Source organism: Ornithodoros turicata, chromosome 1 (assembly GCF_037126465.1).
Source record: "Ornithodoros turicata isolate Travis chromosome 1, ASM3712646v1, whole genome shotgun sequence".
In the NCBI taxonomy this organism is placed as follows: Eukaryota; Metazoa; Arthropoda; class Arachnida; order Ixodida; family Argasidae; genus Ornithodoros; species Ornithodoros turicata.
Window position 1 is genome coordinate 189,452,030 of NC_088201.1, and position 71,830 is coordinate 189,523,859.

Sequence of the window (71,830 nt, forward strand, 5' to 3'; positions counted from 1 at the left end):
ACCCAGCACGCAGGCGAGGAAGGGCGAAGTGCCGTTTTCAAATTCCGGCAACCAATCCGGACACGCTTGTGGCGTCCGAACAATAGAGAGGCACGGATTGCTCCGTGCGCAGTAACACGGATTTTAATACAGATTTTGCGAGAGCTGTGGGGGGCTGGCTTGGAGCTGCCCGCCTGGCCGACTACCCAGACTGCCCGCGAAAAGTGAGCTGCCAGATATTTCGAAACTTTGCCAACCAATTCGGGAGCGCGCAACCTCCTTCGGCCAATAGGCATCCGTCATGATGCCTGACGATGTAATACCACGTGATTATGACGTGCTTTATTTTTCTACTGCCGCGAATGCGGGGAGCTATGGAGGCCTGCTCGCGCCTCACTCAAATGACTCGCGCCCACTCAGCGCGAAGGAAACTGACGCCAGTTCTTCGAGACCAATGAGCATCCAAATATTTATACATATAATGCGCATCAAATCAAGTAACTTCCGAGCGCGCTCGCCGGTGGCAAAGTATTTTGGAGGCGGTGCGTTTCGCTTTAGAGCCGGCGGCTGGTCCCACGTCGTTGGATCTAGTGCTGGTATGTTTTCCAGGTAGAGGATCAGTGCTAGCGATTTTGAGCGCCCTCAGCCGCTGTCGGACGATGCCACTGTGTCCAAGCTGTCGTTAGCACTTAAAACAGCTGTTTCCCAGTTAGGGGGTGGCCGAGGCTCGGCCGTTGCAGCAGATGTGGGTTCCGCCAAGCTGGTCGAACTCGTAATTAAAATACTTTAAGAGCCCTGAGAAGGGCTATTAAAAGAAAAGAACGCACGAGCAGAAGCGGAAGTCGCGCCTCGGTGGAGCCTCTAACGAGGTCACCGACCTTGAGAGGACCGGCAGACGACGCGGTCACGTGGTGCGTCTGGAGACCCAGGAGGAGGCTACCAGAGGGACGGCTGGCCTTGAGAAGCACGAAGCAGAGGATCGTCCGTTCACTTCGAAAGACGAGACGAGAATGGAGGACAGTGTTGCCAACATTTTTTCGGCGCTCCCTCCAAGTCAACCCCAAAACCCTCTAGAATCTGGACAAAAACCTCCGTTTCTAAAAATATCGTGTATTTCCAGTGAAACAATTAGATATTGATGATATACTGACATATTCACTTGCAAGGAACATATCACAGGTTTTGTATACGCAGGCATGTCCTTTACCGAGCATCGCCCCGACTCGAGTTGAGGTGAGAGTAGTGAGAAAATAAAACTAAAGAGTGGAGATCGAGTCTAGAAGTCTGGTAGAATGCACTGCTTTGCAATGCTATGCTTTGGGATACCTCTTCAAGCCAGTCCTTGAATTCATCAAGTTTAAGTCACGCGTACTCCTTCGAGAACTTCTGTCGGTATACGGTGACTTCTTCTCTGGATTGGAAGGCTTCCCCATTATTGTGAGGAGGGATATTGTGCCCCAGAAGCAAACAGACTCGCGAAAAATCCAAAGAGCTTCACAGAGTATGCAAAACCCAACACACGTCCGCCGTCACGGAGAGGAGCGGACGCTTGGCCGGAGCAGACGCCAGCACACGAAGCACGAAGAAACCCCGAGTAAGCCGCATAAGGTGTGCAACACGCTACTTTCTAAAACATCAGGCGTTCTAAAACTTCTGCAGTTTGTCATCTGACATTCGTTGATCCTGTTTCGGGGTCGTATTAGCAAAATTTTTATGGGTACATGACGAAAGTTGAAATTCCTCTGAAATCCCTCCGAAGTGCAACCGAAACCTCCAGATTTCCCTCCTCCCTCCAAATTAAAATTCTTCCCGCTAGGCTCCGGCACAAATCCTCCAGATTTGGAGGGAAATCCTCCAACATGGCAACACTGATGGAGGAGCAGTGTTGCCACACGTAAAAAAAAAAATCTGTAGATCCGAGCCCGAAAAATCTGTAGATCGAGCTAAAAATCTGTAGCCACTCAAAACTCCGTTTTTTTTTAACGTTTCGCCTTCAAATCTGGAATGTCTGCCTGCGTGTCTAAATTAATGGAATAGCGAGGGCTTATTTTCGTTCCACAGCTGAAGACCACAGCCGTAACTTGTCGCGGCGCATTGGAACTTTCGGTTTCGGTTTACGGTGTCGCGTACTTGAGTCCGATTCATGACAAAAAAAGTGACACCGCACGTAGATTTTAATGCTTTGACATGTGGATTCACATCAGCTGTGGCGCTCTAATGCAGTTGGTTAGGAATCCACGAACATTTCTGTCGCTCGTTCCACCATTACAGTGGTGAGCGAGGATTGCAATGGAACACAAAAATTTATTGCCACAAACATAATTAAAGCGTATACATACGTGACGCGAATTATAACAATGTGGTTACACTGCAAAGCCAGACAAGTCAACTGTGTGAGGCAAACTGGAAACGCGCACAGAAACGCGCAACACTCAAGAAAACTGATTTGTGGTTGAGGCTCGCCAATGGTTCAGTCGCTGTTGACGTCCTTTTCCTCAGGCGAGTCCCGCCAGTTTCGTGATCGACGGATCAAGTCCTTTTCAACGGCGAAGGCGAAGCAGCTTGACCCTGCAAGCATACGTTTTGTGTGTAGGAGGCCAGTTATGGTGGTCGTTGAGAGCCTGTTTCTTTGTTTAGTTTTCATCAAATTAACTGCGGAAAATATTCTTTCCGCTGCGGCGCTCGAATGGGGTAGGCACAGCATCGCAGCCACAAACGTTTGCAGCGTCGGAAATGCTGGTGAGCCGTCACCACGGGTAGTTTCGAACACTTTGCTCCAGAATTTCACTAGAGGCAAGTCTCACTGTATGTGCTTCAAGCTGGTGTTCCGGAGGCTTCGCCATTCGTTGTCCAGAGACTGTGCGTTCAGCTCATTTACTAGGCGCGGAAATGCTACAGCTAAAGGCATTACTGAAGGTGCCTGAGCCTCTCTCACTTTCTCTGGTGTGAGGATGGCCACATTGTTTAAAACAGTATTCTTGAACGGCATCCGCATCATGATCTGTCCCACACTCTCAACCAGAAACTCAATGCACCGCATCTTGAAAAACTTCACATGCTCAGGTGAAAGTTTCTGACGTTGGTTAGATAAAGTCGCCGTGACATTTGCGCCAAGGTAGATGTCATCACTCGGCAAGTAATGTGTTGGGTCCTTGTAGCGTACTTGGTCTATTGGAGTGCTCATAACATAGGCATGTTGCAGATAACAGTTCATGATTGTCCTCACACCAGTGACTACAGCCTCGCGGAATTTTGGCAGCTGGGGCTCCTCAGACTGCATCAACTTGTTTAAGTTGTTAAATATAGGAAGGATGAAGTCAAGAAACTCTAGGAAGAGTCTGTTGACTGGGTCCGTCAGCCTCTCGAATATGGCTCCAGGCGCCGGAAGACGTTCTGTGGATGCCGCGGCTGAGAAATACGCTGTCAATGCGTCATATTGCTCAAGCACTCTAGCCACTGCTGCGTGCAGTGACAGCCATCGCGTTTGCGAAGGATGTAAGAGCTTGTGCGGCTTGAGCTCTAGTAAACGTTGAAATTTTTCAAACATTTCGGCCCGCTTTGGGCTGACTGCGATGTAGTTATAGATGTCTCTTACGAGATCCTCTACAACGCGCGGTAACTTACCGCAAGCGTAAGATGCCCAGAGATGAAATGAATGGCACGCCCATTGCATAACAAAGAGGTCGGGGACGTCTCTCTTGAGCAGTGTCATTACCGAGTTGTTTTTGCCCATCATTACGCTTGCGCCATCGTCAGCAAATCCGACCATATTTTGCTCGTAAGGCACTTGAGCATTGTCGAACGCACCAACAAGTGCATTGTAGATTCCCGCAGCCGATGAGTCCTCAATCCTTACGAGCGCGAAAAATGAGTCTTTCATTTCGCCTTTGTTACAAACGCGTGTGACAATGCAGAGGTGCTTGTGCATGGATACGTCTGTAGATTCATCGATTATCACCGAAAATTTTTCGCTGCGGAGGGATTCACACAGGCTTTGGAAACTTTACTTTCCCGTAACGTTTGTTACAATGCCTGTCGCTTTAGTTCTTCCGCAAGCCAGGTTCTTTGCAATCTCAGAGTCCTTGCATATCTTCTGTATCAACTCTGGCAGATGGTCAGAAACGGTGAACGGAAGATTATGCTCAGCTATAAAAGCGGCTATCCTGATCTCCCCTTCTCTTGTCGACTGTTCAGTGGACGTGCTTCGGCTTAGCGCCGCAACGTCCAGAAGCGTCGGTTGTCCAACTAATTTTTTACAAGTTTCTTTGTGTTTTGCTGTTGCCATGTGGCGTTGCAGGTTGACGCGCCCAGAGGTTATGGACAAGTCCATGCTACATGCCTTGCACAACGGGAAAGTGGGGCCCTTCTTGCTTGAAGCTAGCCAGCTGCGTTGCTCTTCTTCTTTTTCCCAAGCACGATTATATTTCTGATCGTACCTTTTCTTTTTAGCTGACGATGACGGGCCCGCCGCGTCGAAGCCCTCGTCGGTGTCTTTAGACATTTTAGGTTAATGTAGAAGCAACACGATATACTGGAAAGCGAGCGTACAAACTGTTTACGTGCTGGCGTTCCTCGATGTTCGATGTTTCATCAGCGTCTGTTGAACGCGTCTCCCGAAAATACTCACGCAGAGCAAAAGAGGAAGGGTGCGCGTAGTTTCGGTTTTAGGTTTGAATGTTTTGTATGCTACCATTTCTCTGTTCGTTTATTTTTTGTGTATTCCATTCTAATGGATGAGGCTCGCACAGCGGCAGATGTGCTCTGAAAGAAGAAAATTTGGATTTCTAAATTGGAACCTGCATGGCTTGAGTGGTAAGGAGGTTTTACAGTGCGGATATTGCTGCCCGCTCCTCTAGTGCGGAAGGAATGATGCTGTGAAAGTAGAATATCTGGAGCTGGTTATCTGGTAGTGCGCCACTGTATATGCATTGTACCACACCGTACAAAATGCAGACGACGTGAAATTACAATGGAGAAGAGCGCAGGTCCGAAACATGCGCCTCAACCTCTCACTTTTCATTTTTACAATTGCCACAGGTTATGACAATGTTTCCTTCAAGATAAAGTAACGAGCATGTCTACTGCAGTCCCTGTTCATATCAGATGGTGGAAAGCGTTCCGCCGTCTCATTCCCAAGTGGTCGCTGTTCGGGCTAACCGAGGGTTAACTGATGATGGTCCCAAGACAGCCGTTAAAGCACTCATTCCCGCGTTCTGCTGACGTTTTTCATCCTTGTCGCTTTGTGCACCGATGCAAAACACTGGGTCGGGCGACTCATTCGTTGGAGCGAAAAATCATGAGAATTTCGGAAATCTCTGTAGATCTGTAGGTCTTTCAAAAAGTAGGTAGATCTCATGATAAATCTGTAGGTGTGGCAACACTGTGGAGGAGGAGGAGTGTCGTTTCGTTTGGAGAAAACAGGTGAGGTCTGCCTGCCAGTTGGCGGCAAGTTCCACCTGTTTGAAAAGGGGAGGGTAAGGAGGGGAGTAAAGGAAAAACTGTTAAATTAAAGGGGGAGAGAGAAGGGAGGCGAACACAAAACGGGCCCAGTCAGGACCAGAAAGGTGGGAATGGGAAGGAGATTAAAAGAGAGGAGAGGATGATGCGATGTAAGGTAGGCGGGTGTGCGCCTACAAAGCTATCAGCTCCTGTTGGTGGTGTTCAGTCCTAGGCGGCTGTTGAGATGGGTAAGCTTCAGGAATGCGAGGAGCTCATGTTGTATAATCTTGCGGGTGCGAAGGTCGCTCGTTGGATAGATGAAGTTGACGGGCGAGCGGTCGTTCACGCCGGCATCTTACAGCTTTCCTTGAAGCTGGGGTCGAGCGGAAGCTGTCGTGAGGCAACGGTCGAGCAGATGGAAAACTGTTTCCGGAACTTCGCACATGGGGCAGTAAGGGTCCGGTGCGGTGCCAATGCGAAATTCATGAACTCGAGTACGGGCGCAAGAGGAGCGTAAACGAAGCAGGAGAGATGCCTCCGTTCTGGAGAACCCAGAGGTGACACATGGAGGAGGTGCTGTGCCCTTGGCTGTCGGGGCGTCAGGATGGAAACTCCAGATGTGCCGCTTGATGCTCTTGCCTAGGCAGTTGGGTGTGGGTGGAGCTTTGAAAACAGGCTGAAGTTTGGTGGCCTCTTTGGATAACTTGTCGGCTTCCTCATTTCCTGCAATTCCCTTGTGGGAAGGTATCCACTGCATGGAGACAGTACATCCGTTGGAGGTGAGTTGGTTGATTTTGCAACGGACTCTGGATCCCATAGCGCAGTTGTCGTAGTTGTTTGCGATTGCGGGAGAGGGCAGCCCGTGAGTCGCAGAGAATGACTGCCTTTTGGATGTCGGTTTGCTGAGGGGCTTCAAGGGCCTTAATGATGGCGAGTAACTCTGTGTCAGTTGACGACACGGGCCCTGCAATGGGGAGTGCATTGGCGATGCGGTGGGCGGGGATGTGATAGGCGATGACACTGGTCCCCGTTTCAGGGTTGATGGAGGCGTCAGTGTAGACTTCAGTGTAGCCAGGATGAGATTCTTCTAAGCAGTCGGCTGCTAAGGATTGAGCTTGAAGGTCTGGGACGACGAGTTCCTTGGAAGGCGAGTGTAGATGTTGACATCGTTGACAAGCCATGGCGCGAGGAGCTTGGTGGTTGTGGCGAAGCCTGATGTAATGTTGTGGAATGTGAAGAGGGTGCAATGAAACCGACATTGCTGCCGATCTTGTATGCGTTGCACAAGGGCTCTTCCTGTAGAGGTCCTGTGAAGTCTGCCAAATTGGTTGAGCAGATGCTGGGTGACTTCTAGTCGCAGGGGAAGTGCACATGCTTCAGCGTAGAGGGCCTTAGCCCGTGAGCAGCCGTGGAGTCCTAGGGCATGGCGAAGTCCTTTACGGTTGAAGATTTCAAGGCCTTCGTAGACAGTCTTGCTGGGCTTAGAGTAAGGGAGGCCGTATAGAATCTTTGCTTTGGTGGTGGCATTGTGAATTGTGATGACTGTGCGTTGAGGGCAGCTGGAGGAAAGGGAGCTGAGACGACGCACTAGGTTGGAAGTGGCGAGGCACTTGGATTTCAGCTCTTTGATGTATGGAACCCTAGAAGAGAGGTTGCCAAGAGTGATGCCTAGGAAGGTATGCTTTCTAACTCTGTGGAGGTGATCCTTCCAGGGTTACTGGTGTACATGAGGGCCAGTTTCTGCCAGGGCCAAATGCCATTAGCTTTGATTTCTCGGCGGAAAGGCTGAGACCCTTGTCGTGAATGTAGCGGGAAACTGCATCGATTCCGTCCTGAATGGAGTGTCGGAGCTTGGTACAGTTTTTCCCGCTCGCCCAAATGCAGATGTCATCTGCGTAGATGGCGCACTCGATGAGAGGTGATACTACAGGAAGGGCAGAGGGGAGGCCAGCCATAACAATGTTGAAAATGAGCGGGCTAAGAACACTGTCCTGCGGGAGCCCAAGGATCTGTCTTCTAGGGGAGCTTAGGGTAGATCCCAGCGTCACTCTGATTGCGCGGTCACAGAGGAAATTGAATATGAATTTGGCAGCCTTTCCGTCGATGCTAAAGTCTGCTAGAGAGCGCATCACAGTGTCAATGGGCACACGGTCAAAGGCTGACTTGATGTCAAAGAAGACAGCTGCGGTTTCTGTTTTGACATTGTTGCCTCTTCAACGCTGGAAGTGAAATCGAGGATGGAGTCCTGGCTGCTGAGTAGCCGGCGAAAACCTGTCATGCAGTGAGGAAGCAGCTCATTGGCTTCTATGAAGCACGAGATACGCCGGTGTAGCATACGTTCGACAAGTTTTGAAATGCAGGAAGTGAGGGATATTGGCCTGTATGAAGACAGCGCGGATGTAGGTTTCCCCCTCTTGGGGATAGGCACGATGGTTGACTCCTTCCAGGATGGGTCAGGGTTGCCGGCATTCCGTTGGACGTTGATGTATAGAAGGAGGCGTGGCAAGACAGAATATGGTAGGTTTCGTAGGGTTTGGTTGGTTATGCCATCAGGACCAGGGGCTGACTTGGGTTTAAGATGATTGATGGTGTAGCGAAGCTCTGAAAGCGTGAAAGGGGGATCAAGAGCCCCTTGTGTGCACGGAGGAGGTGATGAGGGTGGTACATATCTTCCTGCGTTGAAACTGTTGGCGAAGTCTTCAGCGAGGTCTTCAAGGGAGGCACTTTTTGCAAGTGCGAGGCAGTGGAATGGGAGGAAGGGCTTCGAGATGCCTAGGAGTGCCTTTGCAACGTCCCAGACCTTTTTCCCTGATGTGTGAGCATTAAGGGAGGAGGCGAAGTTTTTCCACTGTGAGCGCTGTAAGACCTTCGCATGGCGGCGCAGGGCAGCGGAGATTTTCCTGTAGGCAGTTAGTAGCTGATTGTTATGGTGTTTGCGGGGACCTCTTTGTGCCCTTCGACGAGCTGCGCCGAGCTGAAGAAATTTAAGGCCCGGTATGTGTCCGATAGGTGAGGCTGTCACTACGAGGCTTGCAGAAGCGAGGGCTGATCTTATGTCATTGGGGAGGTTCCCAAAAGAGGGGGCTGTCTCCAGGAGAGCGCGTTGTCCCACTTTACAATGGAATACTGCGGACCCACGCTGCGGAACCTGCCGTGTCCAGGAGAGTGTTGCACACTTAATCACCCGGTGCGGAGATACTGCTTCTCAGAGAGATCTTCTTTTTCAGAACCTGTCCAGCGCCGGCATCACCGACCACACCCTAGTTAACTTGGTCTACCCCATGGGCCCACGACACCATTACCGACGAATCCAGAGGGAGCTGCTGCAGTTCCTCAGCTCTCCCGGCCTGGACACCCGCCTGTAGCTGCCTCCCTCCGGACCTCCACAGACGAGAATGACCAAGCAATTCTTGCGAGCATTTTGCGGCGCCGGCATTCCGGACTTCTGCAGACGCGCGATCACGTGGCGGAGAAAGCGCACCAATGGCGCGCCGCTCACGGCGCGACTAAGCCCGGCGAATCGCGTCTGTCGTTAACCTCTCTAGCGTCAACATCGTGGTGGAGGCCGCTGCTGGATAAGATAAAGACCGCCGTTGATAATTCCGGCGGCTGTTCGCGCTAAGCGACAGCCGCCACCCAAGCAGCACAATGTACTGAAAGTCGAGTGCAATAGGGGTGGACGGTATGTGTGTTATCAATGCACGAGTCTGTTCAAGGCCTTCCACCTACCCGTCCACCCCTATTGCACTCCACTTTCAGTACATTGTGCTGCTTGGGCAGTGTCCTTATCGCCTGTCTGCCTCGTGGTTTTCCCTGTACTTTCGCCGTTTTTGTGTTCACCAATTCTATGGGAAAACACCCTTGTGTGTGTTGTGCCTTTGGATTAACTTCAATTACCAAGTAACCGCACTTCACTTCGGGAGGGTAAGTGCCCGTGCCACGTTTCCTTTGTTCGAGCAGTAACCCTAGTTGTTCTTAGGCTAATAAAATAGTGAATAAAGCTGTGCGACCTAAAGTGTTCACTGTATCGCTGCCTAGAGGTACGACCTTTGACGACCTTGCAGAAGCCTTGGTCGAAAAATACCTAAGACTGATTTTGAGCGTGTAGCACACTATGGATTTGGGCGATATGAAATAAAGACAACGACTGAAAAAATAGCGAAAGAACTAGCGCAGAACCCAGTTATCAAGATTAAAGAACAGGAGTATCGTTTGTGGTACTTGGGAAGTAACAAAACAAGAGTGTCGGTCTTCTTCTATCCAGTTGATGAAGAGATAAGCTGTCTCTATGACACCTTGCAGCAGTTTGGTAAAATTGAAAACATTGCAGAATCTAAATGTAAGAAGTGGAACGCTTGGGGTAGTGGAGTCTGGCAGGTAAATATGGAAATCAGGAAAACCATCCCCAACTGTCTAAAAGTTAATGGACGTAATCGCTCCTGGATTGTACAGTGTGAGTACCAGGGCGTAACCCGAGTGTGCAGGAAATGCGAGCGCGAAGGTCACTTAAATTCGTCTTGTACTACTCCCAAGTGTGACAGGTGTGGCGGATTTGGCCACCAAGAATGCAATGACCCGTGTCCAAGGTGCATGGGATATCACCAAGTCTCCGAGTGTAGAACAAAAACGTTTGCGGCCGCGCTTGGTTACTCGCGTGGGCTGGTACCAGCGTTAGATGTAATTCCGGACGTATCAAATATACACGTTGCTGAAAACCAGGCTCTGATCGATAACACCGCGATACTCGCAAGTGAAGACCCTAGTGGCTTAGTCGCCCTATTACCTGATATGAGGTCTTTCGAGTGAAAGGACGCTCCTCTGCTTCTTGCTTCTGAAGGCCAGCCATCCCTCTGGTAGCCTTCTCCCGGGTCTCCAGACGCACCACGTGACCGCGCCGTCTGCAGCGCTCCTCAAGGTCGGTAGCGTTGTATAGAGGCTCCGCCGACAGCCAGTGGGTTACCTGACGTCGTCCAAGAGCGGCTGAAGGCGCTCAAAATTGCAGCTACTTCGATGCAAACAGCATCTAGCACAGATCCTCGACCTGGAAAACATATCAGCACTAGATCCAATGACATGGGACTCACTGCCGCGGAACTTCAACGCCGCGACAACGACTCCGACTCATTCACCAGCGACGAAGCATTGTCGGACGGTGGAAACGGTACGGTGGCTTCCTCACTGCCCACCGTGGAAAGCGCCGTCGCTGCAGCCAGCGGCTATCCAGGTCCTTCAGCTCTGAAACAGTGAGGAGCAACCCAGGATACCTGACGTCAACGTCTACCCGCACCCTCCTATTTTGCCCTTCGGAGAAGGTGAACATTGGCCAATATCCAACTGCGTAAGCTGGAAATGCATCTGGAATCTGAAGCCCCAAACGAAACCTCTGAGGTTCGTGTTAACTGCACGAAGAACATTGTCGCCGTTAACGCAATGACCATCGGCGGAGTGAACAAACTGCTCGGAATTTCCCGCTTATGCAACACCATCGTCAGGGCTTTTCTTCCCCTCCCGACCGAGGCATCCTCTGTAGTCATCAGGGTAAAGGATACCTCCCTCAGCGATGAGGAACTAACAGAAATCATCCGTTCAACGGTGCCCGTGTCAAGTGTACGCAGACTTGGCAGCACTACAGACTACAGCACTCTAGATCTATGTCTCCATTCACAAGACATGCAACTATCCTGGCGCGCCGAACCAGACACTTGGGGCAGCGACCACTAGTAGTATTGATTAATACGGCTTAATAACGGTGCCCGCAAAAGAACCATGCGGCATGAGAACCGTGCGCTATAACGACATCCTTTTTCTAATCCAAGATGGCCGATTCTAAGCCAACACAATCCATTTGTAATCCAACACGAGCCAAATCCAAAGCCATCTGATTGGCCGCCATTAGCCCCGCCCACTTCACGTTGATTGGCCACCGCGCCCAACTGATCTTTGAATGGCTGACCGTAGATCCGCTCCTTTATGCTAATTAGTTGGCTTGGCTCCGCCCAGTTCACACTGAGCGGCCCGTGCTAAGCCTTGACTGATCATTGCTTGGTTCACTGTAGCTCCGCCCCCTTATGCTAATTACTCGGCTCTTCCCCCACTTCACACGCTGATTGGTGCATGCGTATCGCTGAGCACAGCTCCACCCCTTTATGCTAATTAACCGGCTCCGCTGATTGGTCCATTCTAAGCCTACTGATCACTCTCCCAGCCACCTCTGATTGGCCGCCGCCGCCGCCGCCCGTCGCTGAAACAAACCGCCGGACGCCCCGCTGCGGCCCTATCTCGGATGTTCAAACTTACCCGTGCTGATTGGTCCATTCTAAGCCTACTGATCACCCTTCCAATGTAAGCCTGCCGATTGGCCCGTTCTAAGCCCACTGACACTGGACTTTACTGGTTCCGCCCACTTCACGCTGATTGGTCCATTCCAAGCCTACCGATGGCTGGCCCCCTGATTGTTCCACGCTAAGCCTACTGAACGGTGATTGGCTTACCTGTCGCTCCTAAGCAGCTTCATATAAGACACACGACAATCGTTGATTTCAACCTTTATTTGGTACAACAGGCAGCTGTGGGTTGGTTCAGCTGCATCAGAGAGATCATTGGTCTATGTGAACATCTCTCACGCTCACTCAGCTCCCTCGGTAGATTCCAACTGTTATTGGTTCACCTGACTGCGCGCGTGGCCGCTCACCCAGCTCCTTATTGGTTCTAGTTGGTCACAGCTCCCTCATAGGCTCCAACTCCGATGGGTCCATCTAACAGCAAGTGGTCACTGCTATTGATCCATTGAACTGCAAGCCACTCATTGGTCACTCACACTCATCTCTAGACGAGATAAATTTAACTGTGGAACTTTTACCATAAGATAACTTTAGCGGGGGCTGGTAGGCTCCAACGGCTATTGGCCCGCGCTAACCGCATGCCTCCACCCATTGGTTCACAACGCGCATGCTGTGACGGGGCCGAAGAAGGTTCCCTACACATTTAATAGAAATTATGCTATTGGTCCAGCTGCGTCATAGGGCACGGCTGTGGCCGGCCCTGATGCTACTTACTTCGTGGCGCAACTCTTTAATGGCTCCACCCACTTCGCATTGATTGGTCCATTTTAAGCCTACTGACTTTTAAGCCAGTTCACGCTAAGCCTACTGATCACTCAACCAGCGCTCTGATTGGCCGCTACCAATTGGCCCTCGTTCTAAGTCCACTGACACCAGATGGCGCAACTCTTCACCAGCTCTGCCTACTTCATGCTGATTGGTCCATTCTAAGCCTACTGACTTCTAAGCCGAACCACGCTAAGCCTACTGATTGTCCCTTCACACCAAAGCCTACCGATGTCTGGCCCTGATTGGTCCACGTTAAGCCTACTGAACAGTGATTGGCTAGCCTGTCGCTCCTAAACCACAATGCAGCAGCTTCAGACAAGACACACACACGACTATTGTTGATTTCAACCTTTATTTGGTACAACAGGCAGCTGTGGGTTGGTTCAGCTGCATCAGAGAGACCCCGGTCATCTCTTGCGCTCATTGGTCACTCAGCTCCCTCGATAGACACCATATGGCTCATCTAACTGCAAGTGCTCATTGGCCCATCTGACTACAAGCCTCTCATTGGTCACTTATGTCTAGGGCTCCCTAACGGGCTCCAACTGCTATCAGCCCATCCGCGGCTGCTCACCGGTTCAAAATGAAACTTTTTCACATGCTCTGCCCTACACAGACAAGAGATGGCGCCGCTTGTCTTTGCAAAGATGGACAGCTGCCATGCAACTCTTCACCAGCTCTGCCTACTTCATGCTGATTGGTCCATGCTAAGCCTACTGACTTCTAAGCCGAACCACGCTAAGCCTACTGATTGTCCCTTCACACCAAAGCCTACCGGTGTCTGGCCCTGATTGGTCCACGTTAAGCCTACTGAACAGCGATTGGCTAGCCTGTCGCTCCTAAACCACAATGCAGCAGCTTCAGACAAGACACACGACAATTGTTGATTTCAACCTTTATTTGGTACAACAGCCTGTGGGTAGGTTCAGCTGCATCAGAGAGATCCCGGTCATATCTTGCGCTCATTGGTCACTCAGCTCCCTCGATAGACACCATATGGTTCATCTAACTGCAAGTGCTCATTTGCCCATCTGACTACAAGCCTCTCATTGGTCACTTATGTTTAGGGCTCCCTAACAGGCTCCAACTGCCCATGCCTCCATCCGCGGCTGCTCACTGGTTCACAATGAAACTTTTTCACATGCTCTGCCCTACACAGACAAGAGATGGCGCCGCTTGTCTTTGCAAAGATGGACAGCTGCCATTGCATTGGTGACTCATTTCTATCCAACTGGTTCTAGAGAGCCAGCGTGCTGAACAGCTTACATGCCGCCGCCTGTTCACATAGCCACAGTTGGAAATGGGGAAAATTTTTTTTTCAGGGTACACATCTCAAAACACACTCTACACGAGTAAAGTTGGCTTCCCCCGGTTGCACGCGGGCGTTAAGTCAAGCCCACCCCATGAGAACACGCTTAGGATCGTTTAGGATGTGTGTGCTTTGCAGCTCAACCTAACATTGTTTCAATCAAGCAGAATGGCAAATGATGCAATGGAGAGCGTTCATTCTTGAGAACGAATTTTGTGACAGAACATAAACAAAACAAAACATTTCAATGTGCGAAAAAACTCATCGTGATGCTAATCAGGGAAGCCAGCACGCGTTCGAAATAAGCAAGAAGAAGCACATGATCGAGAAAACAACGATAGTTGATGCTGTGCAGAGAAGCTGGTTTGAGGGAAAAACAGCTTGTATGATCAATAAACCCTTGGGCCTGCTTTTATTTTAGACAGCGCGCATTCAACACGCGATATTAAATAGATCGAGCAGAATGACAATAGCATAGTGGCGCTATGTGGTGAAGCTCAAGACGCACTGACACTCCAACGCTTATTAAACAATGACGCGCGTACTGAAGCTAAAAAAGAAAAAGGCAGACTCAACCCAAGCTGAGTATGAAGAAACACAATTGCTCCCCTCAGAATACTCTGTTCAAACATAGCCAGTGTACACGACACAGCTCGCAGTGCTGGAAGCACTCTTAGAAATATAAGGATGGTCGCACTATGAACGAGTTCATCTCGGAAAAAATGCGCGCTCACCTTCGCAGACGGCATGCAGCAATATCTGAAACGCGCGGGCAGCTCACGCGACTTTAGCCAGCCCGTGCAGTTTTAGACTTCAACATAAGAAATTAACTAAATCAAGCACAGTGATGCTATGTCGTGACTGACGCTCCAACGCATATTAAACAATGCTATGCAGTGAAGCTTCGCACGTACTCAATGTTATAAACGGACACTCAACCCAAAACTGAGTATGAAGGAACACAATTTCAGATTGCTCTCTCCCACAGAACATCCCGTGCACCTCCGCGTTCCTTCTCTATACTGGAAGCAGCAATATTAAGATCGTCGCACTATGAACAAGTTCATCTCATAAAAAAAGAAAGGGCTTACCTCATCACACCGGTATTACGCACGTAGACTCTTGCCGCATGGCGCGGTACAGCAGGGTAGGGAAACACGGCCGCGTGGACAGCTCACACGATTTCAGCCTGCCCGCGCACACCTCACAACATGCGCCGACACACCCAACATGTCGACCACTTACCGTGCCAGCCGCACGGAAAACTTGATAGCCGAAACACAGGCGCGTAACACACCCCTCTGGTTGAGACCATCTCTTTTATATCAGTGCTCGCTCGTTTCCGCAAGGTTGCAAGCCCGGGAAATTGGGTCACCTTGAAGATGAGCCATCTGTTTTATATCAAAACGCACTTCATGGCCAAACTCTGCAGCGGACCCTAGCGGAAAAAAATGTTGCGTCAAGGTGATGTAACGAGAAACTGGGTCACCTCGTAAATCATGTTTTCCGAGGCCGCACGTATTAAAACCAGTGATCACACCACGCTATGCGAAGGAAAAAAAATATCCCTATGAGCCCACCTGCTCATTGACGAAACAAGCTTTCTTCAACCGAGAACAAAGGGTTCGCTTATGCAGTTTCCAAGAAGTTCCAAATGTCCTTCGCAGCTAACGGGCGCGCATCACGGGCGAGATTGTGTAAACAAAATCGCACCACCCTCCAAGGGCGCATTTGAGTTCCGTCCATCGGTCGACTCTGGGTTAAGCGCACAACGAGGAAGATGAGGAAAGTTTTCAGTTTATTCGGCAGTATTTCCTGTTTTTAGGAGGGAAAATTCTGTGTTGTGTGATGGAGACGCTATATAGATAGATGATAAGGAGAAGGATTATATAGCACGTACTCATCGACTAAGCGAGTATAGTTTGTGGAGAGCGCCACGCCATTTTAAAGTCATTTTATATCATGTCCCAAACGTTCTGCGCGATCAAACGGAAAGAAGAAAACCGTTTCACGCATCACGGTGCGTGCGCGTGCTCAAACAAGTTCTGGCTATTAGTAAAAGGTTTCCAGCGCATCAGGCAACAACGTAAACTGTTCTGCGCGATCAAACAAGTCCCGCTCCCACGCGAGTACCATATTGTTGCGGAGCCGAAGACGATGACGGCTGTGCAAACGGGCACGTGACCCGAGACAGGCAACTGGGGGCACGGGACCACGAACAGTGCAGCTGTGGAACTAGGACTGCAAGGACTATATTGTACTCAGACCTATTGTAACCTGTAACATTTGGTGTCAGAAGTAGGATCCTTCGGGACACCCCAAGTATGCCCCCTCGCCGACGAAAGCAATCACCACCACCGGCGCCCCTTGACCAGCGATCTGAAGTTACGGGGCTCGTCACGCAGGAGCAGCTGCAGACTCTCCTTCGTGAGAACATGCGCGGAATGATGGAGCAAATGCGAGCCGAATTTGCTTCGATGATGTGTCCACCACAGGACCGGCCACAAGAGCGGCCACACGGGGATGGTGATACGCGGGCCCCTACGTCGATGGAGCATGGGGCGGAGAGCACGGACGCCATAAGACCGGTCAGCGTGCCACGTGGAACTGCCGGCGCCTCTACCGGTGGGACCGCAAAGCCAGACAAGTTTAACGGGGAAACGCCCTGGAGCGACTATCTAGCTCAGTTCGAAGTCGTGGCGGACGCTAATGGCTGGACTAGCGAGCAGCGGGCGAGCCACCTCGTCTCTTCCTTACGAGGCACCGCGCTCTCTGTCCTTCAAGCGCTGTCTGCATCCGAGCGCCGTAGCTACTCACACTTGATCGCAACCCTCGAGCATCGTTTCGGGGACCGTCATCAGCGGGGCCTCTACCACGCCCAACTCAGGAGCCGCGTCCAGCTGCCAAAGGAATCTCTGAGCGAGTTGGCGTACGATATTGAGCGGAAAGTGCGAATAGTGTTTGCTGACTGCGCCCAAGATGTCGTCGACACCGTCGCCGTGGGATACTTCGTCGACGCTATAGCCGACGCCGACGTTCAGCAGGGCGTTCGACTGGCGGGCTCGACCGGGCTGCGGGCTGCACTAACCCGTGCGCTGGAAGTGGACGCGGCCAAGAAGGCAGCCAGAACGACCCAGGCCTTAGCTCGAAGTGTGCTGGACGAAGTGGAAGACCACGGTGCTACCTCACCGACACCGTGGTACGACATACGGGCTGCGCAGCCACCCACGTGCTGGAACTGCGGAGGCCGAGGCCACCTGCGACGCGTCTGTCCCACTCCACCAATGCGTGACTCAGGACGCACTGGCTTTAGGCGCGGCCGCGGGCGGCGTGGTGGCACCGGGGGGTCGGGAAACTAAGATCAGCTGGGCGTACCGGGCGTCGCCCAGCTCTCAAGATTATTCAGAAAGCGCCCTCGACTGCTGGTTTCTATGTGGATGGACAAGTGAATGGACAGTACTGTAGGATGTTAGTTGACACTGGTGCGACGATAAGCCTCATCAGCTCGTCTTTCCTGGCTAGTCTCCCGAAAGGAGACCAGGTTACGCTGCTCTCGTCACCTCAGGAAAATCTACGCACGGTTGCTGGGGACACCGTACCAGTGGAAGGGGTCGCCACGGTTTGCTTGTCCATTGCGGGACATGAATTTCGGCGTGCCATTCTAGTAGCCAACATCAGGGATCATTGTATATTGGGCTACGATTTTATGAAGGAGTACAACTGCGTGCTGAACCTCCGAGATGGTACCCTCCTCCTCGGTGACCGGCAACTGGTCCTCCGCTCGTGTAGGGACCCTGACGCGGACCCCTCCTACGTCGTGTGTCGCCGCACCGTCACGGTGCCGCCCTACGCGCAACTACTTATACCGGGACGGATGTCGTCAGGGCAAGCCCCGAACGTCTGTGTCGTCGAGCCTTGTGCGGAAGGTCCCCCGAGCGCTGGGCTCATGGTCGCCCGCGGTCTCGTCCATCATGGTGAAGGAGCAGTACCAGTTCGCGTTCTTAACGCAACTCCCTCACCAATTGTGCTTCAGCGTGGACAACGCCTGGGGCAGTGTTCCCAAGTTGTAGAGATACAGTTCACAGAAGAGAGGGCCGGGGATCATGCGCCTCCTCCTGCTGCCATGGAGCACAATACAAGTTTACTGCACTACATTGATGAGCTCATCGAGGGTTCCCAACCGCCGCTGACGCAGGACCAGGCGGAGAAGGCACGTGCACTCTTCCAGGAATTCCGCGACGTCTTCTCGTTCTCAGCGGCAGATCTCGGCAGAACAACGGCAGCCCTGCACCACATAGACACCGGGACAGCTTCCCCTATAAAGCAGGCTCCCAGACGACTTCCGCTGGCAAGTTTCAAGGAGGTCGACAAACTCATCAGCGACATGAGGGATCAAGATGTCATCGAGCCATCGTCCAGCCCGTGGGCCTCCCCTATAGTGCTCGTTAAAAAGAAGGACGGTTCCACACGGTTTTGCGTGGACTACAGACGCTTGAACAACGTTACCAAGAAGGACTCGTACCCTCTGCCGCGCATCGACGACGCCCTGCATGCGCTTGCTGGAGCCGCATGGTTTTCTACATTGGACCTGCGCAGCGGTTACTGGCAGGTGGAGGTCGCTCCCGAGGACAAGGAACAGACTGCGTTCACCACCGGCCGTGGGCTTTGGCAGTTTAAAGTGATGCCATTCGGCTTATGTAATGCGCCTGCTACCTTCTAGCGACTTATGGAAACTGTCTTGGCCGGCCTTCCTCCCGAGGTATGCCTGGTTTACATCGATGACATCATTGTGCATAGCAGGACATTCGACCAACACATCGATCGCCTGCGCCGGGTGTTTCAGAGACTACGTACGGCGAGCCTCAAACTCAACCCGAAAAAGTGCAACTTTCTAAAACCCTCCGTCGTATACCTCGGACACTTCGTGTCAGCAGCTGGTGTACAAGCAGACTCTGCCAAAGTTCACTGCATCCAGTCCTGGCCTGCTCCAGGGGACAAACCCAGCCTCAGAACATTCATCGGATTCTGTTCGTATTACCGTCGCTTTGTCCCACGTTTCGCAGAGATTGCAGACCCCCTCTACCAACTGTTGGACAAGGGACAGAATTTCAAATGGACACCACCGTGCGAACAGGCGTTCCTCCAGCTGAAGTCCTGCCTGTCGTCGCCGCCTGCCCTTGCATTTCCCCTTCCAAATACTCCGTTTGTCCTCGACACTGATGCAAGCCTGACCGGCATAGGGGCTGTCCTATCGCAAGTGCAAGACGGTGAAGAGAGGATAATTGCATGCTTTAGCAGGGCGCTCCGTAAGCCTGAGAGAAACTATTGCGTTACACGGCGGGAGCTGCTAGCAGTCGTCAAGGCGGAACAGCATTTCCACCATTACCTATACGGGCGTCACTTCACTCTCAGGACAGATCATGCGGCGTTACAGTGGCTTCTCTCCCTTCGCAATCCGGAGGGACAGGTGGCGCGCTGGCTGCAGACACTGCAAGAGTACGACTTCACTGCGAAACACCGTCGAGGTCGGGATCACACGAATGCCGACGCCATGTCAAGGTTGCCCTGTGTCGACGGGAAAGATGGGGAATGCACTCAGCACGCACCTGCTGAGCGAGCGGCCTGCGCAGTGGGAGTCGACTCCGAAGCCAACCGCGAGACCATGAGGGCGGCGCAGGAAGCCGACGAAAACATCGGCCCTGTCATCGCTTGCAAGCGCAATGGAGCGCGGCCACCGTGGGAGGAAGTGTCCCGTCAGTCTGAGCAGCTAAAGAGCTACTGGTCGCTGTGGGAATCGCTCGAACTGCACGGCGGCCTCCTTTTCCGCAGGTGGGAGTCCGCAGATGGGCGAACTGCCGAGCGTCAACTCATAGTGCCAGCAGCCCTTAGAAAGGAAGTTTTGAAGATGATTCACAGCAGCGCTGCGGGGGGCCACTTCGGCGTGAACAAGACACTGGCAAAAGTCCGAGCGCGGTACTACTGGGTGGAGTACAAGCGGGACGTCGAAGAGTGGTGCCGGTTCTGCGACCTGTGTGCTTCGCGAAAGGGGCCACGCACACGTACAAGGGGTATGCTCCAGGAGTGCGCCGTTGGAGTACCGTTCGAAAGAGTGGCCCTTGACATCCTAGGACCACTGCCTGTGACGACGCGCGGGAACAAGTACATCCTGTTCATCATGGATTACTTCACGAAGTGGCCCGAGGCATATTGTCTTCCGAATCAAGAAGCTGTCATGGTGGCGGAAACGCTAGTGAATGAGTGGGTTTCACGCTTCGGAGCCCCGCTGCAGCTGCATTCAGACCAAGGCAGGAACTTCGAGTCGCAGGTGTTTCAAGGCATGTGTCGTTGCCTTGGCATAACGAAGACTCGCACGACACCGCTCCATCCCCAGTCGGACGGCATGGTCGAGCGGTTCAATCGCACGATACTTCAACACCTGAGCCTGTTTGTGGCCGATAATCACAGGAACTGGGACGACCTCATACCCCTCTTCCTCCTGTCCTACCGAACAGCAGTCCACGAGGCTACCCAGGAGACACCAGCGATGCTGCTCACCGGTCGAGAGTTACGTCTTCCGAGTGACCTCGTGTTTGGTCCGACGCCTGACTCAGAGGCTGCCTCCAGCACCGGCACCTATCTTCGTACGCTACGCGCACGATTGGACATCGTCCACAAGTTCGCTAGGGATCGCATGCAGCAGGCGTTTACACGCATGAAGACCCGGTATGACCTTCGTGCGAACGGTGGTGGGTTCTCGGAGGGACAGCTAGTCTGGCTGTACAACCCGGTGCGTAGACGCGGACTTTCGCCGAAGTTTCAGCGGCCGTGGCAAGGACCGTTCACTGTTATGAAGCGGCTGAATGACGTCGTGTACCGTCTCAGACGTCCGGGGCGATCCAGACCTGTAGTAGTTCACATCGACCGTCTGGCGCCGTACCGAGGCCCTGCCAACAACCAACACCCTCGGGATGTCGCTCCGCATCCTTCGGGAGAGGAGGGTGAGTAGTGTTGCGGAGCCGAAGACGATGACGGCTGTGCAAACGGGCACGTGACCCGAGACAGGCAACTGGGGGCACGGGACCACGAACAGTGCAGCTGTGGAACTAGGACTGCAAGGACTATATTGTACTCAGACCTATTGTAACCTGTAACATTATCGTAACTTGTTTCAGCGTGCTCAAACAAGTTCTGGCTTTTGTGGTCGTATGATGGTGCAGATTTGTAAGAAACACTGAAGAGAGTCAAGGGCACACACTATGGAAATCGACAGCCGAATTAGAAAAGGTATTGCGATTTTATCCTCGCTGTCTAATCAAAAGCACTATTTTCAGCAGGGAGAACGGTCCTCGATGTTTTGACGGCGTTTTTCGGTTGGATTCCGGAAGATGCAGTACCGCGGGGTCTCTATGAAGCTTTCATCGGGAATCGATTCACCACCATCGATAGGGTAGACGATGCTGTGGACGAGATCCTACGAGTATACCGCGAAATTGAGCTAGAAAAAGGAGATGCGAACCTATTCATGATATCACGCGAAGTCCTAAAGAGATACGGCTACACAGACATCGCGGGCATAGATATTCTTCAAGCTCTTCATCTGCTCCACGTCTTAGTTTACCTCTGGAATGAATGCTGTCGTATCATGTACGAACCGTATGGCTGTCCCCTAAAGATCGAGTGAAACAGAAGAAGAAAAGGCGTCTTTGACGAGCAACCGATTGGAGTGCGGAACAAATAAATAAATATCTTGTCAACACAGTTGTCCGTTTCTATGACTGGATAGGAAAAGCACGATATTTCTTGCATTTTTCTAAAGATATAGATTAAAAAGTTGTGCATATACTCACACATACTATACAAGATATATGATTGTGGATTAATTGCTAAAATTTATCGATCCACATTCAGGAGAAGTGGTGACTACCACACATCAGTAAGAGTTTAATCACAATTTGAACAAGTGTTACGATTTATGATCAGTGTTGTAGAATGTGTAATTTCACAATACGCAAGCTTTAATTCGCTCACTTTGACGAGCACTCTTTCACGATGACAGAGAATTTAATCGAATGGATTGATATTTTCTATATACACTATAACATAATGCGAATTCTTTATGTCGTGGATATTAAAAGTTACGAATATTTTCCGAATGAAATTTACTTAAAACTCGAAGAAAGGGTCACCCGCGTCGACGAAGACGTTTCGGCAACACGCCGGGCCGCGTTTTCCAAATGCCGTACCCGAAACCGAACGCGATTCTGCGCCCGACGCGTTAACGCGGTACCGCACGCGAGCGTGTTGCTTTTTGCGGAAACGGGTTCGTCGACGCGGGTGACCCTTTCTTCGAGTTTTAAGTAAATAGTTTTAGCTTCAGTACGCGCGTCATTTTTTAATAAGCGTTGTAGTGTCAGTGCGTCTTGAGCTTCACCACATAGCGCCACTATGCTATTGTCATTCTGCTCGATCTATTTAATATCGCGTGTTGAATGCGCGCTGTCTAAAATAAAAGCAGGCCCAAGGGTTTATTGATCATACAAGCTGTTTTTCCCTCAAACCAGCTTCTCTGCACAGCATCAACTATCGTTGTTTTCTCGATCATGTGCTTCTTCTTGCTTATTTCGAACGCGTGCTGGCTTCCCTGATTAGCATCACAATGAGTTTTTTCGCACATTGAAATGTTTTGTTTTGTTTATGTTCTGTCACAAAATTCGTTCTCAAGAATGAACGCGCTCCATTGCATCATTTGCCATTCTGCTTGATTGAAACAATTTTTAGGTTGAACTGCAAAGCACACACATCCTAAACGATCCTAAGCTTGTTCTCATGGGGTGGGCTTGACTTAACGCCCGCGTGCAACCGGGGGAAGCCAACTTTACTCGTGTAGAGTGTGTTTTGAGATGTGTACCCTGAAAAAAAATTTTTCCCCATTTCCAACTGTGGCTATGTGAACAGGCGGCGGCATGTAAGCTGTTCAGCACGCTGGCTCTCTAGAACCAGTTGGATAGAAATGAGTCACCAATGCAATGGCAGCTGTCCATCTTTGCAAAGACAAGCGGCGCCATCTCTTGTCTGTGTAGGGCAGAGCATGTGAAAAAGCTTCATTGTGAACCAGTGAGCAGCCGCGGATGGAGGCATGGGCAGTTGGAGCCTGTTAGGGAGCCCTAGACATAAGTGACCAATGAGAGGCTTGTAGTCAGATGGGCAAATGAGCACTTGCAGTTAGATGAACCATATGGTGTCTATCGAGGGAGCTGAGTGACCAATGAGCGCAAGAGATGACCGGGATCTCTCTGATGCAGCTGAACCTACCCACAGGCTGTTGTACCAAATAAAGGTTGAAATCAACAATTGTCGTGTGTCTTGTCTGAAGCTGCTGCATTGTGGTTTAGGAGCGACAGGCTAGCCAATCGCTGTTCAGTAGGCTTAACGTGGACCAATCAGGGCCAGACACCGGTAGGCCTTGGTGTGAAGGGACAATCAGTAGGCTTAGCGTGGTTCGGCTTAGAAGTCAGTAGGCTTAGCATGGACCAATCAGCATGAAGTAGGCAGAGCTGGTGAAGAGTTGCATGGCAGCTGTCCATCTTTGCAAAGACAAGCGTCGCCATCTCTTGTCTGTGTAGGGCAGAGCATGTGAAAAAGTTTCATTTTGAACCGGTGAGCAGCCGCGGATGGGCTGATAGCAGTTGGAGCCCGTTAGGGAGCCCTAGACATAAGTGACCAATGAGACGCTTGTAGTCAGATGGGCCAATGAGCACTTGCAGTTAGATGAGCCATATGGTGTCTATCGAGGGAGCTGAGTGACCAATGAGCGCAAGAGATGACCGGGATCTCTCTGATGCAGCTGAACCAACCCACAGCTGCCTGTTGTACCAAATAAAGGTTGAAATCAACAATTGTCGTGTGTGTGTCTTGTCTGAAGCTGCTGCATTGTGGTTTAGGAGCGACAGGCTAGCCAATCGCTGTTCAGTAGGCTTCACGTGGACCAATCTGGGCCAGACATCGGTAGGCTTTGGTGTGAAGGGACAATCAGTAGGCTTAGCGTGGTTCAGCTTAGAAGTCAGTAGGCTTAGAATGGACCAATCAGCATGAAATAGGCAGGGCTGGTGAAGAGTTGCGCCATCTGGTGTCAGTGGACTTAGAACGAGGGCCAATTGGTAGCGGCCAATCAGAGCGCTGGTTGAGTGATCAGTAGGCTTAGCGTGAACTGGCTTAAAAGTCAGTAGGCTTAAAATGGACCAATCAATGCGAAGTGGGTGGAGCCATTAAAGAGTTGCGCCACGAAGTAAGTAGCATCAGGGCCGGCCACAGCCGTGCCCTATGACGCAGCTGGACCAATAGCATAATTTCTATTAAATGTGTTGGGAACCTTCTTCGGCGCCGTCACAGCATGCGCGTTGTGAACCAATGGGTGGAGGCATGCGGTTAGCGCGGGCCAATAGCCGTTGGAGCCTACCAGCCCCCGCTAAAGTTATCTTATGGTAAAAGTTCCACAGTTAAATTTATCTCGTCTAGAGATGAGTGTGAGTGACCAATGAGTGGCTTGCAGTTCAATGGATCAATAGCAGTGACCACTTGCTGTTAGATGGACCCATCGGAGTTGGAGCCTATGAGGGAGCTGTGACCAACTAGAACCAATAAGGAGCTGGGTGAGCGGCCACGCGCGCAGTCAGGTGAACCAATAACAGTTGGAATCTACCGAGGGAGCTGAGTGAGAGTGAGAGATGTTCATATAGACCAATGATCTCTCTGATGCAGCTGAACCTATACCCACAGCTGCCTGTTGCACCAAATAAAGGTTGAAATCAACGATTGTCGTGTGTGTGTGTGTGTCTTATCTGAAGCTGCTTGGGAGCGACAGGTAAGCCAATCACCGTTCAGTAAGCTTAGCGTGGACCAATCAGGGGGCCAGCCATCGGTAGGCTTGGAATGGACCAATCAGCGTGAAGTGGGCGGAGCCAGTAAAGTCCGGTGTCAGTGGGCTTAGAACGGGCCAATCGGCAGGCTTACATTGGAAGGGTGATCAGTAGGCTTAGAATGGACCAATCAGCACGGGTAAGTTTGAACATCCGAGATAGGGCCGCAGCGGGGCGTCCGGCGGTGTGTTTCAGCGGCGGGCGGGCGGCGGCGGCGGCCAATCAGAGGGGGGGCTGGGAGAGTGATCAGTAGGCTTAGAATGGACCAATCAGCGGAGCCGGTTAATTAGAATAAAGGGGCGGAGCTGTGCTCAGCGATACGCATGCACCAATCAGCGTGTGAAGTGGGGGCAGAGCCGAGTAATTAGCATAAGGGGGGGCGGAGCTACAGTCAACCAATCAATGATCAGTCAAGGCTTAGCACGGGCCGCTCAGTGTGAACTGGGCGGAGCCAAGCCAACTAATTAGCATAAAGGAGCGGATCTACGGTCAGCCATTCAAAGATCAGTTGGGCGCTGTGGCCAATCAACGTGAAGTGGGCGGGGCTAATGGCGGCCAATCAGATGGCTTTGGATTTGGCTCGTGTTGGATTACAAATGGATTGTGTTGGCTTAGAACTGGATTGTGTTGGCTTAGAATCGGCCATCTTGGATTAGAAAAAGGATGTTATAGCGCACGGTTCTTATGCCGCATGGTTCTTATACGGGCACCGTTATTAAGCCGTATTAATCAATACTACTACCACTTTCCCGTTCTCATCGCCATTCATGGATGGGGAAGCCTGCCAACAAACAGCCACAAGACTCAACATCGAGTGGTGTTCTAGGACATGTACAGAAAGCTCCTAGAAACCACTGCCACCCCTATAGCGGGCATAGGGAGAGACACAATCCATCACATCAGCAACGAAAGTGGTCAACACCAGGCGCAGCGACCCGGCCGCGAACCTAAAGCTCCTCCATCTGCCGGCAGCACGACGGCAAGAACAAAGGCGGTATCGCAAGTCCCAATGCCATACACACCTGACGGGGTTTCGAAGGATCACTGCGGTTGTCCGCAGACACACGATCAGCCTCCAGAGACGTCATTGGGCCTCTTTCTGCGAATCCTTGGACCCCCGCACACCAAAATCACTGGTCTGGCGGACAATCGATGGCCTTACCGGAAAAACTAAGGAATGCCCCTATTCGAGAAACTAGCAGCCCAAAAGTCGCTCTTGATGGGGAGCCTTGCAGAAACTTTCGCAGATGTCCTCATCAAGCCACCATAAGGATCTATGGACAACAGGGGTTTTCACATTTCCCTGCAGTGAATCCCGTCACACGTTGGAATCAACGGAAACGAAAAAGCAGATGCGCTCGCCAAAGAAGCCCACAGCTTAGCCCCTGAAGTGGTAAATCCACCAGATCCGGAGTCCAACACATCACGCCTTCCAAGCTAGATCAACGAAATACGGCTTGCCGCCTTCCCTGAAACACCATCTTTTGAGCAGCCGCTCCCAAGAAAGGTCCTCAAAAGGAAACAAGCCGCGACAATGCACCGCCTCAGGACGCACTGAGTCCTAACGCAGGCATTCAATCACAAGCAGCGATGAGCCCCATCCCCCCGTTGCGACACTTGCTTCGAAGAGGGCAATTTGAACCATGTATTGCTACATTGCCCGGACCACCAGGCGCCAAGGGATGACCTCCTTAAGAAGTACAAGGATCTCAACCTGCCATACGCCTTACTCAACGACCTACTGTACCCAAGAGGGTCAATCCTCTTCTGCTGATGCCGGCTACTCTTCGCCTCCACCATTGGCCTACACTAGCGCCACGTTACTGTTGGTGTGGGTCAATGATGGGATCATCAATCAACACTTTTTTTTCTTCTCTCTCTTTCTCTGTCCTTTTCCCCCGCTTACGTGCCCATTTCCCATAGGAGTGAACCTTGCCTCCATTCTCGAGCAGGCAGACCTCACTCCATTTCTCTCTGACGTCACTCCCCCCCACCGTTTCGTTGAGTCAAAGCTACAGCACAAGCTAGAATGGCACGTACCAAGCAGACGGCTCGGCAGAGTACCGCTTAAACCACTGGGAAGTCGCGGCTGTTTTTGCTGTGCGCGTGTGCATTGAGTTATTTTACCGTGTGCTCCTATTCGAGGGAGTTCCGGTAAGGAACCATTAAGGGATAGCAGTTGCTAGTAATAAACAAGTAGTGTAGAGTTATTCAGCCTTAAGGTTAATTTCTTTCCAAATCAGTGTAATTTTGAGGCGCTCTTTAGCGGCACTATCCGCTAACTTTGAGCGTTTAGTGGTGTGCTCTCCTGTGCGCCTTAAGTTCCTGTATATAATTAACATTCAGAGCAAGTCAGCCTGAAGATGTAACCATGTTCATTTAATATCCCTCTCAGTCACTCAGTTATTTCTCTAGTTGCTTAGGTAGCATTCAGCGTGTGTTAGCAGTACTTGCGCGGGTGATTCCAACCGTTAGCATTTCTGCGACCGAGAGGGTTTCTCATCGGGCCGCCGCTGCTCGGTTAGTTTCTCACAGGTTCGCCAAGGGACGCGCTCACTGATTGGCTGGTAATACCCATGTACTGTTAACCATTCCAATGTAAATATTTCGCTCCCTTGTGCTACTTGAGGTGGAATTTTAGCTCATATAAGTATGTGCGTTATAAGGTTCGAGAAAGAAAGAGTAGAAACAAGTCATGGACGAGGTGGCCGTTGAACGGCCCCTCGCTTTCAATGTGAGGGCCCCGATCGGGCCCCGATCGGGTCCTTTTTGAAAGAGGTTTCAGCGGCAGCTAAAGTAGTGGCACCCGGGCTCGTACGAGGAGGCCAAGCACTTGGCAAAGGGTTTTATGAAGTGTTGTGCCACAATCTCGAGGGAGCACGGTTGTTAAAGGAACAAAGGAAGCTGAAAATCGGCGGAAAAGAGGTTGAATTGTGGCCGCTGGATTCAAAGGTTAAAGGGGTGACTGTCTATACAGATACCCAATCGACTTTCCCGATACTGAGCTTGAGGCTGCTCTCAGCCTGTATGGGAATGTAATAAAAACTAAGCGGGAGATGTTGTCGGGAGAACATTCGGATTGTGAAAGCGGCAGTCGGTTGGTGCTCATGGAAATGAGCACGGCCCTGCCGAATTCCATGACCGTAAGAAAGGTGCGGATGGAATGTTTTTACAGTGGTGTAGAAAAACGATGCGTGAGGTGCGAAGCGGCATCCCATGTAGCGAGGGACTGCCAAGCAAACAAATGCAGGGATTGTGGTAAGATGACAGAAGGGGACCGCGAGTGTGGGCAAAAGCAAGCAAACAAGGTTGTTGGGCGTAGGGGACCAGCCGCATGGGGCTTAAAGGCTGCACAGGTGACTAGGAAAGTTGAGGACGATCCCACAAGAAGCTTTTGTTTAGATAAAAATGGTTTCCCCAAACTTGGCTTCGAAATGGGTGAAAGGAAAGACTCTGAAAAGACGGGAGAAACAAGCGGGGACGTGGAAGAGGCTGCAAGCGAGCGAAACGAAAGGGGAGCGCAGCAGGGAAATGATGTGGAAGTAGCGGATGTGGTACAACATCCGGTAGAAAGTAAAGAGGATGAAACAGACGTCCCACAAGATGAGGAAACGAATGTATTTGCGGAGACCGTTGAGGCTCTGGGGGCAACAACGGAAGAGTCGGACAGTGAGTCCACAACAACAGTTGAAACCACCCCAGGATCGGCGGTCACCTGGACAGAGTACGAAAATAAAGGAAACAAAACCCTGGTAGAGGAAGAGGAATCAGACAAGGAGGTTGCCCCGCCTAGCACTCCCAGACGGAGTGAAAGGAAAAAGCGGAAGGCAAAAAAACAAAAAACAAAAAAAGAACAAAGAGCAAACAGTAAGACTCTTTTGGGTGGGTTGCAATTTAGAAAACAAGGTAAATTTAATGTAAAGAACACAAAATTAACTCCAAATTAACCCATTCATGGACCTTAAAATTTTAACCCCTAACGTAAGAGGCATGCGCGATAGACTGAAACAAAACGAAATTACTGATTTGGCCCGTTTCTTAGGAGTCTCAATCCTATTCATACAAGAAAGCCACCTTTTCAAACGCGAACAAATCGTCAATTTGGAAAAAAATCACAGAGTTAAATCGTACTGGAGTTTCGGAACTCACAACTCCAGAGGAGTAGGCATCATCATCCTGAATAGTAATAACATCAAAGTGGTAAAATGGGAAGAGATACTGAGGGGAGAATCATCAATGTAGTTATGAAGGTAAATGGAGAGGATTTAGTAGCTTTAGGTGTTTACGGTCCTAATAACTCAAAAGCAGCTTTTAGCTTCTACAAAGATGAACTCCCAATTTTTTTAATAAATAACCAAAGTACTATAACGGCCGGCGACTTTAATTGTGTCATTGACACAGCAAATGACTGCTCCAAGGGCAGACACAGCAACGCCGCTGCAGCTAAAGAATTAGATTTCCTATTAAATTGTAAAATGATAAGTACCTCTGGGTGCATACTGCAAACAGCGACAGGGGCTACACATGCTTTAGAATAACAGCAGCTAACCGATTAGACCGAATCTATTGCACTGAAGCACTAAGCAACAAAAAGAAAAACAACATCGCAGTTATTGACACAATTGGTATTACGGACCACAAGGCAGTCCTTGCGAGTTTAGGAGGAATAGGAATCCATGGCTCCCGGGTTGCGCCTTGGAGGATTAATATGTCATTATTAGATAACGCTGACATTGACATGGACGTGCGTGACATACTCCGAGGACGGCCCCACGGGAGTCAGTCTTGGATTGCCTGGTGGGCAAAAACAAAGAACCATATTAAAAGGTGCCTCCAGAAATGGAGCCGTGAAAGAGCGGCAATGAAAAGGCAGGAAATGGAGCGCCTGCAAAGACATCTCCGTGCCCTCGAAAGAGGAGAGTCGACACTGGCCGGGGTGAATAAAGCGACGGCGAATGAACACTTCCGGCTGCTCTGGGAGGGGCTACGCTACCGCCTTGCGCGCGACGATTTTGAACGGGAGGCGTGGTTCTCCCGACAGCTGCTTGCCAAAGCGGCGGAGCGGGCGACGGGGATAATGAGACGAGCAGTTGCGCCCAGGAACGGCCGGAAACGCCCATTGGTCAGCTCAGTGACGTCAGCAACGACGCAACGACCCTTTCACATAATCCCCCCCCCCCGGCGTTTTTCTTCTCTCCCTCTCTCTCTCCTTTCGTCTGCTCGTCAGCTGTGAAGAGGGAAGAGGACGGAATCCGAGCGCCGATGTGACTACGAGTTCGTGCGTGCCGGCTGCGTGCGACTTGTGTATAACCTGCGGAAAATTTCGTCCTTGCATTAATGTGGAGATGACTTGCAGGGAACTCCAGGCATGAACGTTCCTCCTTAGTGAGAGTTATTATGAGCTGTAACCGTGTGAAATAACTTGTGTGGTGGTTTGCAATAAACACTGTCCACAATTCAACATAAAGTGAACTCTTTAAGGCATTTATTGTTTTGGCAGCGCTGGTGTACAAACATTGACACTCACGTGTAAATGAAATAGTAGCATTTCCATATTTATAATTATAATCCATGTCAAAGCCTCACTGTAATTTTCTCTTTTTTTTACATTTTTCGATACAGGGTGTCTCGCGTAACGCGTCAATAAATTTTTATTGGAAGAGAGCAATAAAAGAAAAACGACCGCTACTTTTCTGCTACTTGAGTTACAAACAAGTGCCACATCAAAAGTATCACCTGTTTGTAGCTTGTGCGCCATAAAAACCCGAATCATCATCATCATCACCTGTTTGTAACTCAAGTAGCAGAAAAGTAGCGGTCGTTTTTTCTTTTATTGCTCTCTTTAAATAAAATTTATTGACACGTTCAAAGAGACACCCTGTATATTAATTACTTAGAGTTCGAAAAGTTTGAACAACAGATATTCCACGTTCATTTTGTAAGTGTTTGCCTCTCGGAGCTATGAGCAGTGTAGTAGGGTTTCGTGGGGACACATTGGCCGTGACCCACACTGATTCTCAATGGGGACAACTCCTTTTCTCTTTTTTCGTTCAGTCCAGAAGAAGAAGACTCTCTCAGAACAGAAACACACGAATGAAAGGTTCCACAGCGCACTATGCAACCTGACGCCTGATAGTTGACTCTTCTTAGGAGAATACGGCTTCCCGGATCCACGTAACCGTTGAGTCTCCATCGTTTTAGATTGACAGGCTAGACTATACTAGACTTGATTTTATTTTTTCCGCATTAACCTTTTGAAAAGTGATTGGGTCGTGCTTAGAAAGTGATATCGCGGTAACACGCGGTGCGCGTGTTTTCGAGGGGAGACGGAGGAACGCGCGGGAGGGCGAAGTGAAACGATATGGACTCCCGTTTTCCCTCCTCCGTTTTCCCAACGCGGACCTCCGTTTTCCCAACGCAAGAACATGCTTGAACACTGCTGAAACGTACACCTGCAAAGCGGCACGCTCGTGTGTCATTTGTGCACCGACACAAAGTTTCGATATCTCTCGGACCTTGTGCATCACAGCACAGAAGCGCATCACTTCAAACCTCAACACAGCAAGCTGACATTCCTTTCGTGGCAAGGTACAGATCCTTACTGCTACTTTTCATAGTGAACATACGCATGTCATTAATTTTATGTGTGACAATATATGCAACAATACTGTTATCGTGGTAGCAAAAGTAATGGCTGAAATTTTCGAATCTTCAGATTTTTTTTTCTCCAGCATTTCTGGACTGGAAAGCACAGGAGGAGTAAGACAACCAAGTCAGCTACTCAGCCTCTACAGATGTCAAAAAGCTATCCAATGGTACAACGAAACACTATTTTGAGTGTCATCGGTCAAGAAAGCAGCAAGCATCACGCAGCAAAGGCCACAGGAGCCAAAAAAAAAGCCAAGGTTCATGCAAAACAGGCAGAGTTTGCTTATCAAGCATGACAGCCTGTGTACAATCAAACAAAGTTGAAGTTTATTACCAAAGTCCGCACTTCGGACATTATTTGAATCCTGCCCATTTGAATCTGACAGGAACTGAGAAGTCAGCCATAGCTAGTTCGTATATGTCATATATATTACATACTGCCCTTTCATATTTTGTTGGGGTGTGTGTGTGCACATGCCATTATGAATTCATATAATGTACTGGGTATGTGTACTTAATTGTTTATTCTTTCTCATAGACAAACTTGCTGATGGTGTTTCAATGAACGCCATTCTGAAGACAGTCAGAAAGACAACTGGTTCTGCCCTTAGTCGAAGGCATCAGCTGTCAAGACAGGACCTACACAATATATGCACCCATTATGGAATCAACCATAAAGAACGACTGCATGAAAATGATACTCTAAGTGTGGAAGAATGGGTGAAGAGACATTCTGGGCAAGACTCTTGCGTGCTCTTCTATAAAAAGCAAGGACAAGAGGAGCACAACGACATTACTCCTGTCAATGTATATGCCAAGGACTTTGCATTGTACCTTATGTCACCTGGTCACCTGGTCTTGGCGCATTATGGTCGTAGTTACCGCTGCGCCATTAAAACACGAGTCATCATCATCAACTTATGTCACCCCCTCAAGCAGAAGCTCCTGAAGCATTTGGCAAAGACAAAATATGCACAGACACAACACATTGCACCACGGGCTATGATTTTCATTTGACGACCCTCCTAACTGTAGATGAGTTTGGTGTTGGGATACCCTGTGCTTACTGTATCTCGAGCAAAGTGAACTCGGATGTGATGGCATATTTTTTTTCCAAGATAAGGGAAAGAATAGGGCTGATAGACACAGATGTGTTTATGTCAGATGATGCCAAGGAGTACATCAACGGCTGGTCGAGTGCAATGAGTGAACCAAAAAGGAAGCTACTATGTACCTGGCACGATATGACCTTAGTTGTCTGTGCGCCATAAAAACCTGAATCATCATCATCATCATCATGTTCCTGGCACGTGGATAAAAACTGGCGCAAACAAATAAATGAAATGGTGCCTGCTGGTGTCCTGCGTGCAACTTTGTACAAGACTTGCAGAGTCCCCCTGCATTGTGATGACGAGCAAGAATTCACTCATCTCCTCAGCGCCTTCTTAGAAAAGCTACAAGAAAATAATGACACCCAACGTTTTGGTCACTACTTTTCAAGGACATACGCTTGTCGTCCATCAGAGTGGGCTCTGTGCTTCCGCAAGTGTGCAGGCATGAACACTAATATGTACATGGAGGCCTTCCACAAAACCCTCAAGCATGTGTACCTTGACGGTAAATCCAACCGAAGGGTTGACAAATTGCTTGCATGCCTTGAAAGCTTCACTGAGGACAGGTTGTACGACAGACTCATTAAGATTTGCAAAGGAAAAAAGACATATCGAGTGCAAACCATCGAGTCCAAACACAGATCATCTGCAAGCATTCCGAAGACAAACATTACTGCTTGTGATGATAACAACACATCGTCAAGTCACAGACAAACCCAGAACTGGAATATACAGTTGCAAGGCTTGATGCATCCTGCAAGGGCTGCAAGCTCTTCCGTTCAGTATGCCACGCTTGTGTTCACTCCTTTACCTGTACTTGCTATGATCACATGGTAAAGTTCAACATGTGTAAGCACATGCATGCTGTAGCAAGCACTCATCTGAAGCAAGATCTCCATGATGTCCGAATTGGAGAGTTCTATGAAGAAAATGCCAAAAGACTGGTGTCTCAAATTGAACATTTTGAGGAAACACAAGCAGCAGCACAGGACACACCATACACGCTGAAGTCGATTACTGTGGCCGAGGCTATCACAGGCAATCTAAAACTGGTGCTGTCTCCGAGGATGTTGCCAGGCTGTATTTAAAAAAAACTCACCATGATATTGAAGGACATCACACAAAACGAGGATGCCGCAAAATCCCCGCCATCTACTGCACACAACAGAAAAGCAGAAAAACTGCTACGGTTCTTTTCCACCAAGAAGAAGCAAACACAGAAGCATGACAGTGTAATAATGAAAATACCAACATATGCTGAGAAGGAACATTTAGTCTGCTCCTTGAAGGGAGATGGCGACAGTGCATTGGATATTCATACTGGCCCCGACCACTGTTACTAGACAGACATTGTTGTTCCATTTCAAGAACATTATCCGTTCTATAATTTTGAAAAAGACTTGTGCAGGTTCGCATACGCCACAAAGCTTTAAAAGGGCAGCACAATTTGTTACACTGAGATAAGCAGCTGTAATTTGACACCTTCATTGAAATTTCAATAGTAAGCAATGCAATGGTGTTCAATCTGTAGATAATTTGCCCCTTCATGGGTCAAAGGAGCAAGGGTTTCACGATGCCTAAAGCCCCCACTTAGAGGGATGGTTTTGTACATCATAAACCACTTGGTATATATACCATTCAACAGCAAAAGTCCAAGGCCGCAGACGAGCTGGTAACATTGGAAACAGAGGGTAAAAGACGAAACATGAAAAATATGGGAAGACAGTAAATCACGTTTTCCAGCCTCAATAACATGTTGTGCTGTATGTCTTTCCTCCCTGTCTCCCGTTTCATTCTCTATTTGCATACCATTCAATTCTCTGTGGTTGAAAATACCATATTGCAAATTTTCTTGCCCCAGAAATTTACAATTATTAAATATGATAATTAAACTGATCAAAGCTACATGGGCAACCCCAGATCTGTATTGGCAACAGCAACGTTTACTTGTCTCTACGATGGAAGCTTTGCGATAGCAGGGTATATTCAGAAGTACCCGAACCGTGGCATAAATTTTTTTTCGTGGCCAGATGAAAGGGGCATATTCTAAGAAACGACCTACTTTTCCATTGAAAACAACTGTGGCAACCCTCCTCGCATCCTACCCCTTTGAAGCTCGTCAAGTGAATCCCTTCCAAAGTGGCTGGAATGCATTATAAGAGCAATGAGATGAATTCTTGGCCATCATATCGAACATTTTTTACCACATGGAAATAAATCATTGTTGCCATGTAATGCATAATATAATGCTGTGCTACAAATGAATACACTTTTGTTTTGATTTCTAGACGGCAGGGCAGCTATGATCACCGGACATCATGTTTACCTGAAGGCCTTTACAAAATTAGAGCCGCTGTCCGTTGTGGTGTAGGTTATCTTGTCTGACAGCTCGTACTCGTTGTAGATTTGATCAAGATCCTTTGCCAACACATCGTAGGTGTGGCTGCCTTGTAGACATGCCAGTACAGCAGACCTTGTCTCTAGCATACCACTGTCTGTGTCAATTCAATGCGCCATGACGCCGAGGTATGACCTGTGAACACAGAAAATCAAAGCTCAGAACTTGTCACGAACAAACAATATGACCCCTACTGGTAGCTCATGTACATATACCGCTTTTGAACAGACCAGCAATCAGCAGTAGTTGCAACGCACCAAACACATTTTATTTGCTGGATGAGCTTTTGCTTCATGCTGACTGTATCGTGCTGCAACCTTGACATTAACGTAGGGCGGCTCTCGAAGTGGCGACAGGGAAAGCCACAGTCAATCAGGGCCTTGAAATCCGGGTGCTCCACCAGTGAGAATGGTAATGCTGCATTGACGATGAGATTGCGGACGAGTGTGTTCAGCATTCCTGCAAGGAAGGTCGATTTCCAACCACGTAAATACCACAGTGATTTTTTTTCTAAGACCTGAGGTCCACCTTGGGAAGGAACTCCACCTCTGGCACTGAACGTCTCTGTGCATGGCTGAGCTGAAACTCTGGTCTTCTTTGCGCCGCTGCTGTTCTTAATGCCTTCTGCATTCCTCTTGGATTTGGTCTTCGAAGCTTTTGGGCTGTCTACATCCCGCAGTTGCGACAGGTGAAACCTCAGAAATTGTGCACAATTCTCAGGCATAAATACCGGCAATGAAAAGCAACAAATACAAAAACAGACGTTCATTACGCGACAGCGTCCACATACAGGGGCATTTCGCCATGTCTTAGTAACTCCAGGCCTATAAACTGCCACCCTCTCATTCTCATTGCTCGTCATTATGCTCAGCTTTGGTGATAAAACAATTCAACTCAAACTCACCATCATGTGCTTCCTCAGGTTGGAAGTTGTCCCCAACGCCACACTTAGAATCTTCACTCTTGGCTTACAAAGTCGGCATTGAACATCTGCGTTCCCGTTTGCTTTCCTTCCACTAAACGAGAAGTAAGACTCGTACACGGGCCAAGGGAATCCAATGGGGGTTTCACTAGTCGTCCCCGTGACATCACAGCATTATGACGTTTCAGTGTCCTTATTCTCCGTCATCTCCAGAGACCAAAAGCCACGCGTCGCCGTAGCGGAACACGAACAACAAAAAAACGCAGCGCCGCAGACGCCTACATGCTGCTACTTGCTTCGCCATGTGCTTCTCAAAAAATGTGGTAGCCGCGTTTGGCTTCGTACGTGGATTCGTAGCGGATTGGAAGTTGGGTCGGGCGGATTCCGCTTACTGTTGCTAGATGCCAGATTCTTTACCAAGAAATGCAGAGTCTGGGCAAAAGTAATTGCTAAAAGTAATTGATTTCAAATACAAGTTACTGAAATTTGTAACTTTGTTACAGATACAGTTACATAAAATAAAATGTAATCGAAAAAGAGTACAATTATCACAAAAAGTAATTAGTTACAAATATTCACTTATTTGTATCTAGTTACTTTTACTGCTGCGCCATTAAAACACGAATCATCATCAGTATCTAGTTACTTTACAACCCTGGTAATGTCATAGAGAGAACGCATGCATTGGAAGGAAATGGATAAGAAATAAGAAATATATAAGAAAGAAAGAAGAAAGGAAATGGTAAGGATATGGGATTTTGGCACATGGGACTGTCACAAGGATTTCACTTAATTCCTCGCACCACTCCACATGCCGTTCAGCCTATAGGGTTCTGCATAAACATGTGCTGCATACCAAAGCTGTTCAACTTAATGAGGGAGATATCTTCTCTCAGATCTAATAAGCAGGATGCCTGCCTGTCCTTAATATGGTTTGGGTCTTTCACAAACGAGACATGTGCTTTCAATCAAGATCAACGGGGACAAAATCTTCATCAAGTGATAATCACGCTGACATGGTCACTGCGTTTGCAAATCGGTACAGGCTTACTTTTTTGCATACGGGATAGAAGTTCGCTCAAATACGACATCGATTACTTCTCAAGCACTCATGCCGTAGCAGCTTTCAAGCAGTCAGATTGAGATTTCAAGATTTAAGCAACAGTCCAGAATGGAATGCAAGAAAACCGAGGTAGTTAAGTGATTGATCACTTCTGCGTCTCGGACTTGAGCGCTAACATTCTCTCGTGTAGTTACACATGCACGTCACACAGACACACACACGCAACACCTCGCAGTCACAGCAACCGTCGTTGGATCATATGTCTCCCATATCGCACCCCATCAACGGATACTTTTTATAAACACGGCGCACAGCGCACACAACCAAAAACATCTAACGTTGAGGGGCCGACGGCTGTCATGGCTGGGCAATCACTCGCGTCTTCCACCATACACCTCACAGCAAATGTCGCTGCATCCACTCATCGTAGTAATGCATAATACTTTCGCCTGGTCCACAGAACCAAGAACGACTCCAACGCCGCTGACATGCCTCAAAACAACGAAAAAAAAAACAAAAAAAAAAACGAACGAACGAAAACAGGAAAACGTCACTAATGACGTCACTTAGTTGACCAATAGGCGCTTCCGGCCGTTTCTGGGCCCAACTGCTCGTATAATGAGCTCCCTCATATCATCTGAGGGAAACAGGCTGGAAGCAGCCACAGACATGGCCAATGAGGGCCGCCGTTTCTTCGCAATGCAGTTCCAGCAAACAGTTGGCTGCGACGCCCCATTTAATGGCCAGAGCCTGCATTTCAGAACGAAGGAGGTGGTTGCTGCAGTAAAGGGCATGCGTAGAGGCACTGCGCCTGGACGTGATGGTCTAGGCTACGGCTTTTACAGCAAATACGCTGAGCTCGTGGGGCCGATCTCTTATAAAAAAAAAATTATATTTGCTATAGAATTTCTAGAGGAAACCCTAGATAGAGCGCATCAGAAATAGATTAGAACTTGTACCTACTCCGAATGGAGTTTCTATGAATAAATGGGAATACTATTGGATAGAAAATAGATAAAGCATTTATATATACATTGAAAACAAAGTAGTTAGACATAGGATAGAAAGTTGCCCCATTTTGCTATACTGATTGTATTCATGTAGGATATAAAGTTGCCCCATTTTTCTATACAGACTGTATTTATGTAAAATACAAAGTTGCCCCATTTTTCTATACAGATTGTGTTCATGTAGGACACAAAGTTGCCTCATTTTTCTATACTGACTGTATTTATGTACTATATGAAGTGGACTTTACTGTCAACACATGGTGCGTCACGAAACGGGTTACAAAATATTTTGAAGAGGGCAATAAAAGAAAAATTAAGGCTCCCTTTCGCCACTTAAATAAGAAACAGGTGCTACTTCACCTGTAGCACTGGTTTCTTATTCTAGTGGCGGAAAGGAGCCCCCATTTTTCTTTTATTGCCCTCCATATTGCCGCACCATATATGCACTGCGCAGGAAACAGAAGATGCAGCTGCTGCACACACAAAACAAAAATTTATTGTATGTGCACTTCAAACATACATTCAGGTACATAAGGACACAAGAAAATGTGGTGAAAGGCTAATGGTGTAATGTACTTGAGCAGGAGTATGTATTTCCTTCACCATGCAGGGTAGCCAGGGAAAAGTGGCAATTAAAAAACATGGTACAAAATGATAAGTGACACATCAAGGCAGGTCATAAAGTTCCCAGTTTTGTTGTTGTTAAAATGAAAGCTCTAATAAAAAAATTACTTTGACTTAGGAAGCACAGAGTTTTTTTTTAGCATAACGTCCGCAATAAATGGGCTAAATGTTTCACACCAAAACAGTTGCTCACTGAGGCAAGATGGCATTCAAATTTTGGCTGTGCATCCACATTACTTCCTGAATGGTACTGTTCCCTCGCTGCGGGAGAAAAGACAACGACACCACGAATAAAAGTTACCCACTTTGATGAACACCACCATTTGGAGGATAAAGTACGTAAAGAAATTCAGTCATGCTGTCCACAGAGATGTAGTCATCACTTTTTTCTGTGATAAGCCTAAGAGCTCATCTATGCTGAGTAATTGAGTTACATTTAGTGAAGTTACAGTATGCAGGAAAAATGTGGAGCAGTGCAGCCTAAAGCAAGACAAAAGCAAATATTCACAAAGCAGTGTTTAGAAATTAACTTTAACACAAGCTTGCGTGCAGAGTCGCACTTCATAAGGTAACAATTATTAAACGTAACATTATATAGCAAAATTCTGGAAAGAGTGTTACAAGTGTGTCACAAATACGACCGACAAAAGAAAAAAAAGAGGGAAGAAGCCCGGCGAGAGCCTTACAAGCTTACTGAGACCAGCTATCGCACCAGAGGAAAGAAGGGGAGAGGGGGCATCATAGCGTTAGCACTTGTGGAACCTAGACAAGTTTGTAGGCATATATAAGACATCATTATGTCATCAGCAGTCGTCTCTCTGCATTTTCATGTTTTGTGTACGCTTGTGGACTTGTTTGGGCGCCATATGCGGTAACGACGTGATGCCCCCTCTTTTCCCCTCTGCGCCAATAATTGTGGCACACTTTCCCTTGAAGCCTTACATGTTGCACCTTATTTGCAGACTGTCAGACTGCAGACTTATAAGACTGTCACCAGGCTACTCCTCTCTCCTCTTTTTCTGCCATATTTGTCACGCACTTGTAACACTCTTTCCAGAATTTTGCTATACAGGGTGTCCCACCGAAATAGGGCCAGGGGCTAATGAAAAAACAGAGTGATCTACACAAATGGAACCAACTGTACTTGCTTGGCTGTTGTGTGGTCTGTCTAATTTTTTTTTTCATCGCCCCTTGTCAATTAGTTAGCGGTAATTAATTTTCCAACTTTTTAATTATCGGTTTTAGCTCTCAGATGTCAATGAGGAAGTTGTAGTACATGTCGAAAAAGACGCAACTGAAGTGGTTCGAGGTTGCTATGGCTTGTGGTTTAGTTTTCTCCCGGGTTTAAAAATTGGTTTCTGAAGCCGCGCGCACCAAAGAGCGCTTCCCATAATTCGGCGCCCGCGTGCGACGATTGCAGTGCACTCTGATACGTGTGCCGTGAAACAGGTGAAATATCTTCCTCTTGTGTGACGTGGCCCAAGGATGGTCTCCAAGTGCTAATATCAAAGTCAATGTACGCCGGAGGGCGCTGGAATCGTCGCGCGCGGGTGCCGGATTGCCGGACTTTTAAGCTCGGGAAAAAACGAAACCACAAGCCATAGCGACCTCGAACCACGTCAGTTGTGTCTCTTTCGACATCTACTACAACCTCCTCATTGACATCTGGGAGCTAAAACCGATGATTAAAACGTTGGAAAATTAATTACCGCTAATTAATTGACAAGGGGCGATGAAAAATTATTTTTTTTGATAGACCACACAACTGCCAAGCACGTACAGTTGGTTGCATTTGTGTAAAGCACTCCGTTTTTTTTTTAGCCCCTGGCCCTCTTTCGGTGGGACACCCTGTATATGGTGTGTGTGTGTAATTACTGTCACTTGACGAATTGCGGACTCTGCACGCAAGCTTGCACTGAACTTGATTTCTGAATCGCTTTATGGTTTGTAGCTGCATGTGCTCACTGCTTAGTCACTGTGCTTTTCAGTAAAAATTACACCAATAGCTGAGTCTATCGGCTGAGCTCTTAAAAACCTTTGTAACATGTGGAACGGTCAAATTTTTCTTGTGTGAATGACAACCTACCCCCAGGTACCGTGTGTGCCTGGCACAGATCAAGCAACAGTAAATGTGAGTACAAATGCTACATGTCATGAAAAAATACAACTGACTAGGAGTACCCTGATCTCCAACACAACGGGTGGCTGAAAAATAGGTGGCAGAAAAAGTTGACTAGTTCTGGTAGACTGCCATTGGACCTTCTGGCATAATAACAAAAAAAAAATTACAATCAGAAACTACTTGCGGCGTGATGCCATGGCTAACACAGAGGTGCACTCAAGCGTCCTTTAGGTTCAGCAACATGGAGGCGAGGCTTCTTTTAATAGGTGGGAGCGGAGTGCCGAACTTGCTTGATGTGTAATCTGGAAAAAAGCATAAATGTAGACAATGCCAAGCTTGCAAGTGAACAGGTAAGCAAACAAAGTTCAAGCACTAAACATAAGGGATCAAATCCTAATGACTTACAGCATGTACGTCGCATCGTCAGCATGCATTTCACCGAGCAGCATCACGCCATGAATTCAACTGTGAAACAGCTACTGCTTTTCTCCTCATATCTATAGCAAATGTCTGCCAATATATCTACGTGCTCATCTGACCACACAAGAGTATAAAACGTGTTGAAAGTGACATGTTACAGGTAGCAATGCACCAGCATAGTATCTTCTACATAATCGGTAGTTTTAAACTCAGCTGAAATGGTTGAAAACTGAGAAAACTGAAACATCACATAACCACAAAATTTAAAAAATGCGAAAGGCCACTGGGCTTAACCATGAAAAGTCTAGAGTCTGTAAGTAGAAGTCTGCACCCTACTGATAAATGAAGGTGGACAAGCGGGAGGCCCACGGTACTTCTTTGGCAGTACCGAAGCACAGTTTTAAGCTGCTTGGTTGATCTGTGACATGGATTGGCTCTATCACGACAACGAATTTATGCTCGCCTTCGTTGTTCTTCCTTAAGGAAAAGGCACCACCCAAGCATCAGGTGCACATTTGCTTTGTATCGGTCAGACATGTGCAAGCAGGGCACTATTGCTACCAAACCACAGAGAACGTTTGAACAAGCATCCATTTCTGCTTTTGCCACGGGAAATTGTGGAATTTACAAGCACCACAGGTTTGACGCAACAGTAGGCTGAGCGCCTTATCTATTATGGCAAAGCTGGCAACGTGATGAGGGAACGTAGCTGGGCTAGTTGGAGCATACTGTTGACATAAAAGACTGCGAAAATAAAGGCATGGACATCCGGCTCTCTCCTGTCCATGTGTTTATTTTCGCAGCCTGTTATGTCATCAAAAATGGCAACATCATATGGACTTGGACTTGTTTCCCGTGGCTGTTCACAGCTTCAACAACATTCCAATGGTGCCAAATATTTGTGTCATTACGGCTGGGTTGTGCCAAAATTTGCACAAATTAGCAACGTAAATTTCTTTTCGCAACTACTGCCTCTAGACAGCGAACAGAAACAAATACCAACAGCGATGATTAATCACGTACACCTCGTTGCTATACTCTACAGACTACACATAATACGTATAGAACAGTCACAGATACAAGGAAGTAGCAAGGCCACATACCAAGAATCGCATTCAGGCGTGTCTTGTCAAGGCCTGGCTTCGTTGGAGCATCTTTCTTTACATTGGACGGTGTCCCATACAATGAACGGCCACGGAGGTCCTCAGCTGTGAAGAGTATCCGGGTAAGGTTTCGCGCAAACTTGCACCGATTCCCCTGGAATGTGTTGTGGAGCCTATCCAGGACAACTTTATCCACCAAGACGCCATTTGCAATGTCCACCTCCAGGATAAAGAATATGTCGCAAAATGAGTAACTTTTATGGCACGACCACCAGTGTGACAGTGCACAAAATCACTGTGCATCATAACAGCACGGATGACATGAATTGTGCTTTCTTTTGGCAGAAATGGCACTGCAAATGGTTGGGGCACACGAACTTACCAAACGTAACAGATTGAAGCATACAGACCTTTGTTTCGTCATGGCTTGTGGAAGTCACATTGTTGTTCTGGACCTTGCTGATGATTTTTTCAAGACGCTTCACCATTTTTGCTGCTTCTACACAAAAGAAAGTATTAGGTGCAGTGCAATTTATAATGACATAGCAAACAGCATTTGTGCAATAGTGTGCTGCAACATCATGAAGTACAATTGATGTGGACCCCCCCCCCCCCCGACAGGAAATAATGGCAAAATCTTTCACATTAGCCACTACGGGCACTTGGCATACCGTGTTTGCTTTCAGCCTCGTGAAGCCTAGCCTCCAAGTCCCTCATTTCATTGCGAAGTCGCTTTACCTCAGCTCTGTGTGTACAGCATTTCTCACTCTGCGACTGCAACAAAACAACAGGGTCACAAACTTCTAACTACATAGAAGTGACAACATTATCCCTGTCGTGAAACCGAAAGTGACTCGTACAACAAAGCAAGGTATTGCGAAGTGCAGGGTTCGTGCATGTTCACGAAAACATCGGCAAGTGTACAACAAAGCAACAAAAAAAGGCCCAATTAGTGGCATCATAATGTTACCGTGTTAGAACTCTTGTCAGGTGCTGTAGTGTGCTCACGTTCCCCAGATGATGACTGCTGTGCTAACTCCGTTCTTAATTTTTCCATTTTGTTCAGATCACCTTTGGAAGGAAAATACAACAATGTGAAGACAATCACACCATCACGAGACTGACAACATGTTAAAATACCCAGCACGTTCAACGCGTCCCAGTGCACAAGTAATGCAAAAAAAAAGGCAGTAATAAATTGGCACCACGGTGTAAACTGAATCTGTAATTTGTTCTTTGGAAGGCACGATGACGAAATAACGAGGAGGTGCATGTGAGATAACCGCGTCAATCACGGCAAAGCATCGGAGTTTCGAAACTACAGCCAGACCCAGCGTTTGATCAGTGTGCTTTACATTCTCAACGTAGTCACATGAAAACGGATGTGACTCAAAAACGAACATTGCAAGACATACCTGCTGCTACTAAATAGGCTGGCGAAGGCTCCTTCGAAGGATCCCACAAAATGTCGAATACTTTCCCGGTGTACCCGCCAACGGACGCGGGCTTCTTGGCGATAGTTGCAGCGATCTTACTGTCCAGGACACATGTGATGGGATATACGTCCCAGGCTTCCTCCGCCATCCATTTCACCAAAATGTGGCTCATGTTAGACAACACACCAGAACAATGACTGAAATACGAACAGCGATGACACACTCAAATCTCACGCAACAGAAAGGTAACGGCCTACGGCAACGGACGGATGCGGCCATGGCTATGTCAGTTTGCCAGTGCCAATGGACGATCCGATGATCGCCCTCTGAGTGCGCCGTCTATACAAAGCGTACAAAACGTTGTCTGCTTATAAAAAGTTCGCGGCAAACCTCAACATTGACACTACTAAGTACGTGCTATTCCCTCAAACAGCGACAAATGAAACGCAATATGTGACAGCATTTTGAAATTTGAAGCAACACACAAAATAGTGCAAAATAGCGCCAGCGCTTGTGTCTGCTCACCGCTCACGGAGTTTGTCTGCTTCCGCCGGTAATTTGTGAATTTGTGAAGAGCGGCGCATTTAACGTTTTAGCTGGTGGATTGGTGGTCGAGTTTTTCAAGAAACAGCGCCTGCCAATGAGTGACGGGGCAAAGCGATACAGGCGGTGGCTTTTTCACCCCGGTGAAGATATCCCACAGAGCACTTTATATCGTTGGGGTAACGAACCTGATCAACCGTCTACAAGCCAAAGCAACACCGATGCACCGGACACGAGCCCAAGCATCAGCGATGAAATGCCAACCCAGCCAGACACGGATTTACTTCAAACACGTAGGAGCGACGACGGCAGCCCAAGCGAAGATGAGAGAAATGGCGACAACACGGTGGGTACACAAATTGCCTTTGGTGCGTTTGGTGCAGTGAACATTTAGTCATAAACCGATACCGCCGCGGGCTAAAATAGACTCAAGGGGCTCATTTCGTTCGCCTGCACCTCACTCCCCGCTCCCTAAAGGGCGTCTTTGCATTTAATTTCCAGGCCACAGCACGGACACCACCTTCCAAAGACAATTCGTCCGATGATTTATCTTCAGTTAGTGACGACGAAGAGTTGCGCGGTGCCCACGCTACAAGTGATGCATCTGGTTCTCATCAGGACGATGAACTGGTAAGTTCGATTGGCTTTAGTTTCTGATTTCTCTGCTGCGAGATGGTAACTTGCTTTCATGTGGTGTCGCGTAATGCTGCCCTGTACAGTCATGTCTCACTTATCCGTAACCCGGTTACCCGGAAAACGCATCACGCGCCCTCCATTGCAGGGGACATACCTTTTACCACACAGTTTGTATTCGCTTGTCCATAATTCATTAACTGCGTCCAAACTCGAAACGAAGGGAACAGATGTCCCCACACCGTGTTATTGTGCCCCGGCTAACATGAAAGGCGTGACCTGACGCAAATATAGATGGGGGGTCCCACCTTCAATTTGACACTTCAACATGGAGGCCCAGGATGGTTTCTGTGTGGCTCAGTCCGTGGATATCTGAACTGCATGACAGGGCCGCGGCCCCGCGTGACTCAAGTATTGAGTTACAGAACATTATATGACCACCTTGATGTAAATCACGTGCCTGTCTTGTTTTCACATTTTTTGGCTATGCTCTGTAGCAGAGCTCCTGGGTGGTCAGAGAATGACACCTTGCAATAGATGTGTCACTGGGGTATACCGGGTCACCTGGGAGTCCAGAAGAGAAGAAGAGATTTATGCACTTCTTTTTTTGGGTATTGTTGTGCTCAGCTGTGCTTCTCCTCTGAGATTATTCTGGTCTTGCCATTGGGCGCTGTATCCACGGGTTCATCAAACCATCTTAGTAGTTCGACGTCCCCGTTCAAAAATACATTTCAATTTCTGCATCCCCCAGCCAAGACCTACCTTGCTGAACTTAACAGCGGCGATAAAAGGCGTATTATTTGTCGTCTGCAAGAGGGCGAACGTGGTGCCTGGGGATTTTATTATCTTTGCTTCTTTCGGAGAAGTAACGTGAAAGAAACTCAATACTTGTAGGTAATGAGAGGTCATTCTTTCTGTGTCGCAGGAACAAGTAAGGCATTCAGTTAGTTTTTCAGTAATGGGCACAACTCTATTATATACGGACTCTGCTTGTCTCCTGCTACAGATAAACGATACATGACTTATTCATATTTCTGAACCTGTTTTCTAGTTTGCATGCTACATATACTTTACTGTGGAGTTGCACAAAGAAATGTAGTTCTGAGTAAGTGTGTTGCTCCACCATACATTGATAACATATACATGTTCCTTTCCAGAACTCCGAACTTTATCCAGGCTCACAACTGAGCAAAGGAGAAAGCCTTCTTCTAATAATGGGGCATGCACTTCGTCACCACACGTCCAAGGAGGCAACGGAGTCGCTTCTCAAGCTCCTGCAGGCCCATTTACCAGAGAGCGCTGCAATTCCAACATCGAAGTACTTGTTTTTTAAAGAGTTCACGGGCAGCAAAGGGATGAGGACAGAACACTACTATTGTTCTAGGTGCCTTGCTTACCTGGGCAGAGGTGACGACAGTGAAGTGATGTGTGAAAAGTGCCAACAAACATACAGCATTTCCACGCTGACCAAAAAAGGCCACTACTTCCTGATGTTGGACCTCAAAGCACAAGTTAGTGACTTGCTGTCTGATCGCTCCGTAAACTTCAAGAAGCTTCCTCGAACTCTCTTCGTTAATATGGATCACATTACTACCAGCAGCGGCTACCACGATTTACCTCTCAAGGAGGATGACTTGACGGTCACGTGGAATACAGACGGTGTGCCGGTTTACAAATCGTCTTCATTTTCTATCTGGCCCCTTCTGCTACAAGTTAATGAACTTTCGCCAGAGGATCGATCCAAGCACACACTTCTTGCGGGGCTTTGGTTCGGTGAACTGAAACCCAACATGAACACGTTTCTGAAGCCCTTCGTTGATGTAATGAATGATATGCCTCATAATGGTGTGAAGTGGGTCGACAGTCATGGCGGTGAAATAATTTCACGTGTCTTCCCTGGACCTTGCACAGTAGACACTGTAGCAAGGGCGATGGTCATGGATATGACTCAATTTAATGGTGCTTGTGGTTGCGCATGGTGCCAGCATGAAGGCGAGGTGGTGGAGAAAGGGAATGGGTATGTTCGTGCATATTCCTCACGTGTACCTAGACCTGTTGCTAGAACAGACTTCTCCTTCCGCATGAATGCAACGAAGGCTGCCTCGACAGGTGAAACGCAGCTTGGTATCAGGGGCCAAACAGTTCTTCTTTTTTTGTCATTCTTCGTGTTCCCAACTGGTTTCGTCGTCGACTACATGCACGCTGTGTGTTCTGGCTTCGTCAGGCACACAACGTGCATGTGGTTGCAACACAAGGTCCCATACAGCATTGGTGGGTTACTTCCAGAGCTAGACCGAAGGCTTTCTGCATTGCAACCAATCTGGGAGTTTTCACGGCTTCCGCGATCACTTCAAGATAGGCATTACTGGAAAGCCTCGGAATGGAGGAACTGGTTGTTATTTTTTTCACCTGTTGTGCTACGGGGCCTGTTGCCCAATGTATACTACAACAACTGGCTGAAATTTGTCAAGCTTATGCATTTTTTTGCTTGCACAGTCTGTTCCTTTGTATCAACTGCGTAAAGCACGTAAAGAAATGCGCTCCTTTTTGAAAGAGTATGAGACATTGTATGGTTTGGAAAACATGACGTACAATGCACACTTGCTAAGCCACCTCGTTGATTCTGTGGAAACATGGGGACCCCTATGGAATTACTCAGCTTTCCCCTTTGAGGACTTAAATGGAAGGCTAACAAGACTTATCAGTGGAACAAGACATGCTGAAACGCAAATTGTTGACAAATTTTGTTTGTTGTCTTCGTTGCCACGAATCTGGAATGCCTGCGCACATTCCCGCAGGAGTGCTTCGCTGAACAAGCTAATGGACTACTTCCTGAAGGGCTATAACTTAAGAAAGTACTCGTCGAAAATGCCTGGTGTCGTACTCCACGGAACGGGGAAAGTGAGTCCACAGGGCTTACCTTTCACGAAGGTCAGCATTGATGGCTTCACATACTGCATAGATTCCTCCGACAAATCACAACGACTAAACTCCTACTTTGAAATCAATGGAATGTTTGGAAGGCTGCAGCGCATTATCTTGGCTTGTCAGGACGGGCACAATAGCTGCAATTGTACGAAACAAGTGGTATTTCGGTTTGCCCAACTGATGCCAAAGAGCAGGTTGCTAGATGTTGTTTGCAACAGTGTTAGAGTGGGGGAAATTGTAGTAGTTGCTGAAAGCAGTTCCATTGTTGAGACACCAGCAAAGGGCGTAAAAAAATGTGTTGCACTTGTGTGTGATGGTGCATTATTTTTGTGCTCTGTGCACAGAGCCTGGTCTTTGGAGACACGCTAGGCAGAGAGAACAGCTTATTCATGTCTATAAGAAGATGCAAATATTGAAACAAAAAATTCTAACAGTGTTATTCAATCTAAATGTGTTATCACAGTGTGCTAATAAAATGAATGTTTTCAATGTGACATGGCCATGTAACACTAGAACGCTGAAATATTTATTACCACCAAACGCACAGTGCTATGCCTACAGGCTTTTTTTAATTGGCAACACAGAGCATCACGAACGCAGTGATAGACAAAAAACTGACGGAATTTTTGTGGTACACGTGTTCGAAACAAGCAATACACTATTAGTAGCACCCATGTGTAACTCAGATACCACGGAAACTGCGTGCATTTCCTTTTTATCACGCTCTGTGAAGTGCGTGCTTCTAATAAAAATTACTCCTTGTATAGCACTGAACCAGTCGCAGTTGGGATGGTCGGGGTATCTCTCCTTCAAGTCAGCCACTCGGAATATTCGAGAACAAAGTCACCAGCCAAAACATAATTCGTTGAACTTCTGATTCCCCATACACGATAGATAGAAAGTAGATAAAGCTTGCTCCATTGGTAGCGTATAGAAAGTCTATAGAACATATTAGATAGAAAGACCTATCTGACTGCAATGCAGTTTCTATGTACTGGGTTGGGAGTAGACAAGGTAGATAGATACTCCATTGGAGTTGAATAGAAAGTAGAAAACTGTTTTCATAAGGAATACTTGCAAGCGTGTTTAATGAGGGCTTGGAAAAGGGTGAGTTCGGTCAACATTTCTTAGAAGGGTATATTATTTTGATCTGTAAAAACGAAGAAAGGAAAGAGCATCTCGAAGCCTGGAGACCTATTACTCTATTAAATGCGGACCACAAAATTCTTTCTAAATTATTGGTAAACAAACTGGCTGACGAAATAGCAGATAAAATATATCAATTCCAGTGAGCAGGTGTTACAGGTAGAAATATTCACAGAAAAACAGCAGAAGTCAGAGACACTTTAACATGGGCCGCTGACAGGAAGATAGGAGGCGTGGCGCTTACTATCGAACAAAAAAAAGCTTTCGACAATATTAGGCACGATTTCTTATTCGCCGAACTGCAAAAGATCGGTATTGATGCTGCTTTAGTGAACGGTATCAGAGCATTATATAAGGCGCCATGCAGTATGGTGGTCATCAACGGGTCAGTAAGTGGACCCTTTGAGGTTCAAACTGGAGTCAGACAGGGTTGCCCGCTGTCGCCTCTGCTGTATGTCGTGGCCTTCGATGCTGTCCTGAACCAAATCAATTATAAAGTTCCCGCTACAATTACCAAAGTCAAAGGAGAAAATAGAACGTTTCCGTTTAATAACAGCTCACATCAACCTCGTCCCCACAGTCTCGTCTTCCTCCTCCCCCTTGTCTTCCTCGTCGTCCTCTGCTTACAGTTCCTGTGCGAAGACCATCCCTCCTGGGATAATACTTTCAAATATTTCCTGTGGCGGCAATTTCTTTTTTGCCATTGTCATTTATGTACACAACGTTCTTGAGAACACCGTCTATGTGAGCAGTTCGTAGGACCCGAAATGGACCAGACCACCGTAATCGCTGCCCAGGAATATTTTTTTTCGCTAGCACCATGTCTTCTACTGCGACGTCTGGGATGCTAGGGTAATGTCTTTGGTCGAAACCTCTCTTCATCGCCTCTTTGTAGGTGTGTTGTTCGGGCTCTGTTTTTAGGCTCTCTTTCAGGACGATGTTGTCTGCTATGCCCAGTTGAGTGTCAGCGGGCAATACAGAGGGCACTCTGTGTGCAGCGAAGTTTTTAGGTTTCAGGTTTATTTGGTAATGTGCACGCGCAAAAGGGACACAGTCCCCGACATGGCGAGAGCACAGCCAATACAATCAAATAAACAAGACAGTGAAGACGATAATCTATTCGTATAAAGCAGTAATAAAATAATAAAGTAATAAAAGCAAAACAAATCTTTCAACAATACGTATTCATCGATCAATGCTCCGAAGAGCTACAAGAGAACACCTGCTAATTCTTTTCTGAAAGTTCGAACAGAGTCGCATTTCACCATTAAATCATAAAAGCTGTTAAAGTACTTAGCAGCTAAGAAAGACAATCTTTCTTCCCCATATTTCGTCCTGCATCTAGGGATACAAACCAGTGGAGCAGTACGTAAGAGATAAGGAACAACGAGAGTATTAATACCATATTTACTACAAAAAATGTCCGGGTTCTTTTTAAATTCCTTGAAAAATTTTAACACCAAGTTATGCTGATACATAGCCTGTACACTTAAAATGCGATGTTTTTTCATGATGTCACTTACAGGCGAAAGAAACGGCAGATTACCAACGGCCCGAACAGCCTTGTTTTGGGAGCGTTGAATAACTGAAAAATTGGTTGGGGACGTCGAACCCCAAACCAAAATACAGTACGATAACCGCGAGAACACCAATGAATAGTAAAGAATCAATTTAACATGCATGGGGAGTATCATTCGTGCTCTGTTGAGCAGCCCGATAGCCTTTGCGAGCTCCTGCCTCAACATTTGAACGTGACTATTCCAGGAGAGATTCTCTTGAAAAACAACTCCCAAAAACTTCAATTCATGTACACGCGCCACAGGGGCACCATTGAGGACAACATTTGGTTCAGAGACCAGCATTTTTCCGCGCGGTCTAAACAACATATACTTAGTCTTACTAACGTTAAGGCGCAAGTGGTTCGCTAGTAGCCAGCTACTCAAATCACTCAACAAAATGTTCAGTTTGTTTGCAACTGAATTTTCAGACTCACAAGGGAAAAATATATTCGTGTCGTCCGCATACAAGACGAAACTAACATCGCTCGACGCATTTACAATGTCGTTGATAAACACCAAAAATAGCGTGGGACCTAAAATGGACCCCTGTGGCACACCACTAGTTACAGGTAACGTTTGTGAGCGCACACCATTTACAACAACATACTGGGAGCGACCATGGAGATAGTCATTGAAAAGCTGATGAGCAATACCCCGGATACCATAGAACGATAATTTCTCCAATAAAATCTTGTGGCTTAAGGAATCGAATGCTTTCGCAATATCTAAGAACAAACCAGCTGTCATAAGACGATGTTCAAAATTTTCCAGAATTCGCTCTTTCACGAATAAAAGTGCAGATTCTGTGGAACTGTCTTTCAAAAACCCATACTGGGCAGTGGTAATTGCATTACATGACCGCAGATAAGAAACTAATCTATTGTTTAACAATCTCTCCACAATTTTCGAAAATAGGGGAAGAACAGAAATTGGTCGGTAGTTACTGAAGCCAGGTACACCACCTTTTTTAATTATGGGTGTCACCCGCGCGACTTTAAGCCCTTCAGGGAATACTCCAGTCGTAAATATTAAATTGCAAATATGAGTTAAAGGAAAGCTTAGTAGCCGGGCCACGAACTTGACTGGTTTAGGTTTGATATCATCATACCCAGCACCTGTTGATACATTGAGGTTCAAAATTATGTTATAAACCTCCTCTTCTGTCACAGGTGTAATATAGAACGAATCGCGGAAACTACCAGACAGGTAGCTCAAATGGTTTACATCAGTGGGACCACCTGAGAAGTATGGACTACATCCCAAACCTGCAGTGTACGACTTATTGTGGTGATTCACTGCGGCTTCGAGACAACACTTCCATCCACCAGGAAAATTTGGATACAGCACTGTGCACACATAACAGTAACACGACCTGCGTACAATCGGTGGCCCCAGTAGGAAGTGCGCAAGGGTTCCCGACAATGCGAGTTGCAAACATGAAGGTTAGGTTTCGACTTACATGTTTATTACTCTTGGGCACTTTCTACTGAGGCCACCGATTGTACGGAGGTCGTGTTACTGTTAAGTGTGCACAGTGCTGTAGATAGACATGTACTGTTTGAGATCTCGGATAACCCTCTCGGCCAGCCCGTTGCCCGAAGGGTGGTACGGCGACGATGTCTTCAAGGTGATCCCCTTTTGCTGCGCCCATGATCGGAAGCGCCGACTTGTAAATGCCGCTCCGTTGTCTGACACAACACGCTTTGTATTGCGGAACATGTCTCGTTCAAGCATCGCTATGACATTATTTGTATCCTCTTTACCCGGCTTGGCAGCCACTATCCTAGTGCACTCATCAATGGCAACCAGGAATGACTGCGTCCTTCCTACACCTTCCGTCTTCTTCTTTAGCTCTGCGAAGTCCAGGTGGACAGTTTGGAAAGGGTTCGCTGAATGTTCTGTCAGAATCATACGGTCCGCAATGGGTCTATATTTGGCTTTGTTTAATTGGCATTCAGCGCACGACCTGACGTAATCTCTGATGTCTCTCTTCATGCAATCCCAGGAGAAACGCTGCCTCAGTTTGTGGTATGTCTTCGAAAAACCGTCATGTCCTCCAGACTCCAGGCTGTCGTGATACATATTCAATACCTTGGGCACAAGAGTCTTAGGAACCAGAAATCTTTCTCCCAGTTGTTGAAGCTCCTCGGTACCTTCCCATAACTTTAGGTAGTACGATTCCAGAAGCGCTGGTGAGTGTACATTGGGCAGTCTTGAGAGCGCATCCGCGTCCGTCAGATATGGGCCTGGTCAATGTGCAACCTCAAAATCAAAGTACTGCAACTCTGCAATCCATCGCGCCATTCTTCCCTTCGGCTCAGACTGGTTGAGGATATGAGTCAGCGCCTGATGGTCGGTGAACAGCTTAAAGCGTCTGCCCTCCAGATAGGTTGTGAAATACCTGAATGCCATCAGAACCGCGAAGACCTCATTTTCGGTTGTGGAATAGTTGATCTCACTCTTGCTGAAAGTGTATGAGTGATATCCAATTACTCTCAGTCTTCTTGCCTTCGGCTCCAAGTCCTGGCGTTGGTACAACACTGCTCCTGTGCCAAAGTGGGAGGCGTCGGTGGTTAACTCAAAGGGCAAGGCAAAACCCGGCATCTTCGCATGCCTTTGTCCAAACAAATGGAACGTCTTTCTGAGTTAACACCGTTAGACATTTGGCTCATTTTGCGAAATCCCTGATGAAGGCGCGAAAGTGTCCAGCTAAACCCAAGAACACCCGAAGCGAGTGAACATCTGTGGGCTTGGGTAACTCTGCTATGCGTGCGACGGATTCTTCTTTTGTTGTTTTTGTCTGACCACCAAAAACGCGGCCTAGAAACGCTACACGTCTTTGGAAGATTGCACACTTCTTTTGGTTAATTTGTAGGTCAGCATTACTGAGGGACCTTAGGACCTTCGAGACGTGATCTTTATGATCTTCCAGAGACTTCGAATAGACAATGATGTCATCAATGTAGACATTGCAAAAGACCCCCAAATGTGGTTCTAAAACAGAGTCCATCATCTTTTGAAACCAGGCGGGGGGATTCTTCCAACCGAATGGCAAGCGATTATACTCGTACAGGCCGAACGGTGTAGCAAAGGCCGTGTACTTTTTATCCTCTTCCGTCAAAGGAACTTGCCAGAACCCCTTTGACAAGTCGATTCGTGAAAAGACTGAACAGCCTCCGGTTTCGTTAATGATGTCCTCTATCTTCGGCATTGGGTAGGGGAAGAGGTCCGTCTGCTTGTTTATGAAGCGGTAATCCGTGCAGAGGCGCAAAGTACCATCTTCCTTCGGAGCAATCGTAATTGGTGACGCAAATGGGGACACAGATGGACGGATGATGCCAGCCTCCAACATTCCATTCACCTCTCCTTTCAGCCAGCTCTTCTTCTCTCGCGACATTTGATAAGGCTTCCGACGAACAACCGTAGTGTCGCGGAGAGTAAACGGTACCACAAAATGCGATGTCGCAGGTGGATAGTCGCCATGTGGTTGTAGCTCGGGGAAATATTTTGACACATCCTCCGCACTGGTTACTCTGCGCTCGTCCAGTTGCATGGGACAGGTTTCATTCGCGTTGAGAGAAACCGTATCGTTCCAGAAGATATTCAAACGCATTTCTTTTATGGTGGGGCGAGAGAGCAGAAGGTCGTAAGAGACGTTGTCCATCACTAATGCTTTGAGAAAGAAGCTTTTCTTTTGGTATACTACCTCCAGCGACGTCCAATTGCTGTAGCACCTTCGCTGTCCATCATAACCCTGCACTTGGATGACTTGTCCGGCAGAGATGTTATCGTCTTTTACGATTCTCCTGCTGACTAGGTTTACCGAGGCGCCGCTATCAAGTACCGCCTCAACGTCATAGCCATTCACCAATATAGACACATGTAGCAAACCACCGTTAGTCAGAAACACAGTCCTCATTTTTGTCGTAGGGTGAGGCTGTACACCCTCTTTTATTCGTTTTTTGAGTCTTTTGTTTCGTCGGCGTCATCGATCACTTGCTCCAACACGTCAACAGTGGCGGATTGGGTTGTGCGGAACGCCCCGCGGGCCTTACTATTCGATGTCCTCCAGGAGTCCATCCTCTTGTTCGAAGTTTCGGCGTTAGGCGTAGTGATACACAGCTCCTTCAAGCACTGCAGAAGTTCCCCTACTGCTTTCGGGGCCCTCACTTGTATTTGCTTTTGCAAGACCTTTGGCAGCCCATGCACGATTAAGGCGATAGTGGAGTCAGGTGCCAGTTTGGGATCAGCAAGCTGCAGCAGCCTCCGTTTCTCATAGAAATATTCAAGTACGGTTCCCACGCGAAACTTGTAGAAAATTGCCTTGTCCCATCGGTCTACCGCATTTTCTCCGAACGACTCCAGGAAGCTTCTCTTCCAGTCGGTCCAGGGAGAGTTCGCATGCTCCAGTACACGAAGCTCATTCCATTTCCTCGCCATGCCGGTTAAGAACAGACGGATATTTTCAATCCGATCCTCACCGGCTCTCCAGAAATTCTTGCTACAAGCATATTCGTAGAATTCCATCCAAGCATTCGGGCAGGAGGGCTTTCCATCAAACGGATCGGGTTTTGTTAGTTCGAACTTAGGTCTATCGTCTCCCAGCTTAGACGCCAGTAGAGTAGTAGGCACTTGCTGGGTTTGGGTCAACTGTTGCAAAACTAAAGTAAGGTTCGGGTCTGCTACGGCAGACGCTTCACTGGGCGAGGCTGAAGGAAGCATACGAGGCTTAACCAAAAGCTCCTCAAAGTCCGACATCTTCATGTTTACCTTGATCGCATCTTTAGCAAGTAGACCCGTGGAGTCCAACTTCCTCTTCTCCATTAAGTATTGTAGGAGATCCTTTGCAGAGGCCTGTGGAGGCAACTCTTGACCATCTTCATCATGAGGTTGGTATGCTGTAATGACGACCCCGTCATCAGGAACCGGACGAAGAAAGAATTCCACCCACATTGCAAATTAGGTGACAATCCTGTCGACTGCGCCAAAATTGTAAAGTTCCCGCTACAATTACCAAAGTCAAAAGAGAAAATAGAACGTTTCCGTTTAATAACAGCTCACATCAACCTCGTACCCATAGTCTCGTGTTCCTCCTCCTTCTCCCCCTTGTCTTCCTCGTCGTCCTCTGCTTACATCAATAACAATCGGCTCATGCACTCAATACCCCTCCCAATAAAGGGAGGAAATAAAAGTATAGTGGCATATGCTGATGACTTGACAGTCATTGTAAAAAATGAACAGTCTGCAGCTGAAACTTTAAAAACAATAAATGAATGGGGAGAACGTAGTGGGGCTAGAATTAACAATCAAAAAAGCGCATGTATGTACATAGGGGGGTTAACACAAAAAAGGGACATTGGTATGCCAGTTGTTAAAGAACTTAAAATACCAGGAGTCCGTTTCAACCACCAGGGGATAGCTGATAGCAACTGGATAACAAAGCTTAGAGAAAGCTCCCAAACAATGGATGATTATGCCAAAACGGATATTCCAATTTTTACTAGAGCAAACATAATTAATAGAATAATTATACTCAAATGCACCTTTCTGTTTGCCATTGAAGCCGTAAAGAAACCGGCATCAACGACATTGAGGAAGAGCATTTTCCAGTTCCTATGGAACGGGCGTACACAGTGGGTTAGACAGGAGAAAATTATGCTCAGCTTTGACAGAGGAGGCTTAAACGTCCCAGATTTAACCAATCTAGCGAAAGCGCACGTTGTAAAAGGAATATATAATTAATGAGAAGGGAACGAAGTTGGTAAAGACCTGGCACACTTCTGGCTAGGATGGACCCTAAGGACTTTCACTTCGGAACGGGTATGCTTAGGTCGTCCCGTGGTTTTATAAGTCGGGAAAAGACACCTTAAAGGAATTAAAAGCTATAAATGACAAAGAAGATTTTGCAACATATGAGGTTGAGAAAATTTATGAAACTCTACGTCAAAAGTCAAGAAGAAAGCACCCGGTGAAGACGGGCTGGGCCCAGCCTTTTACAAACATTTTTGGCCTACCTCATCTTCGTCGTTTATTGAGATGATTAATGCTGCATTCAAATCTGGTACACCACCCAAGTCCTTTAAGCATAGCAGGATTACGTTGATTTGCAAAGACATCAACAAAAGAAATGATTTTTAAGCATGGAGACCAATCTCTCTATTAAATCACCGACTACAAATTAATAATGAAGGTTACTGCACATCGGATCACTGACTCTTTAGTTGATATAGTCAGCGACACACAGTCGGCAAACATCGCCACAACTAAATGTAATGGCACTTTCTGATATCATACACTGGATCAATATTACACAAAATACAGCAAGCATAATAACAATAGATTCAGAGAAAGCGTTTGACCGCGTCAGTCATGACTACATGTGCTACTGCTTAAGAAAAGTCAACATAGACGATAACCTAATTACCATGATTAAGACCCTGTATAGTGACTGCGAGGCTAGAGTATCAGTCAACGGACTTACTACCCGCTCGTTCAACATTGAACGAGGGGTGCGTCAGGGTTGCCCTCTTTCTGCCGCCCTTTTCATTATAACGATGGAACCTTTCCTTCAACTCATTAAAAAGCTAACCCCACCCATGCACCTACCAGCAGTAGGGAAAGTGGTTCCAACTTTTGCTTTCGCAGACGATGTTACGGTGGTTGTTAAAAACCCTGAACATATATCCAAAGTCTTGGAAGCCTGCAAAAAATATGAAGTATTCAGTGGAGGAAAAATAAATAAAGAAAAGAGTGAACTCCTTTTCATCGGACCCAGTCGTGTAGACAGAGTATTTGTACGGGTTTCCGGTCAAACACAAGATAAAGGTTCTTGACATAGGTCAGCAGCTTAGGACCCACAAAAGATAACTGGAAAAGAAAAATAGTGGTAATGAAGGATACTGTTGCAAAACTAGAATAAGTAAAACAAAGATGTTCGAAAGAATCCAGATAACCAAAACACATTTGTTGTCTAAGTTGCAGTACCTAACAGACACATTAGATGCTGACAAAGCACTCTTTAAGCAAATGGACAGGATTATATTCCCATACATTTGGGGAAGCCGGGTGGAAGCACTACCACGCGATTGGATGAAAGAAGCAAAAGAAAAGGGAGGGTACAACATAGGAGATGTCAGCAACGTTACACGAGCGAAGCACGTCATATGGGCGGTGCGAACACTAGGGTGTGACTCACCGCTGATAAGCAATTTTTCCAAGTACTCCCTAGGTACTGGTCTAATTACACTTGAAGGTAAATTGGGCAACAGGAATCCTAGAATAACCAAAGTAAGAACTTTTTTTACGAAATGGTCGTTAAGGACTACAAGGACATTAAAAATAAAAAGTCAGACGTAAATATCTTTGAAATGAAAACTGTAGACCTATCTCACCTTTTGCGTCCCTCTCAGGAACGAGAAGTCAGAAATACTATACCAGCTAGAAAACCTGAGTGGAAGTGTATACATGCCGACTTCCTCGAAGGCACTCGAAATTCTTTTGCCTGGTGATTGGCCCACGGAATCCTTCCTAAACTCAATTATCACCGAAATTCAAAACATGAAACCAACAAGTGCGTCTTATGTGGTTACAGAGAATCCACATACCACTTTTTCTTCAGCTGCCCCTTCCTAAACACAGTTAAGTCCAGGGTGATGCAAGTCTTCCAACTAGACAAATTAACTTATGCAAACATAAGATTTTTAGGTGAACTCCCTGGCAACCGCTCCACTGCACTCTCCACTGCGACCGCTGGAGGGTATTTGCGTGTCGTCGCAGATATCCGCCGATAGGTGGTTAGATTCTCTGGAGAGGGATCTTTGCGCAGCGTTCCCTTGGCACGACGGCGCACTGCACACAAGTTGAGAAACTTGAGATCAGGCTTAGGTCCGCCGGGGGCAGCTGTCGCGATTTGGTGGCAGATGATAGTGCTGTGGCGATGTCCTTGATGATGTTTTCGGAACCGGATGAAGACGTGAGGCAGGAGCGGAATAGGGACCAGTTTGTCACAGGGGTCTTGCGTTTAGCGGCACTGTTCTTGTAGGCTAGGGTAATGGTAATCGAGAAATGATCACTTCCCCATGTGTCCATGCCTATTTCCCAATGAGCTGGGACGTCGGGTGAGTGGAGTGTCACGTCAATGGCGCTGGAGTGTGGTGCGCGAAAGAAGGTGTATTCGGCAGTGTTTGCTACCGTAAGGTCACTGTCTTCCAGTGCGTTCACTATGTCCTGTCCTCGGGTATCTGTCTTGTTTGAGCCCCAAAGGCTATGGTGTGGATTTAGGTCGCCACAGAGAAGGAGTGGTCCAGGCAGGGCGGCCCTGACTTGTTGCAGGCAATCAGGCGGGAGTTGTACGCTGGTGTCGCTGGTGCATGGGCGGATATACAGTGAGGCGACGGTGAGGACGTGGCTACCAAGTTGAATCTTCACTGCGACCAGTTCGAGCAGCTCAGAGCATAGGTGTTTGGTCGGGAGCTGTTGTTGCGGCAGGCCCCCGCAGGGGGCACCGGCTTCGGCTGGTGTTTGGTGAGTGGCGCCACCACGGACCCCAGCCCCCAGTCCTAAGGTGTTATCCGTACCGTGCCGAGGGGATGTGAGGTGAAGGGTAGAAACCTTGAACGGTGGCGGTCGGGGTCTTGGTCAAGCCCCGGCCGATGGGTTCTCCTTAAAACTCCGGGACCTTCCCACATGTATGAATGTGAAGTGTGGGTGACCAATGGGAACATTCATTTTCTGAAACATCGCATGGTTATGCATTCTTCTCCTTCCTTGATCGGACCGAAGCTTTCAAAGAGGTGCCCGACACCTTCCAAGCTAAATACATAGTTGTCAGTAGGGTGAGCACTGATACTGAGAAAAGCACTCCACTAGGGAAAATGTCGCCGTTCTTCATTGAGAAGGCGGTGGCATCCCTGTCAAAGAACGTGACCGAAATCAAGCGCCTTAGATCGGGTGACTTACTTCTGAAATGCACCTCGGAAGCCGACTGTGAGCGCATACTGAATACACATGATGATGATGATGATTAGGATTTTAATGGCGCAAAGGCAACTTACTGAATACACAGCAAATGCTCGGAATCAACATAACATCAACCTTGCACAGGACTCTTAATACTTTCCGTGGTGTGGTGTCGCTAGCAGAACTCATCGATGTCCCTTCAGAAGAGATTCTGGAAAATCTAAAAAAAACAGAAGGTGATTGATGTAAAGAAAATAAAAATCAGGAAAAACAATGAATATATAACGACACGCAACACAATCCTCATATTTGACTGCCCGACTTTACCAGAAAAGTTGAAGGTAGGGTATCTGATCGCAGAAGTGCAACCATATATCCCTAATCCACTTCGATGTTTCAAATGTAACCGCTTTGGCCATCCTTCTGATGCTTGTAGAGGGTCTGCATGCTGTGCTCGCTGCAGCAAGCAGGACCACAATTCCAAGGAGTGCAGAGGACCGGATCACTGCGTCAACTGCGCAGGTGACCACCCTTCGTACTCGAGATCCTGCCCAAAGTGGAAGTTCGAGAAAGAGGTCGTGCACATCAAAATCACACAGAAACTAAGCTACCCAGAAGCCAGAAAGAAGGCATCTCCGTTCCTGTTTCAGAAGTCCTTTTCATCTGTCGTTAAAGAGAAACCAAGGATGATCTCATGAGCAACACAGACAGAGAACACAACACAAAGTGAAGAAACATGTAGACCTCTTTCTGAAACACCACCTTCTGTAACTGTAACCACAGCTTCCCAACCCCCTTCTGTGGCGTCACTCTTACAGGCGCCACCTTCTTCATCGCAAACCGTGGAGGCAAGCTCCATGGAATGCGATGATGAGACGAGCTCGCAAGGCTCGTTCGCGAGCGTGAGCTCACAATCTCAAAGAAAGCCTAAGAGCAGTATTTCGGGGAGTGGCTCACTCCCCGATATATCGGCCAAGGAACTCGCGGCTGCTCGAAAAAAAAAACAAACTCCGAGGCAGCCCATAATGCCCCCAAAGAAGAAATAATGAAAGTTTCTTTACACAGTAGTCTCTTCCCTATCACGAAAACGCCTCTTGTGCATACGTTTCTCGTTTTCTACATAACTACTATCCTTCAGTGGAATTGTCGAGGGCTTCTCACTAACATTGATGATGTCAATGATCTTTCGGACAAGTATGATACACTCTGTTTTCCACTACAAGAGACTTATTTAAATCCACATCGAACACATACACTCCGGAGATGAAACTTGTTCCGAAACGATCGGTTTGACGCAACACGTACATCTGGAGGTGTTCCTATCCTCACATCAAAAACCCTCCCTGCAAGGCACCTTCCTCCAAAAACAGCGCTCAAGGCAGTTGCCGTTATATGCCAAATATGTATATACGCCAAATATGTGTTCAAGGGGTCATAACTGTATGTTCCGTATACCTACCACCATCAGCTGTGGTTGCTCAGAACACTCTCGAAACTTTAATTGATGAACTCCCGCCGCCTTTCCTCTTACTGGGAGATTTTAATGCCCATAACTGTTTATGGGGCAGCTGTAGAGTCGACCGGCGAGGAAAAATGGTGGAAAACGTATTACTTTCTAGGTCTATCTGCCTTCTAAACAAAGGAAGTCCTACGTATATAAGCAGCGCTAACCAATCTTTCTCTGCCATCGACCTCTCCTTGTGCAGCCCGTCAATGTTTCAAACCATTGACTGGGCAGTAGAGCAGAATCCTCGGGGTAGCGACCACTTTGCGGTTGTCCTGAAACTGCAATAATACCACAAATACCTTAAGTACACGTCCACCTCGGTGGAAACTGTCACAGGCCGATTGGACTCTCTTCAAGGAGAAGGCCAATATCCTAACATATTTCCAAGGTTTAAGTATAGAAGATACCAATAATCTTATTACTGACACTATTATAAATGCTGCTCAACAGTCAATCCCACAAACATCCGGTCGACTGCCTAAGCGCTCCAAGCCTAAATGGACGAGCGACTGTGAAACTACACGCAAAGAACAAAATCGAGCGTGGGGTGTCTTTCGAAGGCACCCCACTACTCCAAATTTAGTTGCATTCAGGAAAGCATGTGCAAAACCACGCTGGACACGAAGACAGGCGAAAAAAGAATCTTGGAAAAATTTTGTATCTTCTTTAAATTGTAACGCTCCCTCAAAACTTATATGGGACAGGCTAAGGAAAATCAAAGGAGACTACACAAGTTTCTCTGTCCCATTACTGCAGGTAAATGGCGTAGTTTGTCGGAGTTTGGAAGAGCAGGCCAATGCCCTTGGGGAGCATATACAACATGTATCCAGCTCAGTTCACTACAGCAGCGATTTTTTGAAAATAAAATCATCTGCTGAGAAACAGACGATTCCAAGCGAGAGCGGTGACAAGTATGCATACAATTCATTCTTTACAATGACTGAGCTACAAAGGGCTCTGTCATCCAGCAAAGTTACAGCACCAGATCCCGATCGTGTTACCTACTCCATGATCCAGCACTTATCTTCCACATCTTTAGGATCCCTTCTTGATTTCTTTAATCTTGTCTGGCGAGAGGGTTGTCTTCCGTCTGGCTGGAAGGTGGCAACCGTTGTTAAATTGCTAAAACCTGGAAAGGACCCCTCAAACCCCTCCAGCTATCGACCCATAGCGCTCACAAGTGCTCTAGGGAAAACTTTTGAGCGCATGGTGAATGATCGCCTGATGTATTTTCTTGAAGAAAATAAATGTCTTGATAAATTCCAGAGTGGCTTTAAAGCTGTGTGCTCGACAACAGATCACCTGGTGCGGCTAGAGGCTGTCATCAGAGAATCACTTGTCCGAAGGCAGCATTGTGTGTCCGTATTTTTCGACATCGAAAAGGCTTACGGCACTGCCTTGCAGTATGGTATTCTGCAGGACCTGCACACTCTGGGAATAAGCGGCCGTATGTTTCGCAGCATTGCCAATTTCCTTCAAGGATGGTTATTACGGGTCCAGGTTGGATCGACACTTTCTCGCCCATTCATACAAGAGAACGGCGTACCGCAAGGATCCGTCCTAAGTGTGACTCTTTTCATTGTAAAGATGAACTCGATAGCAAGTGCCATTCCTCCTTCAGTCAGGTATGCACTGTATGTGGATGACGTACACAATTCCTTGTTCCTCTTCCAGCATTGCTAGGTGCGAACGTCAACTTCAACTCACAGTAAACAAGTTGGTCAAATGGTCGCACGAAAACGGTTTTAAGTTTTCCCCGGAGAAGACTGTCTGTGTCTCCTTCTCTAGGGTACGGGGAGTGTTTCCCGAACCAACACTTAAAATGGACAGCCACAACATTATTGTAAAGCCCGAGCATAAATTCCTTGGGCTTATATTTGACCGGAAATTGACTTTCCTTCCTCACCTCAAACACCTCAAGGTAAAGGCCATCAAAGCTCTAAATCTTGTAAAGGTGCTTTCTCACCGGTCCTGGGGAGCAGATCGTGACACACTCAATAAGATTTATGTCTCCACTGTTCTTTCCAAATTGGATTATGGATGTGCTGTGTACGGCTCAGCACGGCCATCTACACTCAAAATCATTTATCCAGTACATCACCAAGGACTGCGTTTAGCTCTTGTAGCTTTCAGTACTTCTCCGATACAAAGTCTTTACATAGAATCGAATCAATGGTCCTTAGAGAGACGCAGGTTTTACCTCGCTACTTCATATGCACTCAGAATCCGAGGTCAAACTGAGAACCCCGCATATCAATGTGTGACAGATACACAATTCAGACAGCACTTCTTGAACAGGCCTTCAGCTGTGCCTGCTTTTAGTATTAGAATGTCACAAGCAGTCGAACACTATGGCTTTCCAGAGTACAACTCTATGATCCTTGAGACAACTAAGAAAATCCCCCCATGGCAGCCCCCTCCAAAATGCAACATCTCCCTTTCCAGATACAACAAACGTGAAACTGCTAACACTGTCCTGCAACAGGAATTTGAAGTGCTAAAGGATAGCTTTGACAGCCATGTAGAGTTGTACACTGATGGCTCAAAAACTATTTCCGGGGTATCGTGCGCTATGGTCACTGGCACAGTTACGAGGTGACATCGTTTGAAGGTCACCATGTCTGTCTTCACTGCGGAAGTGTATGCCATAATTTTAGCCCTCAATTATATCTTACAAAATCGTATCAAATCATCAGTCATATACACAGATTCTAAGAGTTCCTTACAGACTATCTGTAGCATTCATTGCACAAAAGACCCAATTGTCCATCGTGCAAGGCGCATTGCAAGCACTATAGCTAACAGGGCTTATCGGTTACTGTTCTGCTTGGTACCCAGCCATGTTGAGATACCCGGAAATGAAAAAGCCGATCGAGCAGATGCTGCCCTAACAAACGAAATTACGACTTTCGACATTCCATCAAAAGATCTCAGGCTATGTTTAAAAAGCAGCATTAACAGACACTGGCAGAGCTTTTGGGACCAACAGACAAGCAACAAATTACATGCTATGAAACCCAAGATTGGCCCTTCTCCATCTGCATCCAATCGTCTGTATGAAGTGCTATCTTGTCGGCTCCGTTTGGGACACACATACCTAACACATGGATATCTCTTACGGGAAGAAGACCCTCCCGAGTGCAATCACTGTGGGGAACAACTCTCAGTCCTTCATATCCTCATTGTATGCCCAGCATATCAGCATCTTCGTGAACGTCATTTTGTTTTATTCTACAGAAACTTCTTACCACTCCACCCGGCGCCTTTGCTGGGCGATGAAAGTTTCATACCCTTTGAAAAGATCTATATGTTTGTTAGAAATACCGGGTTTTTAAAGGATCTGTGATTTTAATTACAAACCCAGCGCTCAACACCGTTTTAGTAAATACACAAATTTTACACAGATAAAACTTGCACTGGTATTTGGCGCATTATGGCCTTAGTAGCTAATGCGCCAGAAAATGCCAAATCAAATCAAAGTTGCGGCAGGCGCTTGGTGACAAAGATGGCTCCGCTGCCATTGGCGGCGTAAGGGATGGCTGACTTGACGTACACGCAGTAGCCGTTAAGCGTCATGTTGACCGGGAGGTTGGCTTCCTGCAGGCACACTGTAGCTTCTCTTCGCTAGGTGCTGTTTCAGTTCGTGTAGTTTAGAGCGTAGACTGTAGCAGTTCCACTGCAGGAAGCGGTGGAGAGGGGCACTGGTGCGGTTATCGGCCATGATGGGTTGGGGGGAGCAGGCTGTTGAGGTATGAGTGACCTCAATGGTATGCTGGTTTACGTTGTTGTTGTTGGTGTGGGGCATGATTGAGCGGCTGGAGAATAGGTGCACTGGGAAGCACAGGGCTGTAGGGAATCGGGCGAAGAGGGCAAGAAGAGAGGGCTCAAGTGGTATGACGAGCGCAAGGGTGCTGTGGACACTTGCAGGGAGCGACGCACAGTTGATTAAGGCCCTAAGTACACTGAATGCAAGACGAACAAAGGTGGTGAGGAGGGACGGCGAGGGTCCGGCGTTCCCGATGGATGTGTCTTGTCGCTTGTCAGAGGAATGAGTGCGTGTACAGTTATCCTGTGAGTTGGGAGAAGGTATCTTTCGCACAGAGGGAGAATCGTCCTGTGTAACAGTGCTGGACGGGAGATCGGTAGGTCCCCCAGTAGAGCCGTGAAGCATCTGGGGTTGTGTTGCTGCATTGGTATCAGAGCTGTTAGTAGAGGCAGAAGGTGGGCTGGACGACGTGGCCTGCCTTGAAGATTTAGCAGGCGTCGTGTTGCGGCGAGCAGCAGCGGCATAAGGAGCTTGTGAGCTGGGTGGCTGAGCAGGAGATAACTCCTTGTCAGCAGGCTTTGGGGTAGCGACACTGGAGTGTGGTGTTATTCCCGGCTTTTTAGGATTGTTCGCCGTCGAACGGACTGACTTCCTGGCCTTGTTGGTGGGGACATGGTGCTTCATACTGTATCGAAGTACCGCAGTTTCCCGGAAAGCTTGACAGCACAGGTGTGGTCAGTGGCGGCATGCGCCTCCCCACAGTTAGCACATTTGGAAACGGAAACGTCATTGCACTCAGTGGCAAGATGGTCACCAGCACATTTGCCACATACAGCGGCGCGTTTGCAAGAAGCCCCATCATGGTGAAAGCCACTATACTTCCAGCACTGCTTAGGCGTGTAGGGACTGACGGTAAACTTAGAACGGCCGAGGTGAATGAACTTTGGTAGGGGACCGCGGCGAAACGCACTTTCACGAGAACACTTTGCTTGCCTAGACGACACACAGAATGCACAGGCACAGATGACTTAAGCATATCACTGATGTCAGTGTCGGAGAGATATGAATCCGGTAGGCGAAAAGCACTACAAACGGAGTCGTTGTTGGGAACTACAGCGCCACTGACACTGAGAGAACACAGGTGGGTGAGACCGGCAAGCTTGTGTAGACCACCAAGGGTTTTCACGTCAACACCAACGACGTTCTTGGCGACGTTGATGCGGATTTCGAAAATCTCGTTAGAAGCCTCAGACTCCACAAAGTCTTCAAGGCGACGTAGTTGAAGAGAGGACACACTGACCGTTTTGTCAACAGGTCGGAATAGAATGGTGCGGGTGGAAGGCACAGTGGAGCGTGTGGAAGGAATGGACTTCACAGTGGCGGCACTAGACGACGAGCGTCGTTGTTGTTGGCGTTTGCGCTTGCGAGCGTAGCGACCTAGTTGAAAATCCCCAGAGTCATCGTCGTCAATAACTGACCCATCTGAGGCGGAGCTGCAGTTCCAGTTGTCAGAATCATTATCCATAGCTGAGTCCTCAGTGGGGGTCTCCAGGGAAGCAGAGACAGGGGGGGATCACCCTCAGGAATAGCAGTGGCAGCAGCTGCAGCTTGTAGTATAGCCATTTTCACGTTGAGAAACCGCCTTGGGCACCGCCGAAACGGCACTCCGAAGGTCCAACAGTCGCTGCGACAATGCGGCGAGGTAGACGTCGAGGGGGGAAGAGTAAGGAAACAGGTTTGGGTTCCGCCAGGCTGGTCGAAATCACAGTTTAAATACTTTACAGCCCTGAGAAGGGCTATTAAAAGAGAAGAAAGCACGAGCAAAGGCGGAAGTCGCGCCTCGGTGGAGCCAAGGGGATGAAACTCGCGAGTTCACTTGCGGACTAAAGTGAGGCGCTGCGAGCTTTTCACGTCATCAAACGTCATGAAACGTCAGAATTTTTACGTCGAAGCGCGAGTTCTCAAGCGTCACGAGCCCATTGGCTCCTGAGGACGCTCCCCCGGTATGCGAGCGCTCACTGGTTGGTTTGAAATTATGAACTTTCCTTGGCGCGCGCTCAAGCCGGCGACACCGTGTCGGCGATGCCGGAGCAACTCGCCGCAAAGTTTCGAAATGTGTGGGGTGCAGCAAGGACGCAAGCAAGCAAAGCAACCGCCTTGGATGGAGTGTTTTTCCCTAACATGTTGTCGATACCGACTCTGAAAAGCTCGGTGCCTCATGGATACTTCTGCAAGTCAATTCAGTGATAGATAAGTGGAAGGCAAGACTGCTTCGCTTGCTTGGTGCGACAACGATTCAAGAAGGACGAATACTGCGTTTTTCCGCTACCCACTCGATGACTGGTAAGTCAGTTCCTATTCCATTCTGCCGTTTAGCATAGCATAGCGCCACACCTGTGGCATATACGCAGCATTTTGGCAGGTAGAATTTTTGGTTTTCACTTTCTGATCCCTGTCTTTCTTGGGGGGAGGGGGTAGAGAACAGATGAGAGAGGGAAAGGGGGAAAGCACCACCAGCGTCACTGGTCAACCAGGGAGACAGAAAAAAGCAAAGCAAAAAAGCTACTCAACCGTCGTCCAACGATTGGCCCAACGCTAGAGGTCACGTGAGTTTTTCCGGACAATAGAAATATACTACACGTTCAACCCCCTGGTGGAGCCTCTAGCGAGGCACAGGGGTGGCACTCAATGTATTGCTCCGTAGACGAAAGCGTGCTGGGCGAACGCAATGCATCCTGGACAGGTCCTGGTCGCACGTCACAGTAAACGTCAAGGCGCACGTGACCTTAAAGATGGCGGCGCCCGTGATCGGCGGCCAAACCGTTTGTAAACATTGCGGTCGTTGTTTCTGCGCGACGTTTTGGATGTCTTTTGATCATGGTAATTATTTTTATCCGATAATCTCGCAGTAAAATGCGCAGTTTTGCACATAAGGCCTCGTACTGTTGACGACTCCCAAAGATGTGACGACGACCGCCCGTTAGGGCTCATCGAGCCGATGCGATGTACTTAAACTAAGGAGAAATGGGGTACCATGTTGCGGAAGAAGCACCGCATGGTTTACGCTCGCAAAATATGTTAATCTCTTGGCTTTATGGCGACAGAGATATGTCGGTAAGCGGCAAAACGACATGTAAACAAAGTCACATGACCTCAAAATGACGTTTTCTGTGACGTGCGACCAGGACAAGATGGCAGTTTTGCCAAAGGCACCCGCTTGAGGGTAGTTACAACAATGGCGGGTTTGTGTCACCTAGTGATGTGTCGTTCGTGGACGAACCCTTCAAACTGAACTAGTCATTCGGGTGAACTGAACGAACTAGTTCAACAACAACCAAAACATTAGTTCCTCAATTCAGTTCATTGGGCCTGCCCTCGACACCCACAACGCATACGCTTTGATACGCTTCCAAGTGTGACATCTGCGCCATCTAACGAACGTTTTGAAAAGCTAACAAAGGACATGCGCGCATGAAGAAGGGCGGGAGACCACGGCGCATACGCTGTGGCCTTGAGTGGCTGTGACGCTGCGCTGAAGTGGACTGTGTGAAGGAAGAGAACTGGATGAACTAAAGAACTAAACGACGTCGCGAGTCGTTTTGAAGGACTCGCAGAGCCTGCCGTTGCCTGTCAGAACTGCTGCTCGTCCACAGCGCATGCGCTTAAGGAAGAGCGCGGGCGGTGCGGCGAGGCAGAGCTTCAAGTGGACTTAGTGAAGGTGTGAAGGAAGAGAACTGGATGAACTAAAGAACTAAACGATGCCGCGGGACGTTTTGAAGCACTCGCAGGGTCTGCCGTTGGCCGTCAGAGAAGGTGCTAGTCCACAGCGCATGCGCTTAAGAAAAAGCGCGGGGAGGGAGAGCTTCAAGTGGACTTAGTGAAGGTGTGAAGGAAGAGAACTGGATGAACTAAAGAACTAAACGATGCCGCGGGTCGTTTGGAAGTACTCGCAGCGCCTGTCAGAACTGTTACTCGTCCACGGGGGAGGGAGAGCCAGCAGAGCGGCTTTGAACGCCGTATGGATTGAAGTACTCTGGGCAAGTGAACTATATCAACGGCGAACGCTGAACAAGAGTAAATCATTTAGAACTGATTGCGCTGAGATCGTTCTGAGCTCCTTCTCGCAATTGTGGACTGCTAGTGGCGCCGTTATGTTCTGACTTCTGGCTGACTGCTTGAGTGACTGGCACACCCTGGAGCGGGCACGCTATTTTTGCGGCAATACACTGCAAGCTTCCCAATTTTTCCTCCACAACGCTACGTTGTACTTTTCTTCAAGCTCTCTCATGCATTTGAGTGAAATGAGTTGAAACTGCGGTTACTCTATCACACTTCTGTGTTCTCAAGTTCGCAGCAAGCAGACGTAAGTGATCAGAAATACACGATTGTAACATTGAACGACGACGGCACCTTGCATATTGATCTCTGCATTACTTTTCTCGTTAAAAATATACGTAGAAATTTAAAGCAAAATAAAAAAGCGACCTAAAAGATTACATTTGCTATGTTGATGTTCTCGAACCTTTGGAAAACTGAATTGCAAGATCATTGCATTTTGTTGTATCTGTCTTGGTCGAGCCACTTTAAAGTTTGGGACTATATTACTTGATTGTGTTTAATTGTGAACGAAATTGTTCACAAAAATGAACTGACTTGCCCATCACTAGTGTCACCCCTGTGTAGCGAGGCCACCGACCTTGAGAGGAGCGGCAGACGACGCGGTCACGTGGTGCGTCTGGAGACCCAGGAGGAGGCTACCAGAGGGACGTTTGTTTGTTTGTTTGGTATGGGATGAGAGTGGTCAGCCTAGGATACCCTGGCTTGCTACTCTAACAAAAAAAAAAAAGGAACGAGGAGGGGATGTGTGGGGAGGGAGTTATAGGGCGGGGAGAGAATGGAGGGGGATAGGATTTAGGCGAGTGAGTGATTGTGTCATATTAGGGTGCTTCTGGACTCCAGGTTTCTCAGGCGAATTGTGCTTTTGATTAGGAATATTGTGTTATTCCTAGGCCTTCTTGTGTGCTTTGGATGATGTGAGTTTTATGTTTGTTTAAAGATTTTCATGTTTGCAGTCAGTGAGAAATTTCACTGCTGCCCTTGCTGCTGTTGCACATTGCTGCTGCGTAGGCCATGATCCGAGAATTTTTCTTAGTGTAAGGGGCCCTTTATCAAGCGGTTTCAGCTGTGTTTCCAATCTGTGCCTTTGTTGTCTGTGAAGTTTGCAATGGAGAAAGATGTGTGCGATGTCTTCTACTTGGTTGCAGGCTGTGCAGAGGGGGCTCTTTATGATTTTCATCTTATGTTTTCTTGCTTTTGTAGAGGCAACGCCAAGACGGAGTCTGTGGAGAAGCGTGGCGTCTTTCCTAGTCATGTCTCTGTGTCCCGTGTACTTGGTGGTGTGGTCCAGTGCTTCGAGTGCCCTCTAGTTGCAATGGCCAGGTATCCACCGGATAGTTATGGTGTGCCCAGTATTGTGGAACGTTGTGCAGACACACAGTGTTTTGTGGACGAGTGCGTTGTGTTTCGAGGGACTGGATATTGATTGTATTGTTGCTTTGGAATCTGTTAAGATGGTCCAGCTAGCTGGAGCGCTCTCCTGGATTACTTCTGTTGCAGTGAGTATGGCATGGAGTTCGGCTGCACTAGATGACGTTTTGTGGCTGAGTTTATGTTGAACGGTTAGCCCATCCTCAGGGAAGTATGCTGCAGATGATGAGCTCGTTCTTGTTGTAGAGCCGTCCGTGTATACGAGTGTGGAGGTTTTCCCGAGAGTGTGAAGGAGTTCGAGTGTGTGTTGTTTAGTGACACAGCCTGGTGTATTTGCCTTGCATGCTATACCTGGGATAGTGGTGCCAGTGCATGGGATTTGAAGTAGCCAAGGTGGTGTGGCTTCTGTTTGAGCCTTCTCAAAATCTTTTGGGATTGATTCTCTGAGCAGGTGCACTGCCCGTCCTATGTGAGAGCCGGGGCGGTTTTTGCTTATACGAGAGAGTGTTTGTTGTTACGAGTGGTTGTTGTTCCTTGCTTTGTGTCGGAGGTGAAGTTTCATTATCTCTTCTGTTTGGAGGGCTGAGATAGTTGCATAGCCTGATTCCTCAATTACCCCTGTTTGAGATGTGCTCTGTGGTACTCCCAGAATTGTGCGCAATCCGGCAGTGTATATGCGGTTTAATTTGATTTCATTCTTCTTTCCAGTTCCTTGAGAAGTGGGAGACTGTACCGGATGTTGGAGACAACGAGCGACTCGTACAGGAGCTCCAATATTTTCGTGCGCGGTCCCCACTTGGGTCGTGCTATGGTGCGCGGGATGTTTGTGTAGCCCATAGTTTTCTTTTGAATGTTTTCAATTTCTTTTGACCATGTCAGGAGCCTGTCGAGGGTCACCCCAAGGAACTTATGACTGGTGGCAAGGTTGATAGGGTGATTTCCTATGTGTATCGTGTGTTTGTCAAATGGTTTCTTTGTGAAAGGGATCATGACAGTTTTTTCTGTGGAAACATCCATGCCCTGTTGCCTCAGATATTGCTCAGTCGTGCGCATAGCCGTTTGTAGACGGCCCCCTATGACAGCTGGGGTCTTATGCGCATTCCATATGCATATGTCATCGGCGAACATAGATATGCGTACGTGTTTTGCCAAGAGTGAGGGTAGGTGTATCATGACTAAATTGAACAGGGTGGGGCTCAGGATGCCACCTTGTGGTACCCCTCGATGTACGTTGTGGGTGCTGCTGTTTCCGTCTGGTGTAGCTATGAAGATTTTCCTTCCAGAAAGGTAACTTTTGAGGTAGTTTCCCCGTGATATTTACCGATGTTGCTGCATTTAGTATTGCATTATGTGTGACTGTATCGAATGCGTTTTTTATGTCAAGAAAGACGGCTGCTGTTCTGTTGCCTATTGTTTTTTCATGCTGTATTGTGGTGACCAGATCCATAACAGAGTCTATCGTACCTCTGTTTTTTCTAAACCCTGTCATGCACTCAGGATACAAGTTGTTCATTTCTAAGTACCATTCGAGGCGAGAATGTACCATCTTTTCCAGTACTTTTCCAAGGCAACTTGAGAGAGCGATGGGTCGAAAGGATTGGAAGCTGGTTGGTTGTTTCCCAGGCTTTAGGAGCGGCCTGATTTGCGAGATTTTGACATTCCCGCTCCGCCATACATCATTGTAGATGGTTAG

General features: G+C 47.9%; 3 protein-coding genes across 3 annotated transcripts; 2 read left to right on the plus strand and 1 right to left on the minus strand.

The window, feature by feature from the left end:
- The first annotated feature begins 17,302 nt into the window (after positions 1–17,302).
- On the plus strand, positions 17,303–18,556 carry LOC135392173 (uncharacterized). Its single transcript, XM_064622876.1, has one exon. The coding sequence runs from the start codon at positions 17,303–17,305 to the stop codon at positions 18,554–18,556; it is 1,254 nt and encodes a 417-aa protein (XP_064478946.1).
- Positions 18,557–40,417: 21,861 nt separating this feature from the next.
- On the minus strand, positions 40,418–43,880 carry LOC135378884 (uncharacterized). The gene is made up of 6 exons (XM_064612045.1): positions 43,590–43,880; positions 43,145–43,245; positions 42,846–42,948; positions 42,585–42,673; positions 42,175–42,394; positions 40,418–40,953 (listed from the first exon to the last, which is right to left on the minus strand). Exons 1-6 carry the CDS (start codon positions 43,780–43,782, stop codon positions 40,868–40,870), a joined length of 792 nt encoding a protein of 263 aa, XP_064468115.1. The 5' UTR covers positions 43,783–43,880; the 3' UTR covers positions 40,418–40,867.
- Positions 43,018–50,788, plus strand: LOC135392193 (uncharacterized). Its single transcript, XM_064622898.1, has 4 exons — positions 43,018–44,499; positions 44,655–44,783; positions 45,944–47,057; positions 50,625–50,788. The coding sequence occupies exons 1-4, from the start codon at positions 44,251–44,253 to the stop codon at positions 50,786–50,788; spliced, it is 1,656 nt and encodes a 551-aa protein (XP_064478968.1). The 5' UTR covers positions 43,018–44,250.
- Positions 50,789–71,830: the final 21,042 nt, after the last annotated feature.

Coding starts and splice junctions, on each gene's coding strand:
- LOC135392173 (XM_064622876.1), top strand. CDS start 17,303: ATGTTAGTTGACACTGGTGCGACGATAAGCCTCATCAGCTCGTCTTTC.
- LOC135378884 (XM_064612045.1), bottom strand. CDS start 43,782: ATGAGCCACATTTTGGTGAAATGGATGGCGGAGGAAGCCTGGGACGTA. Junction 42,949..43,144: donor CTGACAAGAGTTCTAACACG/GTAACATTATGA, acceptor GTTTTGTTGCAG/TCGCAGAGTGAGAAATGCTG. Junction 42,674..42,845: donor CGAGGCTGAAAGCAAACACG/GTATGCCAAGTG, acceptor TCTTTTGTGTAG/AAGCAGCAAAAATGGTGAAG.
- LOC135392193 (XM_064622898.1), top strand. CDS start 44,251: ATGAGTGACGGGGCAAAGCGATACAGGCGGTGGCTTTTTCACCCCGGT. Junction 44,500..44,654: donor AGAGAAATGGCGACAACACG/GTGGGTACACAA, acceptor TTTAATTTCCAG/GCCACAGCACGGACACCACC. Junction 47,058..50,624: donor CAAGGTCCCATACAGCATTG/GTGGGTTACTTC, acceptor TGACTATTCCAG/GAGAGATTCTCTTGAAAAAC.